Below are 72,089 nucleotides of genomic sequence, written 5' to 3'. Positions count from 1 at the left end.
TTTCAGTTGTGTATATATGTTATAATCTGTGTATAAAAAAAGATGGACGTAGTCTCCGGGTCTGAAAAGTAAAATCAATGCAGAAGTGCCTTAAATCGCAATACCACTGAGGGCAGCTAGGGGCTGGCTCCAATAAAGATCTACCATGAAATACAAAGTCAATAAAAAATTTTTTTACAAGTAATTATGGGTAAATTCTCTCCTTCTGATCAATGTTCTGGTGGTCTTTCTGAAAATAATTGCACAATTCGTTAGATATTGGACCTCAACGAGAGCTATGTTTGGTGGGTGTGCCTGATTTGATTGGCATGCCTGAGGAGCAATCAGGTTTATAGGTGGGCGGGGCATAGTGTCCTCAGTCAGATCCACCTCTTGCTCCTTCCCAGCTGCTCCAATTGTACAGTCCCTTCTGGCTCCAGAAAAACAGATGGCAACATATGAAATGCCAGACTCGAGGCTTCAAAACGGCCGCTCACAAACCAACGAGTCGGTTGTGTATGCTGAAAAAGCCAATATCTAATGATTACCATCAATAAATAGTACAATTATACCAACGGTGAAAAAAATATAGGCTATTCATATATTAAAAATGGCAAATTTCTTGAAGGTTTTACAAGCTGTGCTGTGAACGAGTTGCCGCTTAAGACACGTTTTACAGTTTCCTGTGGTTGACACGGATGCAATTTGAAACCAAAGTCAAATACCTGTTAGTAACCAGGCACGGTTGTCAGTTCATGTAAATATAACGTAATCGTTTAAGCTATCTTCTTTCTGGGCATTCATTTTAATTCCTCCAGGCAAAAAGATTGCCCGGCTACTGGTTTTGCAATTAAATCTATTCAAATTCAAGAGCTTTTCAAATACCAAAAGATACATTGATAACAACACAGAAAAGATGGACAGACTTTCAGACAGACAGACAGACAGACAGACAGACAGACAGACAGGCAGGCAGGCAGGCAGGCAGGCAGGCAGGCGGGTGTGTAGAACATCAATTCCCTGGCTCTGACACTGTGTTTCTGCCTGTTATATAAGCAGAGAGGACAGATTTGTTTAGAATCTCTTTATGCACACACACACACACACACACACACACACACACACACACACACACACACACACACACACACACACACACACACACACACACACACACTCCTAAAGGCAACTTTGCATCACCCAAATGACTCAGTATGAGCACTGAAGTCGGCTCGGATGAACCAAACATCCTGCTTCGCTTCGCTATCAAATGAAGTGGTCTGGTCCGGGCGATAAAGTAGCGCTCGAAGGATTTTTTTTTTTGCGATGCAGTCGGCCTTTTCCGCAAAGGATGAGTTTGTACCGAAGCAGTTTTGAGAGAAAAGCAATACGGCTGCCGGAGATTGATCAGGAAACAGCGAGGGCGATATCTGTTACGTTTTAAGTAATAATAAGGGACTGAAACTAAACTCCGAACTGCAAAGATTCAGTTACAAGATGCCGTCGCACCTTCACACCAGTCACTAGCCCAAAGACACACACACACACACACACACACACACACACACACACACACACACACACACACACACACACACACACACACACACACACACACACACACACACACACACACACATGTTAAGCCAATCGATTTAAACCGGCACTAAAATCAATTTGTCGAGACATGAAACAGAAAGGAAAAAAAAATAAACAAAAAGTTAATACGGGCCCCTTTTGTGACATTGGATTAAAGTCAATCACGTCATTTGAGACTAATTAGTAACCTTGTCAGCTACCGTGTTGCTCTGAATGGAAATCTCCATTACAAGCCCCTTTGTGGTTTTAACTCTCATCGTCAACAGTTGAAACTTTCCATTAAATGTTTTCGTCGGCTCGTCTCTCAGATAATTTTGGCCCAGGAGCTTTGGCAAGTTTCAACAGTTTATAACAGGAACACAGACAAGATCATCCAGTATTAGTCATGATTGCTAAATGTTCAACAGATTTGCAATAAAAAAAAAAAGAAGTGTCCTCGACTCACTTCAGTAGTTTAGGATTGTCCAAAATTTGTGTTCGTACCCGCGAATATCAAGTTAAGTCTTGTCTGTCCAAACATTAATGTTCTATTTTCCATATTCAATTTTATCAAATGTTATTGACAGTGCCAAATCTCAACAGAGGTACTTCACACAGTAAAGTATTTACAACAGCACTTTACAACATTTTACAGAGGAACCCAAACAATTCAACAATTTCCACGAAAAACTACCTTTTAACAGGAAGAACCAGGCTCAGAGGTGGACCTATAATCATCCAAGGTTTATTTTATTCCAATGATGCATTTAAGGCATGAAATTACACTTTATTTTTTACACATTTGTTTATTCTATACATTATGGAGAAACGTTAACAAATTCTTGGTCCACAAGCTGGTAGTTAAAATGCTGAAAATATAGTTTAAAAAGCAAGTTTTTATTTGCTTATTTGTTGGCGATATCCTGGCAAAGAACTGACAATAGGCTAAATATTACATGCGACCACTCAGTGCACATTATCTGTCCTGCTTCTAGTCCCCAAATTCAATGAGGTGGACAGTCGGTACCCGTAAAGACATTTTGCCGTCATGCAAATCACGGTTGCTTGTTGTTTTATTCGCTTGCTGTGATGCAAAGTTGTTTCAGTGCCGTACAAGCTTTACATCGTTTTCTTTCTGCTCCGATGCAAATCGAGATGAAACACAGATGTGAGACTGTAGTTAATCACGAGCAGAAAATGCAGGCAGATTTATGCTTGTTGCCTTTTAACAACACGAATAACAGAATTCAGTAGAACCCAAATACATATTTTACTTTATTGTTGATTTTTTTTTTTTTTTTTTTCATATCCTCAACTTTACTATATTGGGTCTCATGCCGATGACCATCCTTTTTTTAATTTTTTTTTTTTTAGATGAGGAGCTTTTTTATGCTGGGAGCAGATCAACTTTCAAAATATGAAATTGCACAGTCATAGATGTCTTTTTTCTTTTCTTTCATTTTCTGTCCTTCTGTCTGACAAACACCAGCCTGCAGCCTGCAGCCACAGTAAAAGCTCACAGACTGCAGACTTGCGACACCACGGAGGGTGTTGTAGTGTTTGTTGGTGTCGATGGAGGTCAGGTCACAGGAAAAAGTGACACAAATCTCAATAAGAGACTTCCTGAAAGAGGCATCGAGAGAGAAGCTCAGTCTGTGTTTAATGTCAAACTATCTAATCTTGTTTTTGTTTCTTGTGATTTTCTTTACTGTTGATATCATTAGATGTGGTTTTGTTTTTTCTGTTTCTGTAGACACATTTATGAAGCTGTCACATTATTGCCTGGTTTAGGATTTTTAAGCAAAATTTATCCACAAAAAAAAGCATCAAACTGGGCTATGGAAGATAATAGACGAGGGCAAGACGGTTCGAGAAGAGAGTTTGTCCCCCCAGAGGAAACCAGAGGTGGATTTCAACAGACTAAAAAAAAATACGGAAATCAACAGAGTGAGAAAAGGGGAAGACGGACACGGCATGTCTGTCAAGTATTTCCTGTCAAAGCAAAAGTTTAGAGAGAAATCTGATATGCGGAAAGTTTCTGCACAAAAACAAAAAAGAAGTGAACCAATCATTATCATTTACAGAAGGAGTTCGGTTTGTCGGGAAGGAGGGTGTCGTTCAAGATTCCTGGATGATGTTTAACAGGAAGTAAAGACGCTCTGCCAAGTTTCTACTCTTAAGCTGTTGTAATGTTTAATCTCACCTCATGGAACCAAACTTTGAATTAGACCCAGAAAACTGCACCGATGGACGGATGGACAAAACGGCAAAACTTGTTTTCTACCCAGAAGCCCAATGCGGAACTTTTCCATGTTGTAGATATGAATATAACGACAATAGTTAGCATGACATGGCAGTTTATTCTTTCCAACTAAAAATATCCTTCCTTGTTGCTCCTAATATTAGGGAAACATCACAGTAATTGCTCAAAATCATCGTTAACTAGTAGGATAAGGTATCTAGGAGAAGTAGAAGTGAGGTAAACGGAAGGAATAGCAGGCACTAAGAAAAAAAATATAACATTTTTTTAAATTTGAGTATAGTTGGTATATACCTTCTTTTTTTTTTTTTTTTTGCGTACAGGAGTTTAGTGCACCTCTTTGGAGCCCAACACTTGTTGGGTGGAGAGCCCGCTATGCGACGGAGGCGTGCTATGGTCTATAATCCCATATTAGCAAGCAGGCAGTCAGTCAGGCAGGGGGAGTCCAGAGATTAGCGCCTGTCATCTGACCGCTCCCGGCCGGCCAAGAGAGAGGGATTAAACTGAAATAAATGCAGCACTTCCCAGTAAACAGCAGAATTAGTTCCTGAGCATTAGTTTCGCAGAAAAAAAAAAAAAAAGGTTTTATATATTAAACAAGTGCTGGGTGTTGGTACTTTTTTTTATTTTTATTTATTTTTCTATCTTCAGGATGTAATTTTGAAACATTCACACATACCGGAAAATGACAAAGAAATGACTGAGATCATTTTAATGCCCGATTTTTGCAAAGTCAGACTTGTATGTATTTCGCCGGTGATGCACTCAACCACTGAGCTCATTGTGTAAATAGACAGATCAATAAAGTAGATTGACGGGATCGCATGTTAAGAGATGCACAAATTAGTTCCAGGAACAAAGCACTGACAAACCAAAAAAAAAAGGGGCTCACGCCTCTTTAACTTTGCTTGGTAAAAAAAACAAAAACTTTTGACATCGTAGGCCAACCCCCCCCCCCCCCCCGAACCCCCCACCCTCGTGGAGCTAAAGCCACCTCTCTACTGTACAATTTAGCACACAATCTCATTAGTCAGCCCGTTTCTCCGTTTCCATTCATGCATATTGTCATGCAGCTCTGAACGGTCAGGCAGCGGCTGGTCATGACATCAGGATTATTTAAAGGACCATACCACTGTGGGTGTTTTTTTGTAGACTTTAACACAACCATTTTTTGAAAAAAAAAAAAAAGTTTTCTAATCGAGATTTTCCAACAGGAATGGAACCATTGGCTTCCATTCATTTAAGTGACACTTGTAGACACTTCAGACTTACCTTGAGGCCGATAATCAGTTCATCGCTGTGCAAAAGCTTTGCTCGCTTTTATTTCGAGAATATCAAGCATCAGAGATTCGAGAATCAGTTATGGTATCTGCTTATTTTAATCGACACAGCTGGTTACCAGTGGCGGAAGAAGTACAGAAACGTTTCCTTGAAACTCTTAATGCCACCTTGTAAAAAGGACACGCAAATTGCCTGCAATTAAAATGTTACTTAAGTAAATGTATGTAAGCTTAATTAGTACAAATTTGGGAAATTTGGTATTTTGAACATGAAATTGCACCAAAACAGCTGTAAATCTATTAATTGTTTCAGTCACACAAAACTCCAATTCGATTTGCAGAAACTCTTCGCCTCTGAAGTGTAGCGAAGGTACCATAAAACTGAAATAGTACAATAAAGTGCTACCCGCTCAATTTTTTTACTTCAAGTTCTTGAGTAAAAGTTCTTTAAATTACAGTCTAAAATTGTTTGCAAAAGTGGTGTTTCAATGACTTGTTCATATGCTGCAGTAGGTGTCACGCAACAATAACATAGCTGACAAAAAAACAACAAAAAAGAATAAAAACAGAAAGTGATAGTAAAGGACAACAAACTAATTATCGTGTATAATAGTACCTATTTAGGCAAAAGTCCAAAAACAATGTTGTGCAATTATTCCTACAGAAATATTGAGCTTTCGAAGTATTTTGCACTGCTTAATAACAAATTAAAATTATTATGGTCAACTGTGCTCATAAACTAAGATTACATTTGGTTCTAAACTTTAAGAAAATCCCTTTTCTACTTCAAAATGTCTTCACGTTATGACTGTAAATAAAGCAGCTCTATGAAACGGTTAAAGCGGAGCGTGAACTGTTGGAAGTGAAAGTGAGGAGACGTGCAAGTTGGCAGCGACGTGAGACAGTTTTTATGGTTGATCAAACAAAACAAAAAAAAAGGGGGCAGGGGGCAGGATGTCCTGTCAAGATAGAGAGGCTGCGCTGTGTTTTTATGATATGAATTCAACACGGCAGCAAAGCTGAGCTGGCGGTAAACGCATCCCACTGTTTAACACGGCCATGTTATTTATATCCTTTATTGGAGATTTTAATTTCAGCAGTAACGGCAAAAAATATATATATATATCCTCGATTCAGGATGTTGTTCGATTTGTTTTTTTTCTGCTTAACTTTTCAAGTTAGCTTGAGGTTAAAATAGACTTTTGTCATTAAAATAATGTTGAACATGAAAAGTTTAAACCGCTGCATTCTCATTATCTTACCACCGAATAATAAAATGCTGCAAGAAGCATAGGAAAAGCATTCACTCCTCAGATCTGCCCCGGCACGCTGGTGATTGTTGCCATGCGGCTATTGATAACGTTGCCACGGAGATAATCTGTGCCGCGGCGACGCACCAGACGGGCTGTTGACCTGTTGCCATGGCGGAGAGGGGCCTGTGTCTTGCAGAGCTTTCTACGGAGGGAGTTGTGTTCGCCATAGTCCGTTAGTCGTGTGAAACGGTCCCTTATTTTTTCTTGACGCGTAAACCGTCACAACGCCGCGAGGTGGGCAACAAACAAATATCCAGAGACGGGAGGAAGTTTATGGTGCAGCAAAAAAGTCGCAAACTTCCTCTGGTGTTAAAACTTTAAGCAGAAGGTTCAGACGAGAATTGTAATTGGCAATAATCTGGTCCAAGTTTCTCATCACTTTTAATTAACTTGGATTAAAAATAATTTTGCTGAAGTTTTTGGCCACTGTTCTACCTTTTAATTTTGTAAAAAAATAATACACCGTCATTAACACGGTGTAACAAAAAAAAATACACCTTTAACATGTATATTGTTTGTTTATTCGCTTCAATGTTAAATTGAGGTTTTACGATGTGTTGCGTGATATAAATAGTTTTTGCAAGACTTCAGGGGCTTCATAGGCTACTTAGTAGCGCTGTAGCTTTTCCATTCGAAATTCAAACATTTGTTTCAAAAGTAATTGACATATCGAACTGTAACGACCCGTTCGGATTCAAAATTTACAGTCCGTGTACACAAGCAGACCGTTTGATGTAGTTCACCTTTTCCTCCGGCAAAGGGCGTTCTAACAAATCGCCGTCGGCGCGACCTGTCGCGGCCCCGATTTGGCGGGTTACGATCATTAGTTGTTGATCAGACGACGGTAAAATGGAGGACACGGGCGAAGCAAAGTAAACAGACAAAAACATACAGCTTTTTGAGGCCTCCGTGGAGCCAGCAAAAAACAAAAAAACAATAAGAAAGAGCAACTTTAACAAAAGACAATAATTTATTGACTTTGTATTTTAGGAACAAAGTTGAATGGAAGTTTTTCGGAGGCAGCCCCCTAGTGCCAATCGGTGGTATTGCACTTTAAAGTTCTTCCTTCAAGGCCCGAACTTTTCAGACCCGGAAGCTTACGTCCACTTTTATATACCGTCTACGGTTTCTACTCTCCAATGATGAAACATACGTCGCACGGACCCGACCGAAACGCTTGCATACTCGCCGCCCCCCCCCCCCCCCCCCCCCCCCCCCCCCCCCCCCCCCCCCCCCCCCCCCCCCCCCCCCCCCCCCCCCCCCCCCCCCCCCCCCCCCCCCCCCCCCCCCCCCCCCCCCCCCCCCCCCCCCCCCCCCCCCCCCCCCCCCCCCCCCCCCCCCCCCCCCCCCCCCCCCCCCCCCCCCCCCCCCCCCCCCCCCCCCCCCCCCCCCCCCCCCCCCCCCCCCCCCCCCCCCCCCCCCCCCCCCCCCCCCCCCCCCCCCCCCCCCCCCCCCCCCCCCCCCCCCCCCCCCCCCCAAAGGAAATTATAATAATGGCATAATGCCTCACAAGACACCAAATAAAAGTATTTCTCCAAAATGTCAAACTATTCCTTTAAGGTGGTTTTTGCGCTCCGTAGTTTAAATAAAAACCTCCTTTTACACTTTTTCTCCAAACTACTTGGAGTAAATCCGGAAAATATTTTAGTAACAACATTCCTCATGATCTCGGTTATATTGTACAAGTCACCCCCCCCACGCTTCTTTGTCTTCTGTGTCTGTGATCGCTCACTTATTACTTAACAAAAGACCTCATTATTGCGGTGTGGCCGGTGGAGGGATTTAACCGACAGGCCAATCATCGTCTCCTTAACGAAGCATTATCCGGTTGGCTGAGCTCCCGTTCTGCCATTCGCTCATTACCGTAAACGCTCTATTTTTTTTTTCTCCTTAGAAACAGACGTCAAATCTCTCTCTCCGCTTGATTTAAGGGATAAAAAGCAATTTCACTTCACTTCATTTTCAATTTTAAACCGAACAAATGGAGATTTTGGATTCCCCCATGAATATAATTTTTTTTTTTTTTCATTGAAAACGTTCATTATTTCTCAAATTTTTCAGTTTTTCTTGTCTGCCCTCTTAATCTCTTAACCCATTCTTTCATAAACAGAAAATATTTCCTCCTTTGCTTCGTGATGTCTCCCAAGTTGTTTTCATTCCACCGCGGCAGTCCCTCAAATCTCTCGTTACCCATTTCACCGTCTCCGTCTCAGGGATAAACTGCATGGCCTCTGGAATGTGTTTATCCCGATCACGGTTCCAGTTCAACCCCTTCGGTCGTTGGGTCGCTTCGCCCGACTGCTCTCCTCCGTCGGCGGCGACGACGACCCCTCGGCCTTCCCTTGACCATAAGACCAAATGTGCAATTGTGCATTTGTTTTAGAATCTGGTGGTCCTGAGGGGGTCATTATCTTTCTTTATGTCGTCTCCATCATTGGTGATTCCTCCTTCTTATTTATCTCGACCATTTTTCTTTCTTGGTCTCCTTCCAAGTATCTCCAAGTTACATCTGATCTCTTTCACCAACTACCTTCTACTTTTTATTCTTCCCCTCTCCTTGTTCACTCAGGTCTTTTTTTTTTTTTTTTTTTTTTAACTACTCTCTGCTTTTTCTCTCTCGTCTCTTCAATTAATCTGAGTGCCTTTTTCCATAATTTTTCTCTTTTCTTTGCACCTGTTTTTATGCACCACAGAGCCAGCGGCGCCACGGCCTGGCGGGAAACAGGCGATTAAAGGGTTTTTGTTCCTTAATTAAACTTGGCAGTCAAAGCCACCCAGTTGCAGTCATGAGTTGCTGAAGGGGGGGGGGGGGGGGTCATAACCTTACAAGAGGGAGCAGCTGGTTCACTGTGTGCATTTTCCGACAGTGATTTGCTAAAGCTGCTGTGACTTATTGTTGTGTTTTAACCAAAATGTTTACATGTTGTAAAGTTTTGTGAATTTTGGATTCTATGAAACTTGTTTGTTTTTGTTTTTCAAAAGATACCTGCTCTGCGGGCTTCAGGTGGTTCTGGAGTTTGTGGCTTGACCAACCAGCAACTAGTAGTGACGTCACCCGTTGGTTTGTTGAACGGCCGTATATCGCCAGGTTATATACCCCCCCCCCACCAATAGCTGTAACCTGACTGCACCATAGGCCTGTCAATCAAACAGACACACCCCCCCAAAACAAGCTTTTTTTTTTAAAGCTTATTTTTTTAGTTAATGACAGCAAGAAAATTAATAAAGGAAGTTAACGAAGGAGCAACTTCAGCTAACAAAACTGAGATAACAGGTGGGGGACATTTGTTTTAATTCTAATTTTATGAGACTAGTTGAATGGGAGCCTACGTAACTGGAGGCTTTTTGGAGCCAACCTCTAGTGGCAATCGGAAAAAACTACAGGGAATAAAAAGTAAAACAAAAGTGCTGGAAGATATTAAAACAAGTCAGGTGATAATTTTCTGCGAGTATGTCATTAAAAGCAACCCCCATCTGAATATAAATGTTTTTTTTTAAATAAACTACAGCTCGGAGTCTCGCTTTAAACCATCCCAAGAGATCCAACTTTCATAATTGCAGCTTGAGGCTCGTTTTCTTAAGCAAACTATACAGAAAGTGATACATGAATACAGATGCAGGAAGGCCAGATGGAATACAAAAGTGTGATACATCACCTTTTTTTCTTTTCTTTTTTTTTTATGTAGCAGACAGACAGACAGACAGACAGACTGTATATATATATGAGACCAACCCACACAGAGAGCGAGAATATATCACGATGATACACTGATGGACAGAAATGAAAGCAAACAGACAGTGAGAAGGATTAACACGGCGGGCGCAGGATGTGTGCAGCAAAGCTGTGAGAGAGTAGGTACACCTCCTTCCTGTTGTTGCAGCATTAAAAACTGGAGAGCGACGTCATGTCCAGCCTGGTATTGATGGACAGTTAACTGGTAATGTTGTCTAATGTTTTTCCCCTGTCAAGAGTTTCCTGGAAGCTTTTCCTCGCTCTCTTCTTACAGGACTGTTTATTATCACTCTCGAACGCTATTCGGTGGATGCTTTTATCCCGAGAGCACAAACGCACCGTGCGGGTGCATTTGAGTTGTTTAGATCAGAGCAGATAACGTGGGAAATATGAGACCCAGAACAGATTTGCTGTATGACGTAATATGACATACTAAATGAAGTTACGTTTACTGTAGTCTCTGCTGTAACAGATAGTACTTGGTAGCATATAAGCATACTATCCTGATTTTTGAGTTGGGGTGTATTGGAGCAAAAGCTTTATTTTGGAGCCAGCCCCTAGTGGCCCTCAGTGGTATTGCGCTTTAGAGCACTTCCGCACTAGCTTCACTTTTCAGACCCGGAGACTACGTCTAATTTTGGGTCGTGTATGCTGAGGCTTGGCTATTTTTTCCACTTCTGCATTAGATGTTTCTAACAAAATGAGCACTACTATCGTTTTGGTTGAAGAAATAGTTTATAAGCAGGTTTATTATTAAAGTGTTAGAAAACGCAATGAAAATACAACATCAGCGCATTAGTGCGCCACGGTAATGTGAACAGCTTTCCAGAGTGCTGAGTGGAGACTGATTTAATCAGCGGCCTTAAGTAAATAGCATTTAACGTTGGTAAAACTCCTGTGCAAGACTCCAGTCTCTGATTTCTTCCAGCTCCTGTCAATGTTCCACGCTGTACATATCTATAAGGGCAACACGTTAGCCTTTTAGGACGATAACATTATAATGTTAATACAGTTAAAATGCTGACATGTTAAGAGAATAGAAATTACACAACGGTAAAATGTTGGCTACGAAATCACGATGTACTCTATGATGATCCGATCCAGTCATTGACATCGTAAACTGCACTGTTGCCGTCTGCATCAAAGCCTGTAACATCTAAATGCATCTTCCTGAAGGAACAAATGCTATACTGTTGATGTTTTTTACGACCCAGATGTCTCTCATAGGATTGAAGCCAGTCTCCTAAGTTGTCCGTTTAAAAGATACGAGCGGTTTCCTGCGTCCGATAACTCGCACGGACCGAGATATCAGATTGATCTCTGAGTTATAAGTACTCACTCAAAGAGCGAGCTGCTTCCTCTTCAGCAAAAAGTGCTGAACGGTTCTGTCTCGGCTTCGGTTTCAGTTCAGTATCTCTGCGTGTTTTGGCGTTTAAGTACGTGGTGTTTATTTTGCCGATTAGTTTCCTCAATCTGACGGCACACTTGGTGGCTGTGTTTCTGTTTGAGTTCGATGCCGTTTGTTCTAACTGATGCCTAAATATATCATGTCATCGAATATTCGATGTTTCCTTCCCAAAGGGCTTTAAGGCCTCGCAGAACATTTCCTTTACATTATGGTACTGTGGGTAGTGTTACTACTGTGGTAGGCGTGAGTAGACAAAACCAAAATGCTTGAAAAAAAACAAACCAGCAGACCTCATGTTACAAGTTACTGTAAGAATACCATGTGTGGAAAAAGGTTACAAGACTGATCCTGTTCACACAGTGCTGCACATAGAGCAGGGGGGAAGGAATACGTTTGCCGAGTAAGCATTTCAAGTTACGTCGCTTGATAAACATCAGCAGCTGTGTTACACATGGTTTTGTGCGCACATCAAATTCAGGGTCAAATTTTCAGAGAGCAGAAAGACGTCAGAGGAGCTCAAATCCAAGTTGCTCCCGACCCGATGCGCCTCCCTCGATCCAAAGACGGTAATGTTTCGTCGCTATCGAAACACGAGGCTTCGCCTACCTCACTGGGCTTTTCTGAAGCATTTCGAGGGGTCGCCGTTGCTAATTTTCAGAGTTTGGCGTAAACGTGCGCGTTCTCTGCTCAAGTTTCAGGTCTGCAGTGAAATCACAATTGTGAACGTAACAAAAGTAAAAAAAAAAAAGCAAAAAAACAACGTGTGTAACTCGGGCGCTGATCCTGATCAAGCTACGTAATTCGGAGTGTTTACTCACAGAAGATCTTCTTCCTGCTATGTGCGCATTCCTGTGCGCAACAACAACAACAACAACAACAACAACAGTTGTTTTTGTGGACACCATTTATGCTTTGTAATTTGGAGGTTCGGTTTCTGACATGCCTAAAACAGCCAAGTCACACACACACACACACACACACACACGCACACGCGTGCATCACGGCAGCCCTCTGAAGCGCATTCAAAAGCGACATCTCAGTCAGATCCAATGTGATTTCCTAGAGAGGAAGCGTGCGAGGGCGAGCTGAAGGCTATGAGTTAACAGATGGTTGGCATGGAAACAAGGTATCTTCAGAGCCCACTGAGATTGCTGCATCCTACTCCTGACAGACAAGATCTCTTGGCTGACGGCCTGGGTAATGCGGACACACACAGATGGAGGCGCGAAGCACAGCGTTGACGTGATCATCCTGCTTTCATTAGGACTCCTTTTGTTTTCTGTCTGCATAGCGTTGTTGTAATAAGGGATCCTCAAAAAATGTGCAGACAAAAAAAACAAAATAAAAGCCTTTCAAAGTTTGCGGAGGACAAGGCCTGGATGTAAGTGATGCAAGCTGGTGACAGAATTTTTCTTTTTAATCCTAAAGAAAGCACATGGACCTTAAAAGCTCTACATTCATCCTATTTCAGTCTTTTTTTTTTTTTTATTCCCAATTTGGACGAGATTTCACTTCTAAATTGAAAACAGAAGAGCGCACATGAAACAAAATATCAAAACATCAAATTCCACCGTGACGTTTTGAGGCGTTTGAGGCAAAACATTCGGTGCTAATTCCCCGAACTGTGGCGTAGTGGCACTTAAGTTCTCCAACATGAATATCTCTCTCGTCAGCAACAACACAATCGTAGCCCCCCCCCCCCCCCCCACACACACACACACACACAACCCCCGCTGACCAGATTTGGCTCCTTGTGACTTCTTTGTTGTTCGACAAAAACGTGATTAAAAAAAAAAAAGTGAACGTGCGCTCTCTTGCTCAAGTTTCAGGTCCATTGTGGGAATTGGTGGTCAGTGGTCACAAAAACATGCATAACTCAGGTGCTGATGTTGACCAAGAGATGTAACTTGGAATACTTTGTCACAAAGGCTGTAGCTTCCATCTGGTCAGCGCGCATCACGGTGCTGTGCTCAGTTGGCGCGCAACAGGAGCAGCCTCTAAACTTCTCTGAGCTTTTTGGATCCGCCCTCGTACGGTGTGCTAGTTATATATGACCTTTATTTAACCAGGTAGAATCAATTGAGAACCAATTCTCATTTACAATGATGACCTGTCATTTGATTTTGTTAGACCGGAAGTGCATGTTTTTGGATGATGGGAGGAAGCCGGAGAACCCGGAGAGAACCCACGCAAGCACAGGGAGAACATGCAAACTCCGCACAGAAAGGCCCAGGACCGGATTCGAACCCAGAACCTTTTTGCTGTGAGGCGACAGTGCTAACCACTGCACCACCGTGCCGCCCATTGCATGCAGTTGCATGAGAAGGAAAGAGGTGTGTGTGTCAAGGGCGTGGTGTCACACAGGGCTTACAAGAAACGTTTTAGCCCAGGGCCTTAAAAACAATGCACGCTAATCCGGGCCGTGATGGGCTGTCACTTCGGTGAATCTCATTCAACTGTGACGTGCAGCGGAAGATTGATGAAGAAAAACATCCATCGGTGACTTGGCAAACTATGGAGGGCCAGAAATTAATGCAGTTTGTGCCCAAAAATGTCCTCCATCCGTCCACCCATTTTCCTGAGCAGGGACTTGAGGGGTTCGACATTTTCTAAGATTTCAGAGTATACTTGCGTATCCTGAAAATTACGATATTTGTCCAAATGTAGTATGTATGCAATAAATATGGAAATAAAGAAATGTAGAAATCCAAGAAAAATATTAGTTCAGATTATGTAAAGAACGTGAAGTTAAGTCTAATCAACCTCAACTGAACCAATATTATGTTTGAAATATAATCAAAATAAACTCCTACAGCCACTTGTATTTTTCACACTTGTCAACATGCCCGCTCTTCGACACCCGTGACACTCCGCTAGCTTGAGTTTGCTGTGAGCAGTCAGCGTATGCGTAGGGAAATTCTCCCCCCCCCTCCTCTCCCTTGTGGATGGCAATCAGCATGACTGGTATGTCTAACTGTAACTGTAAGCTCATAAGTCATCCAAACTCAGCTCTCCGTCCCGTTGTCCCACTAATAGAGGCTGAGTCACAGCCTGGAGCATCTCCTTCAGCTATACATAGATGAGGAACTGTCGAGAGAGGCAGCTGCATCCAAGAGCTCTTACAGTAGTGAGAGACTGGGTGTTGACTTGTGTGTTTGTCTTTGACTCTGTGTGTGTGTGTGTGTGTGTGTGTGTGTGTGTGTGTGTGTGTGTGTGTGTGTGTGTGTGTGTGTGTGTGTGTGTGTGTAGTTTTACAGTGAGGACAGTAGGGCAGAGGAGGCTGCGTAGCAACTCGTAAACAGTCAATTATTTCCGTCGATTGGATTTGTTATTAATGATTGAAATGTAATATTTATTGCATTACACAACACTGTTAAGTAATTTAAGAGTACTTTCACTCCTGCATTCACTGGTGGAAATGAACAAAGCACATTTACCCAAATACTGTATTTAAGTATAATTTTAAGGTACTCGCCCTTCACTTAAAAAATGTTGCATTTGATGTTATGGGACTGAAAAATGAGGCCGATGGGGAAGTGCCTTAAGCTGCAATACCACCGAGTGCCACTAGAGGGTTGGCTCCGAAAAGCCTTCAGCGTCATAGACTCCCATTCAACTAGTCTCATAAAATTCTTAGTCAATAACATTTTTCTGAGTTATTTTGCTTTTGCTAGCTAAAGTCACTCCTCCTTATTAGTTTTCTGGCTGTCGATCTGAAAATGAGTTAATTTAAGTTGATTAAAAAATAAGCTTCAAAAAGATCAAAAAGTGTTTTTGGGGGTGTGTCTGTTTGATTGACAGGCCTGCGGTGCAGTCAGGTTACGGCTATCGGTAGGCGGGGCGTAATATCTTCGGGTTTCCAATCAGATCAGTCAGATCCCCCAGCTCGTCCAAATATGGTCACTTCCTGCTCCAAACCGCTAAGGACCAGCAAGACGGTGACGGACAAAATCCTAACTCGAAGCTTCATAGCGGCCGTTCTCAAACCACTACCGTTGGTTGCCGCTTGGCAGCACCGTGACATGCAGGAGCCATAACGTTTGTGATTAAATGCTCCGAGTTTCTTTGGAACTGAAGGAATTTTATATGGATCCAAATGTTCAGCGAGTCGGTGTCAGACTGGTCGGACATCCCAACAAGAAAGTTCTTTTCTGCTTAAGCGTCTGTGCATCACACGGATACAGAGGTAGTTCGGGCAAACAAGTCGAGGCCAGACGAGGAGGGAGGAGACAGGAAGGAAAGGAAACAAGGGAGGAAAGGGAAATATTCCAGGCCATCATCTCCATCATTTGGGGGGGCGTTTGATAAAAGTGATGAAAGAAGGGAGTGAATATTACTGGAAGTAAATCTGCTGTAATGAAAGTTCAAGTGGGAGGTTGTGGTTTTTTTTGCGGTTACTGCTGATACAAGCAGTCATGGCAAGACTCGGAGAAAACAAAAAATGTGGGTCGTGATGTTTTCAAATTTCTGTTTGAGGTCATGAAACAGTCCTGTTATGCAGGAAAGACAGAGAACATTGCTGAAGTGGAAACAGACTGACAGATAGATAGAAACCAAAATTCTGCTTGTCATGACTTTTACAGTCATTAATTTTATTTTTTTTATCTCCTAATTTATGCAAGTAAATAATTTTTTTCCTTTATATTTACCAGCACCCGATAATAATGCGTTACTTCTGCCAGAAGGTGGCGGTAATGCATCTAAAAGCTGTATGGTGGATTGTACAATAGTTCTGCTGCTGCTTTGAAATAAGAAACAAGTTTTGTTGCATTATATGATTAAATATGTTGGTTTTTTTAATACAAAAATAAAAAAAAGTCATGAACCACTGTTGAAACTTGTTTTTAAGATGTTGATGGTATTTCCTAAAGATTCCAGGGAAATAAGGATAATATTTTGGGGGAGTGGCCAACAGGTTTATGACCATATCTTTTATAACTCTTCTTTGAAGCCATTTTTACTAATGGACAGCGGACAAGACACAAATATTAGAAACAAATAATAACATGACTGTGATTTCTGTTTCAGAGGGAAAAGATGTTTGATTTCCAAATTAAGACTGGAACCTCAACGTAAAGCTGTTACGTCAATCGTAAACGATATCTAGGAACAATCAGAGGCATGCCGGCGATGTCGGCCGGTGGGAGGGGTGAGGAGTTGCTGGAAAGATACGGGAGAGGACCATGAAGATCCCCACCTCTTCCCCCACCACCACCACCACTCTTCTTTCCATCCACCACTGTGTGTCACTGTATTGCCGGATGCTTGACGTGCTCACTGTGTGGTGCTGGAGACAAATCCAGCCGAGAATGCCAGCAGATGTCTCCGGTGCCGCATTACTTTCCGTCCCCGTATTCGTATTACAAATTGCAATAACTGCTTCTGTCATTGAATGTGTACTGAAGACATACTGGCAGTCACATGCACTGAGAAATACAATATCAGCAATGTCAATGAATGCTGTTGACCTGTATTCAAATCCCAAAGCAACTTGTGCTCATGTGATATTGTTCTTTCATTTCCCACCGTTAGCATATTCATAATTTGTAAGAATTTCTTGAATTATCAGAAAGTCAAATAAGGAAGGTAATTTCCCACCAAATTTCCTTGAACAAGTCCCCAAACAAATAAAAAAAAAATTGACTTTCATCAGAATTCTTTTAAACCGCTTTCAATCATGCAACGTCTTGGCGGCACTTTTTTCTTTTTTTCTTTTTTTTTTACTTGAATAAAGATGAAATAAAAACAAAAAAGAGAAGAATTTCATCAACTGTTCATACAGGTTGAGTTCTGCGCGACGATGGTCACGTGATCTTTTTCCCTCCTTGTATCTAATTGTCTGGCACCCACTGGAATATTAATCCCCTCTGAATGAAGCTTAAGTCTACAAATGCTGACGTTTGCAGGGATTGATTGGGAACTAATTGGAATGCAGGAAAGATTAAATGTCACAGCAGAGGAGCTGTGACGAATTAGTCGTGTTTATGGAGCGACTTGATAAGTCCTCGAGCAATTATTTAACGAACGCTCTTGAAATACATTGCTCTCTATATTTTGATTTGTTTTCTTTTTTCTGATTTGTATCTCGTATCCTTTTTCGTCAGTTTTAATTAATGGCGGGAATATTTTTAAAATACATTTTTCACATTTTGAAGGAGGATTTTTAAAGCTTGAATAAAACATCTGAAGAACTGAGAAAAAAAGAGAAAAACCAGACCGGCCTTGTTGGACTGTGTGCACTGAATTAAACATACTCATGGCATTTTCTCTGGTGGTCTCAGTAGGAGTAAAACCTTTAATGCTATCAGCATTAATGCTTTCACTCTGACACATACTCAGTTGCGCATGCTGCATTTGCCCTGGGATTTTCAGGCTATTTTGGGAATCAGCAGATCAGAAACTGTCTGACAGCTTATCTGATTACTCTCTGAAATGTAAATATTACAGCTCGACTGTTATATGAGCCTCCGGCCACCTCGTACCGTCCTCTGTCGGGACTCGGAGGCATTATGTGTATGTTTTACCAAGATTAGTGGGAATTAATTAAGCATACCCAAGTAAGACACTACTCGGTATAAAGCCTCAGCAACAAGGTGAGGGTGTGCAGTATCTCAAAGGGGTCATCGAATGTGTGGACTTTAAAACTCTACCCAGGACCAAGATTGATTTTTTACTTAGCAATAGTCAAAATTTGCACACTGAGGTGTACAACTTAAAGCAAAATATCACGGAAGTGTGGTAAGATCAGAAAACTACACAATACTTTTTAGGTGTATTAGGACTCACTTTTTATTCAAAATTCAAACATTCGAACTGTAATGATCCATTCGAATTCAAAATTTACAGTCTACGCGCGCAGCTGACCGTTGTAAGTAGTTTGTCTTGTCATCCAGCAGAGGGCGCTCTGACAAATAATCATCAGATTCACCTATTTTAACTCCTATTTGAACCGATATGATAATTAGTTGTTTGAAATTAATACGGACGAATCGCGTGTAATTCAAGGGGCCATTTCAAGCAGAATTTCTATTCGAAAAACGCCATCAGCTATTAATCAACTGACTTTAGCGTTACTTTTTCTGCTTCATTTGTCTCATGGATGTTATATGAGTATTTCGTGACTTCCTGCCTTCCGGTTCTGCAGCAAAAGAAAGTTGTGATGGAACAAGCGACACACTTTATAAAACCACAGGTGGTAAAGTAAAAGAAGCTCTAGATTTTTTTTTTTTAACACTACCAATAAACTGTACATTTTACATATTAAGTGTTATAAAGTTGGATGAGCCCATGTTATAGAGAGAAGACGCAATAAGGCCTTCTAACTTGTACCTAAATTCAATTTAAAACCATTGTAAATGTTGATAAATGAACGGAATTTTAGTTTTTTTCCTTAATTTATTATTTCCTTCCTCAGGAACACGAATATGTTCCCAGCGTTGTAAAATCCCACTTACTCTCAGCACCCAACGAGGCAGAAAGTAAACCAATAAAACACTGAGCACGGTTAACGTCGGTGTGAAGGTTACAGAAAATTCACAGTTACCATGTTGTATCTATAAACACGACTTTCACACAGTAATCTGATAATAAGTTGAAGCCAAACGGACGGTGGTAACATCGGTGACAGAATGTTTCCACGACAGATAAGATATCGGTTTCTGTTCTCATGTGCTTCGGGAACTCTGTGTGAATGTTAGCAACTTTAAAGTAACAGGAACTCACACAAATGAGGATTACTTAGTGGGCTGATCTACCAATGTCATTGTCAAAGGATAGTTTGTGTGTGTGTGTGTGTGTGTGTGTGTGTGTATGCACACTTATTATTCGTTATCTGTGCTAATAGTAACTTTTAAGGCCTTCACTGGACAAATAACCACTTTTGTGGTTTTGGCTAAAGGAAAGACGAAGTCTATGTTGGAGTAGTAGGTTGAAGTTAAGAGTCAATTAGCAATCCACAGACTGTGAGTGCATATCAATACAATGTCTTGACTTAATAAACAAGAACAATTTGGCAGAATTTTACAGCGTTAACATGATGTTGTGTAACGCTTCAACCGTGTACATGTGCCACAAAAAAGAAAGAAAGAAAGAAAAACGGCCATGTCTCTTATTCAGAGCAGATCAAACCGGCACAGAAACCTCACTTTCATAATGACGTGTGTCCTCCTTTGAAGAACAATGTGACACCCGTGGCTGCGTTATTGCTGCAAGCATTCTGGGAAATTTTAAATGAGTCATTTTTAAGTTTAAGTTTAAGGTTCAACGAGCGGCAAATTTCTTTTAAGCTGCTGTTCCCAGTAAATAAGCCCGCAGAGCTGCCTGGGCCTCCATGCGTGTTAATTCAAATTATAATGTGGCATAAAAGGTCAGGATATTATGTAATCTGTATGTTTGTCAACGTGCGTGTGCTTTTATTTTCCGTTTTTTGCAGAGCACACGTGGACAGCTCGTGGCGCACTGCTCCTCTGTCCCCAATTTCGTAAAAATCTCCTCTCTGATTGGTCGCTTGATGAAACAAGTACTCCATTTTCTCTTCCCCTCACATGATTAAAACAAGAAGACTCACACACCTCAGATCAGTTTTACTTCCTTACTTTACTTCTTGTTTTTTGTTTTTTTTCCCCCTCCGTCTCCTTGGTTACTGTCGCCCTGCCGTCTCCCAAATAATAGTGAAATAATCATTTTGAAAGTGGCATTATAACCGAATCCATTGTGTGTTGTTGTGTCTGCGCTGCCGTCGAGCATGAGTTGAGGTCGCATTGTTTTGGTTCCATGGAACATTTTTTTATAGATGAAGAAATAATCTGCTGCCTGCAAAAACACGGCCTCATTTTTCAGACCCCGGAGCTACGTCCAACTTTTATATATACAGTCTACGGTTTGTAGCAGCAGTGCAGAACTTTTTTAATCTGCTCCACAAGTACCCTTTCTCTCTTTCGCAATCAGAATTTAGTACATTAAGGGCCTGATTTACTAAAAGGTTTGCGTGTGTAAAATCGCGTGCAAACTCCAAACCACCGGCAAAAAACAAACGTCTACGCAGATTTAGTAACGATGTGCAGCGAGGATCGCGTCTTTCAAATGTGCAATTTAACACACGTTGTCCATTTTGCGTGTTTGCCTGCATGCTTGTGTAATATTGGACGTTTCTGCTTGAAGGTGCAAAATACTGAGAGGGAACATGCAAATAGAACAATTTAGCACCTCCTGTTTTATTTGCCGACGTTTTATTATTAAAGTCTTTCTGCCATTTTTGTTTTTCCTACAGTCTTGACTTTCTTGCTAATAATCTCCTATATAGCGTTTTGTTCTTGTTATATTTATATTTCTGAATTTCAATGGGATCAGATTTCCTTTTCGTTTTTGCAGTCGCTCTGTTTTTCATTGCTGGAATCACTTTAGCACACGCAAACCCCTCATTTAAATACAGCGATATGCACCTGATTTCAATGACGCAATTACTCAGTAAATCAGCCGCAAAACGGGTGCAAAAAAAAAAGGAAGGAGCATGCAAATTAGTATGCTTTATTTGAGATCTTAGTAAATCAGGCCCTCAGTCTGATAACATAAAAAAAAGAAGGTCTAGAAGAGCTGCAGGTTTGAATTATTTAATCCCCATCGAAGTTAATATTGGGCTGAACCAGAAGTGAGCCAGTGCAGAAGTCTTTTGCTAGCTATGTCAGACTATCACTCACAGCAATTATAGTACGGAAACGTTCTTGGCATTAACGTTGGCTTGTTTACTGAATATGGGCGTTGTTTTTTAAAATTGAATTGCAGTGGCAGTTGAGTTTGAGCCATTTTCACAGCATACCGGTTGGTTAAAGCTGCTCCAAAAATTAACCCGATGTCTACAAACCCTTAAAATACAAATCCTTAAAACTGTATCGATGTTTGTGTGAAGCCAAAATTTGCTCCTTGGGATTGAGGACAATTTATGTCAGATCTTCAAAAGGGCTAAAATGTGGTTTGATTGCTAAGATTAGAATTAAGTTAAGATTCAAAGTAGAATAAGTGCTGAGTTGAAGTATTTTGTTAAATTTAGTGGTGATTAAAGTTAAGATAAGGGGTTCGAGAAAGTACCTTGTCAAAGGTTGTTTTTTTTACAATTAAAAACACGGGAGTGTGGGTATGTCTGTCACAAAGAAGTACACTAAGCCTCGGGGCTGAGGTGAAGGCTTACGTGTGGTTTATCTCAATACACACCTTTGTCTAAACAGATCGCTCTCATGGCATGTCTCCTCTAGTTCAAAAAGACCATTTGGATCCCCCAGCCAGATCTTGGATTAAAATGTTGCGTTTGACTTAAGTCAGTATGAAATAGACGTCACGTTTTTAATTGATCCTGCTTTTTAAATCGCACCTGCACCCGTATTTGTTGTACATAAATAAATAAATCTCAATCACTGCCTTTTTCCAAAACAAGAGAACCAGATTCACTAATTGTGTTGCAACCATAACACAGCTGTAATTTTCCTTTTCATTCTTTCCTTTTCATTTTGTATTGTTAAAAAAAAATGAATTCCACAGGTAGAGTCAACAGTCGACAAAGGACATTTTTTTAGTCATAAAACCCCGGACATTCTTGACATTTGCATTTTTCTCAGTCGAGCATCATGGATTCTTGCTGAAGAGAGTTTCAAGTAATAAATGTCAGGGAAACATTCAAGCCACTGCCATAATAATCTTTTTGATATTCCTTCTTTGTGAAACAAGAGTCGACTCATTATTCCTAAAGAGTAAAGCTGGTTGTGCAAGAAGAGAGTCCATCAGTCATCTCTCTTCAAACATGTCAAGACGCTCCCCCATGCAGTACAATACGTGGAGAGGAACCCAACGTCCAAACCACTCCCCTTGTTTTTTTTAGTTTAGACAGCAGTTTTGCAGGCTCAAAAATCGTGATGCTTTTTGCAGAGTTTTATGCGTGTTTGCAGTAAAGTTGCTGGAATAAGCAAAAAATTGTAAGTCGAAGAAAAGAATTGCACCTTTTTTGTTTTTAACTACCTAAGAAAAAAAAGAACGTCACTGTCTGTGATTGCATATGATACATATTTCACTTTGAAATATTTTATTTTTCATCTTTTTTTCTTACAAATTTCACAGTCAGGTGTCACGAACCTTGTTAAAATACAAAATGTCGAGTGCATTCAGAGACAAACGCTCCATTTCGTACCCTGACGTCTGATGTTCAGCGAGTCCGATAACAAAAGAAACAGAAATCAGAAATGTTCAGGTCAAGGAAGAACTGGAATGTGTTGCTAACAGTAGATGGTTAAGGAGTCACAGATAATCACAAGTATTTAATCCTTTAAATGGTGTTTTAAGAATTTTTCATTTGTCGTGTACTGAAAAATAGATTTTCGCCAAATGACACTACATTTCATGTGACCCAACACTGAATCCTGGAGCTGCACTGACTCATCCCCGTCACTGCCTGAATCAGTACTTTTCAACGCTGCATATCTTATCGTTTATGAGCAAAAGCATCGGCACTCAGCTGTCAGCTGTCAGCTGAACATAAGATACTGTACATTTCTTCCTGGTAAAAAAGCTTGTAAAAAAAACAAACATGTACTGCAGGAACAATTCTGACGCCGCAGATTTGTTATGCTAAACTCTTGACCCTGGAAACGAGGCTCATATCAGCCCGGTTTGTGTAATAAACTGAAAGAGTACAATAAAAACCAGCAAGCAGAACATAACAGAATCAAATGGAAGACGGTCAGAAGCAGCACGTAATGTCCCGACGTTAACGTTCGGTGGATCATTCACGTAGTCAGAAAGGCTTTCAAAACATTTCAAAATAAATGAAGATATTTTGTTAAAAATATCTATTTGATTTCATTGTATGCATAGATTGGGCTGCTGAATTTTGTTGTTGTTTGTTTTCGTAATGATTCTAAAAAGGTTTTAGTCGTTTAATTTCACTCTACCTTTTTTTTTTTTGCTTTCCCAGCATTATACATTTGACAAAACTTTAAAAATTCAATTTGCACTCTAATAGTCAAAATTGTAATAAATACCACGTTGTTTTGTTTTAGAATTGAAACATAATTCACTGTATAGTGCACGCTACATGCCACTTGGATAAGGCTGTTTAGTCCCAGCCCTTCTCTGACTTGTTATTTCCCAGCATTCCTTCAGGATATACAGTACGTAGTTAATGTCATTGGATTTATTATTGGCTGTTTTGGGGGCTATGATTACATCAGACAGCTGGTGTCAGTCAAGAACGTCGGCCTCGGAGTAAACTTACAGGTTGTTACTGCACAGAGTACAGTCACATGAAGTAGCAATTGGGCTGCACAATTTAGGATAAAATGAGAATCAAGATTTTCTTTCTTCACGATTCTGACATTTCTTTCTTGTTTTGCACTTATTTAGCTGATACAGAAGAAAACTCAACAAAAAATATAATGTTGATCTATGAATGAAAGTGTTTTATCAGCGCAAACTTTGGGCTATTTTGCTTCGACACTGGATCATTTTCATACATTTCAAATGAAAAAAAATGCTAACAACTGAGTTTAAATGTTTAAAAACAACAGACTTCAGTTTTTATCTCATCATTGATAAACCTGTCAATAACATTTACATCAGTTACCGTTTGTCTCAGGAAGAAAAAATGAGCTGATAATACTAAATATGCAGCAGAGATAAAGATGAGTTTAATCCATCTAGAGGTGTGAAGCAGGATTACAAACTGGATCTCGGTTTGCCCTGGAAGAACAGTGACGTCCAGCAGCATAAATCATTTATAAATTCTTTCTTAACCTCATGACCAGTCTGAGTTAGACCAAAACGATTTCGGATTACCAAACAGTACGAGAAAGATGAGAGTGTAATTTCGACGCCACTCGATTCGAAGCTTCCGGAGCCAAATAATCCAAATTTGGGCCAATAACGAAGTCTGTTTGGACTTCCTTATGGGAAGATGCAGCCAACGAGGAACAGTGCAATAAACTGAACTACCAATTAATCAAGCAGGTTATGTTTCTTTTATTTGTCTTTAAGCCCAAATGCAACAATAGTTGCAGATACGCCACCCCCTTCCCTCCCTCCCCCTCCAAAAAAGATTTTTTTTAGGCCTAATATCTAATAATTGGTGGGATTATTTGGACCACCAAGGAGTGACTTTGGTGAGTGACACCATTATGATTTCAATTTATTGACTTCGTAATTAATGAGAGAAGAGGCATTGGCTTCACTCTTAAAAACCCAGAAGCTACGTCCACTTTCATATATAGTCTACGCTTCACTAAAATAGTAAAACTGATCGACATTAAAACAAAGCTTCAAATATAAATATTGCTGGAGAAAACACTACAAATTCAAAATCGATTCTTCACACACGTCTTCAACCTGACAGCAAAGAACATCGACACAATCACCAGTTTCCAGGTGACCCTCAAAATCAAATCAGTCCAATCCTTGAGTCCGATCGAACATACGTGCCAAATTCAAAGAAAGTCCCCTGAAGGCGTTCCTGACCTTTGACCCCAACATCTAAATAGTTCATCCTTAGGACAAAGAAAGTCCCCTCAAGGCGTTCGTACAAGAATGAGACGGGCAACCCCAAAAAAGAAAATGCCTTGATATACATGAGCTGAGGTTGTCGCCTGCTCCGAGGCATAAAAAACCCCAAAAACTAAATTGGTTCAGTTATGTAACTCTGGAAAAAGGATGTGAAAATACAAGCACGACATTCATGCTCCAAAATTTCCCTTCACTGTAATTCCAGTTTAATAGGAGCATGTACACAGTATTGTCGATGTTAGTGGTTAAATTACACACTCTACAGAGTCTGTTTTTTCAGCCTGCGGGGATGTTATCGTACGATCTGGTTACCTCCACTGTAAAACCACTGAAACATAATAGAACGGCGTCCCAGGTGACACAGTCAGGGTCCCCGCATTGTTAAAGACTTCTCTTTGGTCGCTTCCTACAGGCTTCCATTGTTGTTTAATAGCTGTTTACATGTCTGGAATTTCCCACGTTAAAAACACATGTACACATGAACTCGTGTTCGCTTGCTGTATGGAACCTTATTTGTTTTTTATACTCTTGTTTGTGGCATTTGTTTTATACACGTTGGAGAGGTTTGCGTTGTTGATCTCAAGAGGGTAAACGGTGTATTTGCTCCTAAACATTAGTTGCGCAATGAGCCTATGATTACGTAAGAGCTAATGGTTACAGAGAGAATATGACATTCTGATAACTGTTGTGTTTATCCGATAAGAGTTTTAACACCCTAATTCATCTAATTCACCTAATTCACAACTGATCTTTAATATTCAGTAGGGACTAGCAAGTACACCATTATTTGTACCTGCTAAACCAAATAAATGATCTGTATCCTTACTCTGTGGGGCGGGGCTTAGTTCTGATGTGGGCGGTGCTTAGGCCGGAAGTTCTCAGGGGACTAACCTGAAGTTGTTAATTTAAGGCTGAAATTGATATAGGTGGATTAGAAATTGATTGTTTTTTTTTTATTAGAAAACTATTTTACAGAACAGACCCAGAATTGAGCTTCAGAGCAATGTTTGTGACCACAAGAGTATGAGAACTATTGACAGAAAAAATATTGTTCAGCTATAGTGAGAAAAAAATGTCAAAAGAAATAATAATATACTTTGGATCGTTAGCTTCGTTATTCAGTTAAATATATGTTTTTCTGTGATGTGTTGTCGTTGAATCATGAGATCATTTTCCTTTCCATCTCATTTCTTTTTTTATATTTTTAAATGTTCCTTTATATCTGTTTTTATGTCAAACACTGCATGTAATTATCTTAATAAATAAAGTTTATTGTTATTATTATTATAAGTGGTATGAATCAACTCAACTGCAGGTTACTGAACGTCCAGTACAGTTTATGAAAACTGAACTCAGTAGCTGTAAAGCATGGGTACATGAACAGGTTGGTTGGGTTGATTAACTCCTATTCAAAATGTGATATAAACAAAGTATAATTTATTATTCACAACGTGCCAACTGCAGCAAAATATTTTTTCGCATTGTGTCGGATACTGAAATCTGGCACTGACTGTGTCTTACATAAGCTCATAAATGACACACCCCTGCCATGTTAAGTGAATACAGTTCATAGCTTCTTCTTTTTCACTCCTTCCTCTGTCTGTCCAACATATGCTGCTGTCTGTCATCGCAGCATTCCTCAGATGATTTGCAGCAAAGCAGCAGGGTCAGCAAACGTCCTGCCAAACATGCTTTAGATGTTCGGCAGCGCCCACAGCGGCCAGCAACAATTCTGATTATGAACGGTGGGAATCGAGTTTCTCTGACCTGTAGAAACCTGGAAAATCCGATCACGCTGACCTCGATCCTTCTCCAGTGATTAACTTCTTCTTTTTTTTTCTATTTGGAACGAGTTTAAGCTCCAGTGTTGGTGACTTTATCCACAGTCTTTGCTTTTTTTGTCTCTTCAGTTAAAGTTTTAGGATAATAAACAAGGTGCCCGGGTAAACATTATAACTGGGGTTAGATAAGGTTCATTTTGTACTTTAGAGTTAAATACGATTAACAACTCTCAACTAAATCCATCTACTAGTAGGTAACCACCACTACTACTGTATATCTCGTTAGTTTTCCCTGTTTCTAGTCTTTTCTGAGGTAAAATAAAACAAACTGGGGACTCACGCTGCGTCCTTTCAACACCCACGGAAAACTTAAAGGAACTCAAGTAACCAGTGAAAACCGTAGAACAAAATAACTTCCCAAGTACTACCGAAAATCGTACAGTGAACCCTCGTTTTTCGCGGGGGTTACGTTCCAAATAGAAACCGTGATAGGCGAAATCCGTGAAGTAGTAACCTTTATTTTACAATTGAAATAGATAGAACTGGACATTAAATATATCTACGTTACATATAGTCGTAATGTGATTTCAATGCACGATGCAAATCCGTGAAGCAGCGAGACCGTGAAAGGTGAACCGCGTTATAGCGAGGGGTCACTGTATTCGAAATGTGCATTTCCCAAAGTTTGCCGAACTCAAACTCAAAGCATTTGCAAACAAACAACAAACAAACCTATTTGACTACTAACATACCAAATTCTCATAAATCAGCCAAAGGCTACATTTATGTTAAACGGAAATTTGTATCTTGCACAAGTCAACATTTTTCCAGTCTGGTGTGAATCAGAATATATTAGGTCTGGAACCCTCCATAGAGAATCATTTGCAGTCGTTTCTTCCTATTGAGCGTAGACCTCGGGTTAATTTGGCTCTTGTCCGCCAAAGTCTTTCAGTGTATTCTTCAAATTGTTTTAATGAACGCCACTAGCGTGATGAAGTGTTTATTCGTTCTGCGTCTTTTCCGGCACTGAGAGTTGAAAATGATTAGCGCTGCGTTCGTCATCGTCACCAGCCGTCCAATCACATTGAAGAAGGGGCGGGACAAACGAAGTTAACCACCGATACTGGTCGCTGATTGGTCCTCCCTTGATAGTGGCTTTGCAAACGCTAATACGTGGCCGAGTTGCCAGACTGTTGGAAGTTTGGCTAACACAAACTGGTTCCGATAAAAACACAAGTCCACGAAAAAGATGAACTTGAAGAAGAGCTGACGACCCTCGCCTGTTAGCCAACTGAGATTGGGCAGCACAGCCTCCAAGACAGCGGAAGGGGGCTCACTTTTTGTACTTTACTGGATTACTTTTTCTAAATTAGTTTTACTACAAATAGAACCACCACGATAACGTCACGCCATCATCTTCATCGCAGCGAGGCCAAATTCAAACAATACTGAATAAAGAAGCAAAAAAAAAAATTGACTTTTTGTTTTTCTTTCTCACAATGATTCATTTCTACACAATAAAGAATATGATACAGCCAAGTGGCTGCACAGACACAATAACGAGATAAGTGACTGAACCGTCTCACCGGCGGCGTACGAGATCAGAACTCTTGCCTACAGTGTGTGTGTGTGTGTGTGTGTGTGTGTGTGTGTGTGTGTGTGTGTGTGTGTGTGTGTGTGTGTGTGTGTGTGTGTGTGTGTGTGGAATTGGAGAAGGCATCATGACAGCCAATTGGCTTTCCCGTAAAACAACCGACACCGTGCCTTCCTCACGGCCTTTTTTTCCCCTCATCTGGCCCCCTCTGATCAATCTTTTCTCCTTTTTCTAATTACATTATTTTCATCTCTCTCGCTGACTGTCAGTTACTTTCACACAATCTCATCCCCCCCTACACACATGACTGCTGTATAATCTAACACCCGCTGAAACCGGATCACTTTAGCAGCTTGCCAGGCCGGCACATAAGCACTGTGTGTCCCATTGTGCCTCCCCGTAGCTGTCGGCAACATTTCTGCAGAAGTGATGAAGATCGAAACCTTTTACGCGACTCTCATCTGCAGTTTATAACAAAGCAGAAACACAAAGGCCCGCTGGGATGGAAATAAAACGAATCTTGCTTTCGGTTATTTGTTAATAAAGTTCGCATTAAGTTGGTTTTCACGCTCAGATTTGACTCTGGAAAACGTCCAGAGTATTGGGTTGTCACAACACCACAGCTTTGATAGTCGGAGTCAATAGAACCTAAAATTCACGTTTTTTAATACCAAATGACGCCATGGCAAAAAAACAAACCAATGAAATGAGTATGTTTCAACTGGAATTTTTTTATTTGGTAAGGGGGAGGTTGGGGTGTGCATGGTTTTCTCACCTCTATCGGCAGATTCTGATGTCGTGACCCAATTGTCTGAAGTTTGGGGTCGACATTTGTCCATTAATACAAATTTTTTAAAAAGTGGATTTTTGTTGCACATTCTTTGCACTTAGAGTAACATAATAAATTGCTTTGTGTGTCTTCGTTGTGCCGTGTACGTGTTGTGGGGCCTGAGTCATGCCCATTTTGTGAAACACACAGAGAGCAGAGGATACAAAAAAAGTTTGAATGGTTGTTGGAAGAATCTACCAATTTCAAGAAAATCTGCTTTAATTTTTCCACTTTGTAAAACCCTTCCAAAATGGCCCGGCTCTTGCTGCGGCGGGATAATGAGGGCAGACCCCTCTGAGAGAGAGAGACCGTTAAACTAAGTCTTGTGGACCAACAACGGGGTAAACCTTTTATCCAAAACCTGACAGGGTGTCCGACCTCGCGCCCTCCGGCTCCTTGGCGCAGCACCAGAGAAATTAACATCGGCTTACCTCTCGGTTTGGACTTCCTCTGTTAAAAAGCTCCTTTGGTAATGTGGCCCACGGTGAGATGGAAACCTGTAGAAAATGACAAAGAAAATGTTTTATTTTTAAATTATTGTTGTTGTTTTTTTGTGAGGGTTCTTGAGCAAAAAACAATCTTAGACTTTTTTTTTTGTAGATCTGGGCCTGCAGTTTATGCGAGCAATTAGGCCACGCCAACGCGTGAAACCACTAAAATACGAACATGTTCGCCACATCTGAAGCATGTTTTGAGTTTTTGAGTATGTTAAAGCCGCCAAAAAAGGCAATTTACTTTTGATAAGAATAATAATTCTTTGAATTATAACAGGGCCTCCGCACCACTCGGTGCTCGGGCCCTAATTAAAGAGAAGCTTTATACAGGTTCAACCAGCTACCACACACTCCTACAGGCAATACAGGAGGTAAATCCAAAGATAAATCCAATCCGGTACAGAGAAACGCCATCCTGAAGTTGGAATTGAGTGCGTTGAAGCTCTTACGATTTGTCTTTGTCCTCGTATCCCACGACACTGTTCGAGTTATTCCCCAAAAGTTTGTTTTTCACCATTGGCTTCTGAAATACAATAAACAACCATCTCGAGGGAACGCAGCGTTATGTTGTGAAAGCTGAGCACTGAGCACCTCGAGCTGGAAACGTATTGCCTTCCTGACTATTGTTCGAAGTCCGAGCCAGATGGTGTACATTGTTTTTGATGTATCACTGTGCTAAAGGCAAATGACCGAAATGTGTGAATCTACAGACTCTCATGAGATCCCAGTGTGCAGTACTGAGTGGTGGTCTACAATAAATACTGGCCCCGTTTACATAGGGCTCATATCCAGATAAAATCCAGATTGAATTTAAGACGCTTTTATTGACACTTCTCCATGAATTGGATCAACCAAATCTGACTGTGATCCCGCCCCTTTCTTGGGGTTTTGTCCAACCATGTGGACGTCAATAAAAACAGACACGCACCCCCTCCCAAAACATCTATTGGAGGCTAATTTTCTTATTAATAACGGGATTATTTTTAGATGGACAGCCAGAAAACGAATAAGAAGGAGCGACTTCAGCTAACAACAATGAGATAACTCGTGGCCATTTTTTTTTATAGACTTTGAATTTGATGAGAGAAGTTGAATGGGAGTCTATGGAGCGCGAGGGCTTTTTGGAGACAGCTGGAGATTCATTTCTGTCCTCGTGAGAAAAAACGCTCACGCTACGCATCATCTGAGGACGAATTAAAAGTCCTGGGGGTAAAATATTTGTTACTGCACACCGGTGGTTCCTTCCGCGACACATTTTACTCTAAAACGAAAAGCTTTTCAATTTGACCTTAAATGAACAACCTGCCTTGCATTTATAAGGATTTTATGTTTACAAATTATCATCTTTTTGCATCTGATTCTAATTCTCACATTTGGCGCTGATATCCTAAAGTCTTGAAAATGGTGGGTGTGTGGACTTCGAAGACCATTTTTTAAACCGCGGCAACTCACTTCTCAAACACACTCCAAATATTGGTGTTGGAGAGCAGAGCAGGTTCCTGCATCCGTTCAGAAATCCGATCTCCTCCCCTTTTTGTCAGTTCATCTGCGGGGGAAAAAAAAAAAAGAGCAATTTAAATTCAGTTTGGGTTTGCAGCCACACTGTCATGTCTTTGAGTTGACACACACACACACACACACACACACTCTATCTGTAATTGATCTGCACTGCTCACAGTGGGGGGGTGGGATAGCATCCTGCAGAGAGTGGGAAAGAATCTGTTTGGTTTTAAAAAGCCAATCAGTATTTGTTTGGTTTTCTTACCATCAAACATATTTTAAGCATTTTAAACTGACTGATTTACATATCAATAATAATTACAATGAAATGAAATGTGTTCCTCTAATGACTGCAATTGGAAAAAAAAATGCATGGTGATAAATACTAATGATGTCACTTCTTTTTTTATGATGGATTGTGTCTTTAAATGTTTCTTTCACACGTTTTGCTTTCTCATGTTGTTGTTGTTGTTTTTTTCCTGCTGTCACGTGTTCTAATACTTTTCATCGCGGCGTGTTTTTTTCCTCTTTGGCGTTCGCTTCCCCGTCTGGCTTCCCTCCATGTCTACTCCCCTCTTCTCTCCGCCTGACAGACGTTTTCGAAGACAATAACAACAGATGGAACGACCTTGAAACGACCTGGCCTGGTTTCTGATGGCGAGGCGTGCTCTTACTAACGCACCTAGGACACACACACACACACACACACACACACACACACACACACACACACACACACACACACACACACACACACACACACACACACTTTTTTGACATACGTCAATCAGAAGGCAAAACGTTTCTATTCCAGAACAAAATGTAGGTGCTGCAGCCTCAAAATGTTTAACACGTGAAAACAGCATTCATGCATCTTTGTTTTTTGTTTCATCGATAACATTTTGGGTCCCGTCAGGCCATAAAAACACTTACAAAGGGAAACTTCAGTATTTTTTTTTTCAGATGCATTAAGGTCTAATGAGGAAAACAACCTTAGGAAATTGGTCCGATATTAAAAGAAGGGCACTTCAGCCAAGAGACATCAAACATGCTGTGATTTAATCCTGTTGGGTAACTGCGGCCCGTCAATGTACGAAAATTAGCTTGTTTTTAAGCCACTGATGGGTTCATATATTTAATATTTTGTCAGAGAACATTATGGAAAGGATCCCAAACGTGAAACGGACGTCTTGCTCCGAAACTTTAGCTAGTGTTGTCAGATAATGGTTGAAACCGATTTTTTTTAAATCAGTCCTATACAGTTGAATTTTCATAATAAATTTGTGCAATATACAATACATCCTAAGAAATTTACGATTAACAATATATCTCATATCACCTATATGCAATAATAATCAGTTTTTCTTCTTATTGAGAAATATTCATACTAACATTGTCACTGTATAGGTTAAAGGTGAATTCATTTATTTTGTGTACATAGCTTGTGTGTGTGTATTTATACATTAGTCTTTTTATTTTTTATTTGTATCGTATGCGTATTTGTAATTTGACTTTTTTCAATGTACTTATCTTTCTTACCTGTATTTTTAAGATGCTGTGATGACTAAATTTCCCCATGAAGTCTTATCTTCTAACATGTCATTGCCATTTGTTTTATTAGTGCTACAGTATTTTCGTCAGCTGTCATTTGGCCTGTCAATTTTTTTTTTAGAAAGGCCAGGGTTTAATTTGTAGCAGTTGACAGACAGCAAAAGGCTCTTTATTCTAATATTAGAAACCTTCCCTGGGACTAATACATCTCTTGAGTAAAAAGAGGTAAAATATCGTATAACCTATGATACTTTGGAAAGGTTATGAGTGGTGTTCATAGGGGATTCTGCAGATGTCACTTTTAATTAAATAGCGTAACCAAAGGAAGAAACTTGAAAGTTCAAAGGCTTTTAATGTGACGTTGAGCTGCATGAATTAAACACAAAGAAACTGGAGATGTTGAGCACACGTAGCCTCGGGTGTTTGTTTTAACATTCCCTACACAGCGACCGAGATGCATCAGAAAAGCAAACGCATATTTATGCGGAATCCCACTCGGTCACAACTGCCGGCCATCAAACCAAGTGTTACATCAACAGCCTGGTTTCTCTGAGTAGTTTTGTAACACACACACACACACACACACACACACACACACACACACACACACACACACACACACACACACACACACACACACACACACACTAATGCGTCGGGTCGCTGTGTTCTAAATTTTCCTGAACTTGTGATATCAGAGGCTGCGAGCATTACGTCATAGTCTCAAAGTGGAACAGCATTTATATATATATATAAAAAAAGAAAAGAACAGAGCAAGCTTACTTGAAATTACAAAATGTCCTTACAAGAGACCTCAAATTAAGTCACACCTCAAACCTTGATGGCCACGTTTACCTTGTAACCGAGGCATTCTTAAGTACAATATCCAAATAGATAAAACATAAGCAGCAAAAAAAAAAAAAATGTTGTGGTGTTTACATCTTTTTTTTTTGTAGGCTGGATGCAGTCATGGCCTTTTAGAGAATTTTTTTTTTGGAATAATTTTGTATTAATTACCACACAAAAAGAGAATCCACTGAGGGAATAACACAATGACAGCCCTGAATACTTTGATACCTGCCAAGCCATTGACTGTATTTTAAAGTGGACGTTTTTGGGGGGCTTGTCGTTTGATTGACAGGCCTGTAGTGCAGTCAGGTTACGGCTATCGATGAGCGCGACGTGGTATCGTTTGGCTTTCCAATCACTTTGAGTCAGATCCACCGCTCGCTGCCCCTCTCCCCCCAGTTTGTCAAAATATGGTCACTTCCACCTCCAAACCGCTCCAAACTAGCATGACAGCGACGGCCAAAATACAAATTCGAGTCCTCATTACAGCCATTCTAATGGTTGTTGCTTGGTTACAGCATGTAAATCTGCATTGCAAATATATTTATCTTTTGGGGGAACAAATATGATCAAAAGCAATTTTCCTGTGTTGTTTACCGTTTCTAAAAATTGGTGGATGATGGCATTCACAGACATTACAGTCACTAACACAGGTAGATACAGATGCCTTTCGCACACCTGTATGTCTCGGACAGATAAAATTGCTTCTTGATAAAAGAAAGTTGACTCCTGCACACCTGTATTTCTGACATTTTCTCTCTTCCGGACAGGCCTAACCCACATATAATCAGAATATGTATGCCACACATTCACCTATTGCATAAAACAAGGGGCAGGAAAAAGATGCCTTTCGGGAAAACTAAGACAGTGGCTGACTGATTTTTGCAGGTACAACGGTGCCTCGAAGGCCTCGATTCCTCTTTCAGTACAAATGGTTTTGGTTTTGAATACAGCATGGCTCCCCGAAGCAGTGAAACAAAGCTTTGGATGAATAGCAGCAGGCCACTAATACATGTGGGAAAGAGACAGTGGATGGACGCCATGGGGGCTTTTACTATTCACACTTAATAGCAGAAGAATAAAGAACACAAACTTGTGTAAACAGCCGAACATCTGAAGAGTTTCGTTGCAATCTGAAACCAGCCAGAGGAGGCATTTAAGGGCCCGAGCCTTCAAGGGGAAGTAGAGTTATTTGATACTGCCGGAGAGGAATGACATTAGATAAGCAACACATGGAACTAGCACTTTGACTCTTTTGGGAAAAAAATACCTAAAAAAAAAACTGTGCTTGGCACTTCAAACACTTCAAAGATAGCACCCACACTACAATACTATAACCAAAAGGCACTCAACCTGCCAAAAGTACTCAACGGCACAACTTGACCGCAAAGTTGAATTCAATCAAATTTTCCACTTGAAAATGTTACGCCACGAGCAGCTTCCTTACCTGCATTTAACTAGATTCTATCCTACAATACCACTGAGTAAAAAAAAAAAGACAAATGTTTCTCCGAACGCAAAACAGTCAGTGAAATATAAAATCCAACTAATTACTTTTTTCTAAATTCACTTAAAGAGCCAAATCAGTGCTCAGCTAGCTGTAACAGCTTCTCCACATCACAAACGATCCTGTTTAGCGTCACATGGTGATCAATGCATAAAGCCGACGCCAACCGATTTTATTCCTTGAAGGAGACTTCCAGGTGGCTGACTCGAGTAAAACCCCCTTAGGCTGGGTTTTAGTTGGCTATCTCTGGCTTTACGTTCAGCCCATCCACCAAGAATGAATCTCTCTTTTTTTGGTCTTAAATTGATCTTTCCCCAGCCAAGATTATGGTTAAAAGTTTTTAAAATGATCTCAACGTGTTATCTGAAGCCACCTGGATTTGCTCGAGGTTCTTAAAGATGTTTGTCTTCTCGTTCGAAAAAGGTTTTCCCTGTTCTAACGTACTATTGGGGGAGTCCTAGGCTTTCAACCTCTTCGGATCAGATCTTCAGATTATTATGAGTATTCACATTGAAATTTTCATTTTTCATTTTTCATCTGATTGCATCTTATTTTTAACTACTAGTTAAATGCTAAACTGAGCCTTAAACTGGAATTTAAGGTGTGCAAAGAGAAACTTTCGGTTCTGGTCACTCTGCAGAGTGAAGTAACAAGAATCAAAACACTTTAATATGTTAACCATACCTGGCATATAATTAATTCATCCTAAACCAACCGTTGATGTCGTGTGTAGATGAAACTAAAGCATAAATCTGACCCTGAATCGGTTGAAACTTGTCAGTGTGACTTTGAATAATTCACACAACCGCAAAAAAAGTATCTACTGTAAGTTAAATATCTCAAAACCAAGATATACTTTTGGCAACATATTGTTTTATGTACCAGAGTCAATATGACCGGATAACGATTTGACAAAAGTTGGGCAATTTGAAGGTCGTTACTCAGCGTTTTTAGAAAACAGAGACTCTCAGTCTGTAATTGTGTTGTCACTTTGTCAGCCGAGGTCTTCGGTTACCTGCTATCCTTCACCAGGAGTTGACGGGACGAGACGTGAGGCTGGGGGGTGCAGAGAAAAGTGATCCGCCATCGCCGTGTAACTGCATGAATACAAGAAGAGAGGCATGCAGTGAACGGGGCAGTTTAGTGTAAAGTTATACGGTGCAGGGCTGCTTCTGCTGACAGCTGAGGTGAAAGTACACGAAGGCCAAATGTACACTGACACGAACGCCGACTTCGAAACCGTCAATCACCTGTGCTGAATACAGTTCGATTAAATTCAGTTTCATCGAGGAAAACTGAGGCTTTAAAAAAAAAAAAAAAGTTTACAAATTGAATTAGTTGATCAATTAATTAATACAGTCTCTTGCACCTTCTAGTCGTGTCTAGTATCCATCCATAGATTTCACCTGACACTCCAATAAAATGTACTGGTACAGGTTACCGTGCTCTCTTTTAAAAGGACAGCTTCAACCTCTAAAACAGTAACAAGTCTCTCTGGGAAGACACACTGCTGTTGATGTATTAAATGCAATCTAGTTTTGCTATAATTGCTGTTTCCCCTACATGAAATTGCAATCAACTGTTGCATTGCAAAAATCTGTCGGAAAAAACATCTTTTTGTAATTTTGGTGGAATTGGTCCTTTAAACGTCAGATGATGGCGGCTCAATATTTTATTTTATTTTCCTAAAAGAGCTGACATACTGTATATGTGCTTATAAAAACATTTAGATTTCAAGAAAAGTAAAACAAAAATTTTGACTGGATAATTAATCTAAATATCAGGTGACATGAAAAGTAAACCGGAATAATGAAAAGTTCTGCCTTCTCCCAGCATTAATAATCCCTCATGTAAAAACTCCTGTAAGCATTATTCCTGAACTCCTGCCTTTTTGAATTCCTCTGCCTGCTCCCTACTGTGAAGCAAATATTAGATGGTATTAAGTTATTTGTGTAAATATTATAGGAGTCAGAATGAAGGGGTTAGATCCACAAAGAGCGCTGCAGGGAAGTCACGTTTTACTGGCCGCCTTCGGTGTGTTTTTGTAAAAAAAAAAAAAAAAAATGTCAAGAAGGTGTATTGCTTGAATGCTGTATTGACATTAACACTTTCCTTTTTAAGAAAAAAGGTCTCGGTATAACACTATTTTTTTCAATTAAGGCAATGTTTGCTTATCAACCCGGTATCACAGCAAAGCGTGAAATAGACACGCCCGTCCACCGCAGCAAAGCAAAGCTACGCTTGGCGATTTCTTGGCGTGAGAGTGACCCGTTTTGCTGTAGTGGACGCCCGTGTCAATTACGAAACCTACTGCATGGTTTCAACAGGAAAACAAGACCATTTGCAAAAGCAAAAGCTTTTTCACCTTTGTTTGTACTCAGACCTCATCGTCCCGCATGGCAGTCCGTGACTTGGACTTTGTCTCAAAACCTCCATTGCGTTACGATGGTCACACGATCCTTCGTCACATAACATTAAGGTGTGTGTTTTTTTCCACGCCTAAACAAAACGTGTAATAGACACGCACGTTCACTTCGGCAAAACGTGTAACTGCCACGCAGTTAAACAGCCCCAAGCGTAGCTATCTCACGTTTTGCTGTAGTGGAGGGCATACCGTGGCTTTGATTTTTACGACCGTGCTTGTAAATACGCTGCTTGACAAAATATTAAGAAAGTGAGGGATGATTATGACAGCTCTTTTCATTATAGATAAATTTGCTGCTTATTTTTTCCAATTAATTGACTAATCATGTCATTAAATAAATTTGCAAAAATAGTGGAAAAAATGACAATAATTCTGTAACTTTATAATGTAATGTAATTTGTATGTAAAATGAATTATTAAACAGTGTTTGTGAATTGTAATAAACTAAACCATTTACATAGAACGTACATTTCATTTTATTTTTGTTACTTTCTTGGAAATTTCTAGATGTTTTTACAATCAAGCAACAATAACGCCGGCTCAGAGACGAATTGGTGGCCTTTCTCGCAGAAACAAGAAACATCGACGAAAAGAGGAAATGGAGAAAGACAAGAGCAGAGTGACAGTTAAGAGCTGCAAGCCGTACATCAGCACTCGACTCACACGGAAGCAAAGTAGGTCACCTGTAATCAGACCACACATCAGTCTGTGTTGTTGTTCTGACCTACTAACCTGTTGAGGGGGAAGGGATCATCACACATCAGGGGTTTATATTTTTTTTTAATTTCTTTTTTGTTGTTCAATAGAGAAAAAAAACAAGAAAAAACAGGGACATCGTCTGCCCACTAGCGAAAGCATAGAAGTGTGTTGTCAAGGTGCATTTCTGTGGCGGTGCCTTCACTGAACAGCAGGACTATTCAACTTTCACATCACCGGGGAGGGGGGGGACGCCTGAAAAAAGGTCCCACGAATCAATTATCATTTAAAACATTAGTGGAAATTAGTCGATGTATTTTATTTTCACAGTTCAGCAAATCTGACCATCAGCCCACACTTTAAAAAAATTAAAACCTTGCAGCACTTTAAAATATGTAATTAATCGATAACACGAAATATTTGTATGTCCCATTGTCATGTTTACCAATAAAGAAACAGGTTCAACCATGAACATGAATTAGAGTGTCTTATTTATATGAACAAAAATTGTAATTTTCAGCTTTCCGAGTGAAAAAAAATAAAAACTCCACTCTGATCGAACAGGATTGTTTAACTTTATTCGTGAGTAACTGACCTGTTTGTGTTTTCCGTGAGTATTTCAGCTATGCTGCCTTGAAAGCAGTAAATAAAGTGGTTAGAGAGTTTTATAATCCAGAGCAGTCTCGTGCATGTAGCCAATTACAGACCCTGACCCAAACACTTTTGTCAGTACCATTACACTGGAACCAGAAGACTGGAAATAAAATGAAAAAAAAAAATCCTCCCCCATGGGAAGCCAAATCCGCCAACCGAGGCCTACGGAGCTGCTTCGTCGGGACGTCTAAAGATAGACTAAAAGCGCAATAACAGACCCCGACCTGCCTCGTCGTAACCCGGTCCAGACCAAAACTCACATTAGCACCCTCATATCGAGGTGCCGCTGACTATTTCGCAGCGCATTGCCGATCGTAAACATCAGAAGATTTGCAGTCCTTCCAAACACCAACCCCCGGCTTGACGGAACAAACTAGAACCGCTTTTACTCCCATTACTGCGTTTGTAGACCCGAACCATCTTTTCAGTTGACGGTTTTGTTTTGTCGTGGTGTTTGTGGTCATATTAGTTGTGCAAAAAAACATCGGCAGCCTCCAAAACCCAACCGCCTCGCATTTCAGGTTTCGTTCCCACAGTGCAGCTTTATTGCTGCCTGAAGATTAAAACAACATGTCAGAACCCTTGATTTCCTGTTTACTCTGCACTTGATTGGTTTTTGTATCACCAGGGGCGAAATATGATGGACCCAAACATCAAATCCACACGCCCACCAAAATTTCTCTTTCACATGCAAGCTTGCTGTTTGGTAACAGACTTGTTTGTGGCTTGGTCAACGCCGTCTCCCGACTGTAACTTACAGAACTGCTCAAAGCTTAAAACTGAGATGCAAAAACTCAGGTACCTGTTTTTTTTCCCCCCCTGTTGTTCTGTTTACAACTATGTGTTAAAAACAACTTATTTAGACCCGATATGACATTGATCTAACTGATTTTTAGTTTGTATCCGTATCAGCCATTTTATGACAATTGTAAGTAGGGTAATAACTCCTGGAAAAACAAACAAACTCCACAAATCAACTTTCAGAGGAATAAAATGCCAAATTTTCAAACAGCTAATTCGGAAATTGCTAATATACTGTATATGTCTAGTAAAGAAATTACTTTGAAGTTTCTAGTCCTAACTTGTTTTCCAAATTAAGTCCTTACGGTAAACAATTAAAACTGGCTGCGTTACATCCACACACAAAATTTTGCCGGACGATATAGAAAAATAGGCGTAATGTTCATGTCTGAAAACTGAAGCCAGTGTGGAGGTGCCTCGACATACAATACCAATCAGGGCCACTAGGGGGTGGCTCCAATAGACTCCCATTAAAAGAACTGTCAGTTTCTCTAATGAAATACAAAGTCAACAAATTTTCTCCACGAGTCATTCTGGTGTCTTTAGCTAAATTCCTTCCTTCTGATCAGTGTTCTGGTGGTGCAGCTGACAAATAACTATCATTAAATAGATATTAAGCTTAAAAAAAAGGACTTGTTTCCACTTGTTTACCACATTTGCACAGAAGACATAGTGAGGCACTTCTGATGGATGGTGGACATACAAAGTGAAGGTTTTTTTGTACATCGGGGCTAACATCTGGTTTGTTTTGCTCCGAGTACCATATAAATCAAATTTAAGACAGAGTTGATCTTTAAAGTTGCAAAACATTGTTATCAAAAATCTGCAATTTACTGACATACTTTCTTTGACTGTATTCCATTGGTTTTCCTGATAATATCTTTATTACAACGTCTGCTCAACAGCCATATCTATAGGCCAAATATTAGCAACAGGTAGATGAGGAAATTCGAGTCAAGATGTAATATTGGAAAAAACAATTGCATTTAGACAATCAAGTCTCGTCATGGGGTTAAATCTGTTTTCCTGAATTTCCTGTGTAAAAAAAAAAAAAGCAATAGTCTACCACCAACAGTTGGAGTTTTGCTTTTTTTTCCATTCAAATTTGAGTCCATATCTTCAATTTTGATAAGAAACTCATACAGAAATGAGTTATATAATTTACATTGGATGTATTGAAATTCAAACTATGATTAGGGTATTCTTTTGGACTTTAAAACAAACCAACTATCATTGTGTGCTTACTCTATGTCTGCTGAATAAGTTCTCTCTGTGAACATATGACTACTGTCAGACTTTCAAGTAAACAAATGCCTGAGGCTCATTATGGCTTCAATTACATAACCGAAATTGTCTCGCTTCATTAGCTTTCCCGGCATTTCTATGAATATTTTTTGTATTTGTTGTTTGCATCTTCACATTGTGTGAATAAACTTGTGGTATCCAGGACATATTTCAGACGACTGATCACAGACAATATTGGCAGAGGGATTAAATACATTTTTTTTTTTTTTTTTTTTTTAAAAACACCCGCAAAAGTCCAGTCAGTTTTATGAAATGCAGGAGTTTCTGGTCAGGTGGGAGTGGAGGTCAAATGTGGAACACCGCAATGAAACCAGATTAAATTTTTAATGCATTCATTCTTCCCAGCATAAATAACATCATGGTACCACTCTCTGCAGCATTCAGCCTGTTTTATTGGCTGTCTCGGCGCTGGCAGGATATTAAGGGTCGGACACAATATCAGCTGTGGCTGCGACCGCTGTGTGTCGGTAACCAAAGGACTTTTATTTTTGTTTAGTCTTCTCAATCCAACCTGTTGGCACATCTTCCAAATCAAGGCACCCATTCATCTATATATCTGGAATTCCATATATTTTAGCGAAGAGTTTAAAAAGTTACAGGGTGGGGTGTTTCTATTCTACGACAATGAACAGGTCACAATTTGCCCTCGTTTTTTTTTTTTTTTTACACTCATATCAACCTTATTATCATTTCCTGATGGTAAAATAAACTTTTCCTACCATTAATCTAAGTGGATGCCATCACATAAATCATCTTTTTCTTTGGCTTCAAACACAATTCACTATTGCTGGTTTGAAAGATGCATCGATGATCGATGACTTTTGACTAAGAGCCAAACAGGCTCGTACTTACATGCTCGAGCGGTTTTCCAAAAGGTTTTTTCCCAGAATTGTATCTCGAAGAAACAACTTAAAGGAGCGACACATGTCAGCTGCACCTGTCACAATAATTAAATAAGTGCCCAATAACAAATTAATAGTCGTATTATAGTATCGAGAAATTTTATTTTTGATTAAAAGGTCCATCCGTAACACATATATGTCAAGAATAAAGGATGTTTTTTTTACTCATTCATATCTGTATCGGCCCCAAAACTCCAGTATTCACAGCCCTCTTTTATTGTTATTTCATTTTTAAATAAGACACGCCCACAATGACGTCGTCACAGTTCAGGTGACAAAACTTCGTAAGGAACCAACTTTTTGTGGTTCTGACTTTTTAAATAGGATGCAAAACTGTTCGGGACTATTTACAGCCCCAACTAGTGGACATTTGCACTACTGCATCTTAAAGAAAGAAAGAAAGAAAGAAAGAAAGAAAGAAAGAAAGAAAGAAAGAAAGAAAGAAAGAAACTTTATTAATCCCTCAGAGGGAATTTTTTATGTTTATGTTAAAAAAAAAAAATAATTCCGTACTCCTTCCATTATTCTTTATTGGAAGTCGTAAACTACCTAGTGCACAAGGTCCAAACGTGCAAGGATTGTAACTATTGTCAGAAGTGCAATAGCCTTGTGTGTTCCAGGTGAGGTTTTTCTTTTTACAAATTTATAGCCATTGCTGGTTATTTGTTTTGTATGAAAAGCGCGACGCAAATGAATTTTGTTTTGCTCATACAGGAGGACAGGAACTACTCTGGTCTCCTTAGTCAAATCAGAGAGTTGCAAATTTGACCCACCGTTTGCCCAAGATGAACAGGTCATTTTAATAAAAGGGAAAATAGCTGGTGGATGTCACTCTGTCTGGTATCTATCTATTCACTCGACTGCTGTCTTCCCTTAACTCTCATTTGATTTACTTTTTCACCAAACCTTTTCCTTATCTACTTTCTCCTCGTGTCTCTCCCTCTTGCACCTTTCATTTTATATCCCTCATTTCTCCCTCGATATATTCCCTCCTCCATTAACGACTTTAAAGTCCTTTCATTATTTCTTAATGTCTTTTTTGTGCTCCTTCCTCCGTCCCCTGTAACTGTTATCCATCATCGCAGAAGCCATCGAAGCCCCCGAGATGCAGGAGAAAAATATGTGCACATTAACTTGAAGCTAATAAATGTATGTTATTAGAATTAAAGAGAAGGCAGACAAAAGAGAAGACGGAGGCCATAGAGGGAAAAAAAGAGGGGAATTTGTTAAAGTACAAACCTGTTTCCAAAAAAGTTGGGACTCCGTGTAAAATGGAAATAAATCTGAATGAAATGATTTGCAAATCCCGAAAAAAAACATATACAAACGTGATCCAGGAACACCGCCGCCTTCTCTAGACCCCGAGCTCATTTCAGATGGAGGTGAAGTGGAAAACTGTCCTGTGGTCTGACGAATCAAAATTATTTTTGGAAATCATGGATTCTGCGTCCTCCAGGTTAAAGAGGAGAGGAACCATCCAGATTGTTATCAGCGCTCAGTTAAAAAGCCAGTACAGGGATGCATTAGTGCGCATGGCATGGGCAGCTTGCACATCTGGGAAGGAATTATTAATGCTGAACGATATATTCAGGTTTTGGAGAAACATACGCTGCCACCCAGACGATAAACTGGTCTGCCTGCCGTCTAGACCTTTCTCCAATTTAAAAAAAAATTGGGGCATTATTAAAATGAATAATATGACAAAGGAGACCCTGACCAGCTCAAATTATATTTTGGCAATAAAAGGGACAACATTTCACTTTCAAAACTCCAGCAATTGGTTTCCTCAGTTCCCAAACATTTACAGAGTGTTGTAAAAAGAATAAGTGATGCAAAACAGTGATCAACACACTCCTGTCCCAACTTTTTTGAAACGTGTTGCTGGCATGGTTTTTTACAAAACAATCAAATTTCTCAGTTTCAACATTTTATATGTTGTCTTTAGTCTCTCTGCTATAAAAGATTGGTTTATGTGATTTGCAAATTATTGCATTCTGTTTTTATTTACATTTTTTGGAATTGGGGTTGTAGAAGAACCAAAGAAAGAGGTAAAGATGAGAAGACATCGTTGGTTTGCATCCACTCACTTTTTCCTTTCTTTTCCTCCCCCGTCACTCCTCCTCCTCCACCTCCTCCTCCTCCTCCTCCTCCTCCTGGTCTGTGGCGAACCACACGGTTAACTGCGGTCGAAGCCCTTAATGCCTGTTTCTCATAGACCTCATGGCGGCGAGATGACACTATGGGCGGCCGGCTGCCACAAAGCTCCACAGTCAAAACAACTCCATCAAGCAGCGGCTGAAAAAAAAATGCAGAAAATTCAGTGACCGCCTTAATTTCAGAAGAAAACACAACACTTACCAAGAAAGCAGAGCGATTGAGGTCCCTGAGGAAGAAGTTAATGCTGTTTAAAAGATAAAATTCCCCCAAAACGCTCCTTGTTTCCATAACATTACGAGGAGAAAACGAAAGAAAAGAAGAATAGCATGACTGTTACATAACTCCATCTACCTGGACAAGCAAAAGGCCTGGAAATATTTTATTACATGGTTTACACTTCACTGGAACATTCTGCCAAATTGGCAAAAAAATATAATAATAATAATAATAAGAGGATAGTTTGATGAGTAGCTCTTTGGTTACGAGAAAAATCTAAATACTGGACAATAACAATTTTTACCAAGGAAGAGAAGACACTGAATCAGCTTGAAAATATGGAGGGGAAAAAAAAAAATCCTGAATTGTTTACTTATTCTGCCGATGATTCTGGTTGTAATTCACACTGTCAAACTATTTTTAAGATGTCTGTCAATCTTCAGTTTACCAAATTTATTGTAGATGTCGTGACACAGATGTGTTTTTTAGCCCGCTTCACTTTGTCTTAAACGGCCGACAATTATGGTGAATTTGAAAAAGACAGACGGGGTCTTGAAATAATTGTGTCTTTGCGGTGATTGCTGGAAAACCCCAAAAAAATTAAAATGGTCAATGATCAAATATGTGACCCACTTTAAACCTCGTGACTACTTGTTACAGCGGGATGGGTTGGAAGCCAATTAAGTAGTTAAACAGCAGTATCTTTGGTCGGAGCCTCAGAAGTATGAAAACAGACGGAATACATTTACTTAAATAAAATAAAATAAAACAAAATCCACCTTTCACATTTCGCTGTGACGGGCTAAATAAATAAAAGATTGCACAAAAACCAAAAGTATGTATACAGAACCGACTTCACTATAGGACATTTCTTTCCCACAAATTCAAAGTTAGCCTACATTCATGTTGAATATACACTGAGGTGTGAGTGAACTATCAACGGGGCCGAGTACTGTTACAAAAAATGTTGTTCACCGGTTCCTGAATGACCGTTTAATAGCTCAGAATCTTACCTGAAATTCAAACATGACAACCAATCAAAAAGTTAAAAATACATCCTGCCAAATGAACGTCCGATCATGAAGAAAAAGTCATTCCTAAAGATGCAGAGCAACAGAATAATGTTTTATTCTACATTTAATCTTTTTTTTTGCCAAAAATATTATATTGGAACATAAAGCCCTTTGTAAATCCATTACATTTTGAAGAAATAACTGTCATTTCCTTTCCTATTTTTCCACACCGTTTCATTTACCGTTACATTTATTGTGTAATATTGAGTATTTTCTCCTAAACATCGTTACCATCAAAAACATCAAGCGTCATTTTTTGGAAAATTTAAAAACCAGCAAATTTTGTGAAGTGCGATCAACTGTGAACTCGCAGCACGTAAACAAAAATTTCAACGTGTTTTTTTTTTTTTTTGGTGAAGCATGCAAGTTCTTGCAAGTTCTTGCATGCTTCATCTTCTTTAGTGTTTTCATTTTCTCAGTTACCGTTTGTACCCACAGCGTGCGGTTTATTTTCCCGGCGAACTGGAACTAGAGACGAGAGAAGAGCCAGAACTCTATAAAACGAACAAACTGTTTGTTTCGAACAATTATCATGTCTGAGCTCGAGTCCACGGGCCATTTAGTCTCCAAGCTTACATTCAAATGTCTTTTCTTGTTTCTTTTTTTTTTCTCCTTTTGAAAATTGCACTTAGGCTTAACCTCAAGTAGAGTTTAGATTTCATCTCTGGAATAAAGGATAAATAAAAAATGTTTTCGCCCTCATTTGAGGTTTGTAAGCAGCTTTTAACATGTAAATGTTTTCAACAGAACCGCTTTCACTCTGAATGCAAACATACTCGCTGAGGTTTTATAAAGCACCATTAATGTTTATGAGGCATTTACTCAACATTCGGTTGAGGACTCTTCATAGCTTCTTCTTTGGTCTCAACCGAAGCCTCCAACTCCTTCTAACTACTTCGTCTGCCTTCTTAATTCGTCTTTATTTTACAACTATTGTGGTCTAAAGTTGTACTTTCGCAGCATTAAACTGCAACGGGTGTTTTTTACACTAATAAAAAAACTAAAAATAGGAGAGAACATTTGCAATTAGAGTGACAAAGACAATGTTAAATGTAAAAGATAAAGTGAAAATATGAAATATTTCAGACAGGAAGTACTCTATATGTTTAGTCGTGCTGTCTTCCCACTCAGCTCATGCGGCGCTGCCCCCCCCCCCCTCCTTCCCTCCCGAGGCTGCAGCACCTGCCGTCATTAAACCTCCACAGGTGCTGCAGAAGCAGGTGGTGATCTGGCAGATTATCTGATGCTGATGTTCAGCGTATTTCTAGACATTAAGCTGCACACGGTTAATGTTTATACCAATAATGGCCGCACGAAAACTCTACAGCTACGTTATGAAAACTATAAACCACAGCTGGAACTACGGTTAAAATCATTCTCTTAAAGGGTCCGTTGGTAGCAATCGAATGAACCGACAAGATTTGTGGTGATCAGACAGGTCGGAGGTCAGGGAACACCTCCAGGCACCTTCTTCCAATTTGGCACAAACGCTCACTTGGACTCCAGGATGAACTGAAACTCAATAATGACGTAATTCGTTTTTTTTTTTTGCTGGTAAAGAGATCAAAGGTCAAGTTCCCACGTCTAATCTGATTCCAAATTGGCAAGCAAAATTATACACAAAGTTCAACCTCAGCTACATAAATACGACGTTATTTTATTCTACTCAAATGGTTTAAACACTTTTTTCAACTTTAAACTGAGCTAATCGAAAGACCGGTAATGTTCTCAGCACAGGTAGCAGTTCTCGTGCCTATTGGTCGCCATGTTCAACCGTTTCGAAAATCATAATGACAATCAGTGTCCCTCCTGGTATTTTTAAAGTCCGGGTGGTGTCAGGAAGCGCCGACCACGGAGCCACCAACGTCCGCCACCGAAAAACATGTTTGTTTTTTTATTTTTCCACGCCTGGAATAACTCCCGCCCACTGGTCCCTGAAAATTAAGAGCCTAAATGCCATTGATCCCCGAGCATTGTCCTGTAACAGACTTGGACAGAAACAGACAAAGGTTCAATGGGAAGCCAGCAGTTCGACACTAACGCCTTCAGACACGTGCGGTATTGTTGGTCGTAACGAGCAGAGAAGCGGTACATATTACAAAGCTTTGACATGTTAACCACACCGCATGCCGCTGCGACCTCCACCTGTCACCATTGCCATGTGAAAAAAACATGTTGACATTTTACAATTCAGAAAATGATGAGATGAACTCAAAAATGTGCTGGGTTAGGGTTAGGGTAAAGTCTGAGGCCGTAAATGAAGTCGTAATTTCGGTTTCTTTGATGGGACCAGACGGGGAAATAAACTTCAGTAATCTGGACGCCTCGGCAGCTGACACGTAACCGTCGCTTCTCTCTTTTTAGTTCTTTTTTTTTTTTTTTTTTTAATGCACAAACATTTAAAGCCCCTTCCTGTCCAGACAGGATTAGTATTTCTAGGTCAGGTACTACTTTTTTTTTTTTTTTTTTTTTTTTGTCTCTCACTTTGCTCTTAAGAGATTTTAGTGAAATGCCTCCAAAGGTTAAAAAAGGTCAAAATTTACTTAGGATGTTTTATTTAGATTTTAATTGCAGAACGCATCCACATGTTTCAACACGGAAAGACTCGATCTGAAACGGTGAATCGGTCCAAAGACGAAGTGTCTGAAATGACTATTTTCAGTTTTATACATTTCAGGGAATTTTTTTTTTGGGGGGGGGATCTCTGAAGTCCAAGGCCAAATTATTGTTATTATTTTTTTGTATTATTATTTGTCTAAATCTCACCAATCATCCCTCATCTCGACTGGACCACAGAAATAAAGACTACTGAGTATATGAGAGCTGCTTACGACTCAGGTTTTGGTGGTTTGATGCCAGGGGCGAAACATCTACAAATGTCTTCGTTTTTTTACTTCCTATAGTGCAAACTTTAGTACAGCAAGGAAAACAACACAGACCTTTCTCACAGCCGAGAATCCCAGCAGTAAAAATCGTAACGTGTTTGCTCCTGTAGAAGAAAAGGTGTGGAGATATTTTGGATAGAAACTGCCGTCATTAACGAAATATTGAAATACCAAAATTTGAAAAGGGTATGGTTCACTGTGAAACATCACTGTTCACCGTTACATAACTAAAGCTGACCTCGTTTTTTTAATTCATTTTTGTGGAGCACTGAGAGGGCATTTGGACAGCTGTTGTTCCAGACACAAACATCTGGAATGCTAGCTAATAGGCTAGCTACCTGTGGATCAAAACGCCTGGATTCGGCGGCCCTTTGACCATCGGTCTGTAATCTGCTCTCGGGGGTTTAGCGCAGCATGAACAGTGATTTTTTTTTTGGGGGGGGGGGGGTTTCTTTTTTCTTTTTTTTAAAGGGATGCGTTAGACGTCAGCAACTCAACTCCAGCTGGCAGAACCCAAAGCGGGCCGGGATAGCTAGCGTTGATGTTCCAGGTTGAATTAAAAATGTTATTGTTATAAAAGAAGAGAGATCTTAAAGTTAAGACATTTAAAAGACATACAGTTCTTATCGAGGACGAGGATTGTTAAGAAAGTAGTAGACATAACCAGACTCCTCCAGCAGCATGTCAGTTTTGGTTTTTTTTTTGCGTTCCTGCATTGCCACGTGTGCTCGGCTCTTTTTCTGCCACTCGACCGTTCTGTCTGGTTTTTTTTATTTCTCTAAAGGCCTTCCGCTCTGCCGGCCGGCCTCCACGACCTCCCGTCTGCGGACGCAGGTGATTAAAGATGCCGACGCGGGACTCAGGTGTGTGTGACATAACTAAAAGACAGAGACATACATGGAGCGTCGTTACAACACGCTGCCGTAACGCTTCGGTTTCACTCAGACCGCCTAGAAACGGTCTAACTGGGCACAGCTGTGATCTCATAATGCAGCAAATAAGATTAGGAACTGAAGGGATTCATTAACTAGGTTGACCAGTTTTAAACAAAATGTGCAACTTCTTTTTACCTGAAATTGGGTAAATTTCAGCCATTTTGGCACCACTTTGTTGACACTCATTCAGCTCTTTTAAATAAGAGATAGGTTGTTTTTTTCCCCCAATCTATAATCAAAAACTAGTGTTTATTCCCCCTTAAAAGGTACATTGTGGTGTTAACAGAGCACAGGTTCCAACCGCTGACTTCCTGTTGCCATATTTCCAAAACTAATGGACAGTAATATAAAGCATTTTAAAAGCACATATCTTAACGAGGACTTTTGACCCAGCGTCGGGGCTCAGAGTGTTTTGCTGACGCGGGAGGAAAAAAAGAGTTACTCCGACGCCGTGTGAAGCTCAGATGAAGGTTCTTCATCACACTGAAGAGCAGCCGAGAGCTTCAGCTCACTAAGTCCAAGCTAACTGGGCCACGGGCACACTCTCGGGGAATCTTACTGTACAGCACGAATACTGGCGTCTTTAATACCAGCGGCCATAAAGAAAAAGAAGGAGGAAAAAAAAAAAAAAAAAAGGCACAACTATCTTTAAAACAAGCAGCTATAAAAAAAAAAGAACAAAAATAAAACTATCTTTACCGGCAGAAGGGAAATTGGTGCTCTGCTTTGCAGCTCTCGTCACATGGGGTCACACACAAAGTCCAGAGAGGACACAGGTGTAATCATTTGCTCTAATGAGCCAAAACCTGTGGTGCGTTCATGAGCAACTGAGACGTGGGAACTCTTGAGATTAAAAAAAAACCCACACCTGAATGATTGATTTGGGGAATATCCGACTTGGAAAATGGGAGGTTTTTTTGAGAAGTAGGTTCGACGTCAGATACGATATTGTGAGGAGAAAATACAAGAATACAGTTTTCTGTGAATGTTTTTTCAGACGTCTTAATTAAAACATTTTATCATGTTGTTTAAAAAGACATTTGAGAATGCCATGCAAGTGAGTCACAGTGGAAATTGGTTTAATGTCATTCTGTTGGGTGGCGACAGCAGAAAACGTGGACGTGAACAGTTGCCTGGTTTTACGTTTTTTTTTTGGTTTGTTCTTTAAATGAACTCTGTAAGTGTTCCCGGAGGAAGAAAATGCACTCAACATATTTGTTGGTCCTCAAAAATGCACAGTGGGTTTTAAAAAAAAAGAAAATACGGACGCAAACGAGAACTCTGTTTAAAAAAAAATCGCGAGTGCATCTATTAAATCTTCTAAACTTGTTGAACTTGCGATGATAAAAGGTTGGCAAAGCGGCCTCGGTGAGGATTTAAAAAAGAAAAAAAATGGCATAACAGCAAAATTACACCTTCTGGAGAAAAATAGTAAAATGACTGTCCGTTTAATGTGCTAAATGACCGTTGAGTCTGAATCAAACGGGTAAAATAATGTTGTTTAAAGTTTAAAAAAAAATGAGCTGAGACTCCATTAAACTGGTAAAAACCACCATCTCTTATATATAGAATACAGATGCATCATAACGACTGAGGCGTTTTCAGAGCATTTCGGTGTCCCATGAGTCACCGCTGCCCTTCGGCTGAAATAAACACGCTCACACGGCCGTACGAAGTCAGTCACGTTACAACAGCACATGTAAAAAAAACAACAACAAGACAAAAAAGAAGATTAACTTGCGCTCTCGTCGGTCACAAAAAAAAGATAAAAGAAAATGTGACTTTAAAAATAAATACTCGCTCACCGGTAACGGCGATGCGCCACAAAACTTTGGTAATGTTATTAAGGAGATGCTCCTACAAATGGGTGGAAGTTTACGGCGCCTATAAACGCATAACTTATGTAACAATAGGTTAAAAACGACTCTTTAAATCATAATAAGATGTTGTTATTTAATATTTTTTTCCAATGTGAAAGCTAGAAAATTTGACTAATAGAAGCTGCTCGAAGCTCCGCGGTGAAACATCGGAGGGGAAAACAAACAAACAAACAAAACAAAAACAACGAGGCCGCCGTGTCGTTTGCCTCCCAGTGGTCAATTTCAGAGGAATTCGAGACTCATTAGGCTCCGAAGGTCTTCGTTTACCGCGCGGTAACAGAAGATGAACGGCGGCGGCAGGAAGCCAAACAGGAAGGCTGGTTATCTGACCTAATAGGTGGTGGTTGTTTTTTTTTTTATTAAAGTGAAGACATGTGACTTCTCCAGCGGAGGACATGTGGTCACGCTTTGGCAGCTCCCAGGTATGAACCGTCTGGAGTCACCGCAAAATCCCCCAAAAAAAGCCTCCTCTTTCGGTTTGGATTACATGTTGTGAGCAACAAATGTCGGATTTTATTTCTCATCATGATCACATAATATTTGATGATCTTCATTCCTCCGTCGCGGAAAGATTATGTGACAAAACCACAAATTGCAGCCCCCGTTTTCACATGTTCGCCACATGAAAAGGTTTTTAAGCTAACTGGATCTGGTTTTGGCACTGGCCGAACTCTTTTTTTTTTTTTTTGCTTAGGTCGGCGGTTAATTGCAGTATTTGTAGCGTGCGGCCGCGGGGGAATGAGGGGAAGAGAAAAAAACGGCAGAAAAACAACGAACGCACGCAGGGAATATATGGCAATAGACATTGCGGCTGGCGTAATGACCATATTACCGGGAACAGACGTCGGGTTTATTTTATAATCTTTTCATATAAATTTGAAGACAGAGTGGCACCTCCAATTCACATTCATAAAAACACACACAAACAACCACAGCGTTGCCTGGGTCTCTGCTCCGGAGCTCAGCAGGCAAGATCTGCCTTGGCATCATAAAACGGTCGTGGCATCTTGGTATTTTCTGGCTGTCTGTCCCGCTCTCTTGTATAACAGATCCCTCCGGGCTGTTATTTTCAACTCCTACAATGGGTCACTTGTTGCAGAAAGACAACAGTGAAAATGTGTTTTTTTTTTATTTTTGTTTTTTTTTGCACAACGGTTTCAATTCTCCGCTTCGAAATCTTCGTCCAAATTGCAAACGAATTGAGTTGATGGTTGGTTGGTTTTTTTTGCGCCCATCGGCCCGACGGTCCCAGAAAGGTTATATTTGACCACACAAACACACTGGCAGCACAGGATCACTATGTCCAACTCATAAAGCATTTAAGGATCCGCCCACGAAAACTATGTGTTTTTCCTCTGATTCTCAACCTTTTTGAATTAAAAAAAAAAAGGGAACAAAACTGACTGTTTTATTCATTGAGCGGTTCAACGCTTTAAATAATAGTATTTTAAAAAAGGACACAAACTTCAAAACTGAAGTGACTTTAAAGACAAATAATCAAGTTTGAAGCAACTTGTACTTATTTTGTTGTCTATATAAAGCTAAGCTTCTTTTAATGAGTTCTATGGTTAGATTTGTTTTTATGGCCAATTTTTCTGCTAGTTTCAAGAAAACATCGCTTTTAAATTGCTTTCCGATTTCTTTGCTTTCAATTAAATCTTACTGTGTTGTTTTAGTAGGAGGGCCTTTAAAGTGGATTGGAAATTATTGCTGCCTTCATAAATCAGCAAGGTAAATATTTTTTCCAGTTTTAGACTTTAGGAAATCGTCAAATTCGAAAACAGATGTTTAAACTAAAATGAGTGTTCAAGTTTAAAGCTTGAGAAAACACCTTTCGACAAAAGCAATTGTATCTGCTGAGTCAGTCAGTCAACAAGTGTCAATACACTAATTTTGCCCCAGCTCAGACTCTTGTTTCTTCAAAGTCTGCTGTTCACAGGTTTGGTTTTTATATCTCCAATAAAGCTGTATTTAGGCAGGGTCGTTTTTTTTTGTTTTTTAAGTCTTAGATTTCTACATTTTCATTCAAACAACTGAGCAGTAGATTTTTTTCCCCCTCGTTCACTCATCGTCTCCATTTCCCCCCTCAACACCTGGGACGACCTCACTCCTCAGCTATTTGAATGTGTGACTGCATAAAAAAAAAGTCCTGGTGGTGAATATGGAAACTCCAGACGTCCTGAACGCACCATTACAGTATTTTTTGGGAGATATATTGCTAGCAACAAAACAATTATACTTTAACAAATGGAGGAAGCACTTTCTTAAGAACCTCAAGAGCCGCATCAATTGTAGTCCAAACACAACTTCTACTCTCAGAAATTGTTACTCGAACGCCTCAATTAAAATCGGCTCACTTTAAGATGATGAAAAACAAAGGCTGCGGGGTCACTGACTGTCTATTTTGCAAGTCCATACGATCCATTACATATAAGACTTAAGCCATTTGTCGTATCTCTAACTGAATAGCTTCTATATTAATCATAGGTCTCCGCAATATTTGATTTGCGCAGATGAAAATGAGGCATTAAAACATGCCGTGTTTACTTGTTTTTGGGTGAAGTCAGTGAGAAGCTGTTGATGGATGACACACAGTGTGCAGCTCTGCGGTTCCTTGTGGTTCACTGAGCTGCTGCTGTCTGATTTACAGCTGCAGTGTTTATAAGGCCTGAGAGACGGAGACGTTAGACTCATCACTTCACACGCCAATAAAGAAGGTGGAACAACTGGAAAAAAAAACAACAACAAAAAAACAAGTCGAGGAGTGTCGCTGCGATCTAAAAGGTGGCATGTTGTTTCCTAAAAGAGTCTTTTTAATCGCCGCTTTTTTCCGCGAGTCTGACAAAGCGGGCTACATGTGCAACGACAGTCAAGCAGAAAGGGATTTTGCAATGAGATCACGTGCGTGTCATGCCGAGCAGCCGTGACATGATGTTATGTAACACGTGACACACACACACACACACACACATATATATATATATATATATATACGCCTAAGTCCGTTTAACAATCCAACATGTTGGACTGACTCAGGGGAACTGGAGAGAAATACAATCTGGTGAGAGACCCTGCTCCTCCCCTCTCCACGGAAACGCGAGGTTTGCCAGCATCCAGGAGAAAAATATGCTCCAGTTAACAATACTTTATAAACTAAAATATGTAATTAAAGTCCACCGGGAAAAAAATAAAAAACTTATGCACACACTGTAATAAAGTTGTTTCTATCGCCCGGTATCGTAAATTTTGCCTCAAGGTCTGAATAAGACGCCCAAAACCTTCCTCCATCCTGGACTGACATGCAGCAGCTGCTTTGTGAACAGAAGAGACAAGAACGTGTCACGGCAAAGCGTGAAACAGACACGCCGGTACACGACAGCAAAGCGTGAAATAGACACGCCGGTACACGACAGCAAAGCGTGAAATAGACACGCTTTGGCATGTCTAGGCGTGAAAGTAAACTAACACGCACGTAAATGTCATGTGAAGTCGGGGTCGCTTGGAGGCATTAGTCACAGACTGCCGATGACGTCCGAATCCAAGAGGTGACGTCATTTTTTGTTTAGCTTTTTGTTTCCTAACTCCAGCTAAGTGTTTAAGCTATAAATTTCATTTTCCTGTAAATCACGTGGAAAAACGTGTAACTTTCACACCTAGACAGGCCAAAGCGTGTCTATTTCACGTTTTGCCGTGACACCGGATAGGAACAGACCGAGAGACTACATTTACAACACGGACCATCATGGTGACCAAAATGATAGATGAGATTACAAAAACATATCAAATAGATTTGATCCACGCCGACAGCCTCAAAAAAAGTTCATCCTGCAACCTGGTCGGCTGCTGTTACCGTCTCACATAATCCCGCCCCACAGAAAAATAAGAAAAAAATGTTGGCATGAATTTGACAAAACATCAGCTCAGAGCAACATCTGGCAGCCGCCCCAGAAACCCCATAAAAGTTGAAACACTCAATCATTCGTTGCTCAGTGTTAAGATACAGAAATAGGCAGCAGACGGTAGGAGGCCAACGATAGTTCTGACACCTCCATGAGAGGAGAGGCAGAGTGTGTGTTTGTTTGTGTGTTTGTGTGTGTGTGTGTGTGTGTGTGTGTGTGTGTGTGTGTGTGTGTGTGTGTGTGTGTGTGTGTGTGTGTGTGTGTGTGTGTGTTTCTTTCAATCAAGGACACATTGATCCAAGGCTCCATAAGCCTTGAATTGGTTTATTTTAGATTTAATGTGTGTGTGTGTGTGTGTGTGTGTGTGTGTGTGTGTGTGTGTGTGTGTGTGTGTGTGTGTGTGTGTCCTTCTGTTTGATGTTATTCCCGTCTACAGTAACTTCACCGTGACAAACCTCCTGCATTGTGAGTCTATTTCTAGTTTCTCCTTATCAACCGGATCGGCGGCCGTCTACCGATCATTTAATCCGTAAGAATTACGCCGAGATGAAATCCAGCAGCTGCAATCAAGAGAATTAAACACCCGACTTTGCAGCTCTTTTAGACTCTTTTAGCCGGTTTGTTTTGGTTTTAGGACACATGTCATAAACAAACTGTACGTCACTAAAAGTTTGCATCTGGCAAGAGACGAAAGTGGAGTGTTTAGTTGAGTTTATTTTATTTTTTTTGCATTTCATCAAATGTTTTTGCGTTTTCTGAAATGTTTTTTTGCGTTTGACCCTCAGGGCCACCGTAGCTCGCGTGGCGCCGTGACGTGCGTGGGCCACAGAGAAGCTTTAGACTTCACAAAAATATTCACTGCATCTCACAATTTTCTAGCGATCCCCTAAAATATGGCGGAGTACAAAACTCCTGACTAATAAATGCATCACCTATCTGTCACCAAGAAATCTGAGACCGACGGGCTTCCAGTCACACGTTCGCCTCTCTAAACCAGAAATGACGACACCGGGGGAGATGGGTGGTGGTGGTGGTGGTGGTGGTGGGGGTGGGGGAGTGACAGCGGCAGATTTTTAAATAACTTCGGGCCACATCAGAGACATTCTCCGCCCGAGTGCGAACGCCGAGCAATGCGGCCTCGTTGCGTCGGAGCTCCGGCGATTACAGCTGGAAAATCATCTCTGATACAAGTGTAAAGACTCGCGAAGCATGAAGTCATTTTATTTCGTCGGGGCGCTTTCAAAGACCGACGGATGACATAAACGTTGGGGGGGTGAGGGAGGGGGGTCCCGTCAGTCAACCGCCGCGGCCGCGATGTGCAGAATACCACGAAGGGGTGATAAAAATGACGATGAAATAATGAATGCTCTTCTACATCGACGGTTTCACTCCAATGAGTTTCATAAGATATGGAGCTTTCCAAATGCCAAAATAAAATTCTGACATCTTTTAGGTTTCAAGATCGAAAAATAAACTGTTAAAAAAAAAAAAAAAACTGACACTGAGAAAAGAGAGCAGGTCATTCAGAAGTGTAGCAGGTAGGTAACAAGGGCTTGTATTCGTGTGCATCGAATACAAAAGTGCAACGTGTTTATTTCCAGAAAGAGGCAACAAAGACAATAAGCCAGGAAGATAAACCGGAGGCTCAAGGACACTGCTGTGAATGTGCTTTTGATAACGCCGCTCTCCACGTTTTCGCTTCCATGTCACGCAGCTGACGACACGTACTTCAGATAAATACAAATATAGATTGAGATTAAATCAAATTAAATTTTTAAAATTTTAAAATTAAATTAAGTCCAAAGTCCCGCTGGAGGTTCAGCTCAGTGGAGATTATGACATAAAACACGAGCCCAGCCTCTAGTGGCACCCGGTGGTATTACAGTTTCAAGGCACTTCGGCATCACTGTTCAAGACCCAGGAAGCTACGTCCACTTCTATATATATATATATATATATATTATACAGTTCATGGGACCACGCGCTGTATGTGTGCGTTAAACAGAGGGCATGAAAACACCGAGGTTTCTGGGTAAAATAATCAAAGCTGGCAGAGATGTGATGCATTCAAATGTTACTTTTTCGATCCGGCGAATGCAGAACGGCGATACACGGTTTGAGACAACACGTGTAAAGTGTGCTGAAAGATAAGCTGCACTTCATCGTCAAGTTTATATATTAATATTGCTCTATTTTAAATAGATGACTTGTAAAAAAAAAAAAAGAAAAAGAAAAAGACCTGTGTTAGTACCGACACCAGGAGTTAAGTTATTGTTATTGTGGGAGTGGGAAAGGTCCGAGTGGAACCCGAGAAGGGGACTCGTGATTTTAGTTGCGTTACATAAAGTTGCTTCATTATTATTAATCTAATTGGATAATAGAAGGTGGAGGACGCTAAACTCCTCGTTAAAGTGCATTAAGGTCTCGTCCTTTTGATGTTACCGTTGCGGTAATCGTCCCCTCGGAGGCACAGCTTTTTGCATAGCGATAATAGGCGGCGATGTTGACGCATCTTTCTTCTTCTTCGGCACAGTAAAGAACGTCCTGTGGCGAGAGTTTATATCTTGTACAAACACACAGCAGCTGGAAACACGGGAGTAAATAACAGGAAGAGCTTGTAAACACTTCCATTTGATTGCCGCTTCTTTTAAGAGGGCAGCATCTGCCAGCTGGGACGAGACATCCTGCTGCTTTCAGTTCAATTTGAAATGAAAAAAAAATAACCAAAAAAAACAACATTTCCTATCTTGGCCACATGCTGACTCAGCAAGAAAAAAAAAAAACTTGTTATTTTCTTTGGGGTTTTTCGAGCTAAAAGAAAGTCTGCGTAAAAGTACGAGCTGTATTATAGAAACGGATATTTCCTCAAAGCTTTGAAGTATCAACAAATTAAACTTTTTCTCCAGAGATATGAACCTCAAAATACCACAAAGAGATCAAAGTGTCTTTGTAGTCTGGATGAAGTCAATATTTTCACAGTGGTGGCCAAAAAAAAAAAAAAAAAAAAACGCACTTCGGAGTCAAGGCTAATAATAATTTTTTAAAAAGAGAGTTTTATTTCGGCAACCGGCGTCAGTTTTAACGCCGCCTGTCGAAAAAGTCGTCAACGATGGTAAATTGGACACAAAAAAAACATCTTCATTTTTTTCAACATAGATATGAAGCCTTCATAGTCGGAGCGAGAGAGACGGGGAGTCTGGGAGGGCGTGGAAAAAAACACTACTCAAGTCACATTAAAGCGTGTACTTTCATTAGTATGTTCCTGTACACGGCACACGCGTGTTCAACTAACAGAACGACCAAAGCACGACGTTTTCTCTCTCTCTCTCTCTCTCGGAGGACGTCGTGACCGTAGCCGGCGACGGTTCAGTTGGAGCTTTACTGAAGATTAGAAAGTGAAGAAGCGGCATTTTTATTTTTATTTTTTATGTATTTTTCTTTGAAAGCAAATGAAGCAAGCTTTTAATTTTGCTCACAATGACACAGCAGATGTGTTGTTGTTGTTGTTGTTTTTTCCATCTTAGCACGTTTTGCTAAACAGTGAAAGGCTGATGGGAAGGAGGTTGATACTTTTCGGTAAGTTTTCAAAAGCAAAATGCTCCTCATAACTTGTTTTTTCTGGTGATCTTGTTGCGACACGTAAATGTTGAACTGCACCCACAAGTTCTGAGAAAAAAGCATCACTGACGTCAAGATAACAAGGTATTTTGCATATTGATTTTTCTATTGCACAAGCACGCCTCAAATTTGTATAAAAAATTTTTTTTTTAAAGCCTGTGAAGAGGTTGAACGAGTCACCGATCTCACATCATTAACTCATATTTCAAGAAAAAGTTGTCAGGTTAACTACTTCCCTTTGATTCTCTCTATCAGGTACTGATTTACTTTAAAGTTAGCGTTATTAAAAAATAAGGGCTGTGAATAAAGATGCAAGGAGCCAATTTGTTGACAGAATTATAGATGATAAAACCTGTTTAACAGAATGACACTGCAGATGCTTTATTTAGACCTTTCCTGCCATCTAGTGGCCAAAAGGAGACACTACAAGCTTTGAGTACATTAAAGCATTGAAGGTTTTGCTTGTAATTTATTTTTTTTTTTTTTTGGACTACAATGTCAGGAGGGAAATAATGTATATTTTACTGTATATTAGACAACTAGAAGATTTTATATTGAAAACATCAACATGATTGTTTTATACCATATTGAACATTGTTAATAGATTAAAAGGGACACTTGAGGAATGTTTAAAGTGGAGCTGTACGAAGTCATTGTATTTACCTGCAGTAGAAGTGAAGGTGTCCTCTGGTTTCGGAGAAGCAGGAAGTTGTACCGGCACGGGAGCCTATAACGTCCTGCTGTGGACGGCGTCGGCAAACAAAACACAATCTAAGCCTCCTTGAAACATTTATTCCAGAATATTTTCAGTTTATTGTCCCTCAGATTCGCAAAAAGATTATGTCAATATCATTAAAGCCACCGGGCTCCTTTGATAAAATAAAAAAAAAAAAAAAAAACGGTCTTTTTTATTTTTGTTTTACCAGAAACTAGTTGCTGCTCCAGCGCCGCCTCGGTCGCTTCATTTTTGTTATCAACAAAGATTTTTCAAAAACAATATTATCTGTTGCGTGCACCATGTAAGCAAAATGTAAAGTCGCCTCGGTTTTAGAGCTGCGGGCTTCTTCCACAACACATTTACTCATTAATTGATAATATTCTGCTGTTATGAAAACAAACTCTCAATTAATTTTCTACTGTCTTTTATTTTGATGAAAACCAATTAGCAGACGGTGAACTTGAGGTTAAAGTAATTCAAATGAGCTCATTTTCAACACTATATTAGAAAGCTGCTTATCCATAAATGCATCTGGAAAATTTGCAACTGCACTTAAATTACAATTCTTTAACTTTTAGTGAAGTTTATTTATGTTGTACCATAAATCAAATCGCTTTTTTTTTTTTTTTTGCCGTTTGTTTACACAAACAGTGAAATCTTCAATTTCAGATTTAAAGATTATAGCAGCATCACGCTGGAATTAGAATTGACGATCAACATTAATAATTCTAGTTCACACTAGACAAAAAAAACACATTTTCTTTTTCCAATTAGCTTTTTCTTTTATTTAAGTTTACTAAAGGGAAAAAAAAAAAAAAAAACGAGTCTCACACAGAACTACAAAACATAAGTATATAAAAAAAATGTTTAAACGAAAACCATCCGACGGAAACTCAAGCAAAACAAACTAAGATATTCACAGATCAGCTGTTTGGAGGAAGTGCTGGGAACCAACGTACACTTTGAAAAATGTCGTAATCGAGATATATATGAAACCCTCTTCCTCAGTTTTAAGTCGGGTAAATCTTTTTAACTGAACTCAAAACAGGCCAACGATGAAATCACAAACACGCACGAGTAGAAACATTTGTAATTGGCTCTGGTACGAGCGGACAACATGACTGAAGAGGCAACCGACTCCTCCGGAGGTGATCAAAAATAATAGTCAGTATTCGTAGCTTAGCAGCTCCAACTGTTGGTATTTATTAAGTGCTGTACTGAGAATAATATGTTGAAATACTTCAAAAACAAAGTCCAGAGAAGTTGAATTTAAATTGTGGTCTTACTTTTTTTTATTTATTTTTTTTAACCATAATCCCAAAACCAAACAAAAAGCTGCTTCTCTTATTCCAAAATGTCTTCTCTCACTTTTGTTTCTTTATGTTTTTTATGTTTTATGTTTTGCAGCCCAACAAAATGAAAGTTAATAATTTGGGTGAGTTTCATTAATGGAAAGTAAGAGGATGCTGTTGTCCAGAGAGTCTGAACCTTGTTTTCAGACTGTATAGAAAACTTCCCCCGCTGGCACAAACTCCTCCTTTCACGCCGGGATGTGGGCGGGGTTAGCCCACCCTGAGGGGCGGAGCTACGAGGACCACGCCGTCTCCCCGGACAAACAGCATGGGGATGTTCCTCTTCGTAGACTGAAAAGGACAAAAACAAAACAAAAAAAATACACTTTTAATCTGATTTTGAGCTAAAGATTCCACAAAAAATATAAAACAATTAAACAGGGAAGATGGCATAACTCATTCTTCACATCCTATCACTTAAACTTGCAGACCTGTCCTGTATTTAAAAGGTCCCGTATCGAACAAATTCAGATGTGATTGTTTTTTAGGTTTCAGGAAGTTTGTGATGTCACAAACACTCAAGTGAGGTCATATTTTGGCCCACGGGACGGCCTAAAAAAAAAAAATCAACGCTGTACCTTGTAGAGTTCTTCGTAGGTCTCCTCGTCGATCTCCACCGTCGTCACCGTCTCCTCCACGTCACCCAGGATCATGTTCAGGTGCTGGTCGTAGGCCTGGTGAGACAAAAGGAAAAAGGAAATAACACATCAGAAGAAACCACATTTACAAAAAGAGTTTCCCCGGAGACGCCGAGCTGACACGAAAACCAGCCGAAAATAATGTTGCACTGTATTTCATTTCATGGCACCTGACACTTTATTTTCACGCCAAATCGTATTCATTCATTTTTTTGATATAGTTAGTATGTATTTATTCATTGGTCTGACTTTTTTTTTTTTTTTAAATCATTTTATCGTATTTATTTTCTTATTGGATGCACTTTTTTTTATATTTTTTCTTAACCGTGTTTCTATGCTGCCGTGACGACTAAATGTCTCCACCGTGGGATTAATAAAGTCTTATTTTTTTTAATCTCTTATCTTTACTTCCAGGACCGAGGACTAAAAACGTCTTACGTGCAGTCGTCCCCGGAGCTCCCGGTCGTTCCTCATCTTGACGTAGATCCGCTCGTCTAGACTGAGTCTGATCAGATCCAGAGGCTCCTCCACCGTGTTGGTGGTCGGTTGCTGCGGCACAAAAAAACAAACACCAGTTACATCTTTGACATATACCTACCTGCATATATCTATATTTAATCACGTTTAAAAGGGGGAAAAAAATGGTGTCGCGAAATGTTTTTTCATTGTATTTGTTTTTCTGCAGGATTTTAAAAAAAAACAAAAAAAAAGGTCATTTATCTGCACTCTTTTAAAGATTATAAAAAACAAAATATTCTGAAGCTGCAACCATTAAAACATGAAATCAAACAAGTTGTAGAAGCTGAAACCGGAGAATATTTTAGCATTTCGGTTTTTTCCTTAAAAAGTTATTGAAAACATGAATGCAGGTTAGTTTTGTGTGAACTAATCGATTTATTGACTGATCACTGCTCCAAAAAATAAATAAAAAATCACAATCAAACCCAGAAATGTTTGCTTTGAAGCAGCCGCAAATATTTGGGGAACAAGTGTCAGTACGTCAGAGGCCTTGAAATTCACTTAAAACATCTTTTTGCTGATTTTAACTGTATTTGTGTTTAATTTGATCTGTTTCTTTTATGCGTTTCATTTCTTTTCTACACGTTTAAATGTTCCTTTACGTTTGTTTTTATGTGAAACACTGCGAATAACTTTGAGATGCATTTCTTCCATGAAAGGTGCTTTAAAGTTTATTATTATTATTATTATTATTAATAGTTTTCCGTAATATGTTGCACGAGGTCAAATTAATTCATCCACCATTTCACCTACAACAAATATTTGAGCATTTAAATTTGTTTATCCGGTTTGAAGTACAGTTTTTAAAAAAATAAATTAAAATAAATAAAAACAGCATTTCCAATTTAAAAAAAAAAACACGTTTTCGTCATTCATACGTTAGCATTACGTGCTAATTCAGATAGCTTCTGTTGACGGGCCGCTGCGCGTTGTTTACACACAAACAACAAACAAAGAAACGCGGTAAGCACGTTACACCACGTGCACGGGTCCACCTAAGAGTCGGCCCATCTTCGTGGACGGTAAAAAAAAACAAAAGCATCGCTGCGGTCCACGATAAGAGGAGAAATGAACGCAGCAACACCAACCTGCTCAACTTCGTCCGCCATGATTTTTGAGTGTGCGTCGCCGGTACGTCGGTTGCCAGGTCCGCACCAAAAAAACCCGCTTTTTCATGTGGGAACCGCGCAGGTGACGGATCTTCACTTTTAATTTTAAAGGACATAACTCTCGTATAACTATAAATAAAAGATGATATTGATGCAACGTAATGGGAAGTGTGTCAACAATATTGCGCAAAAAAATTAACTATTTTTATTTTTTTTTACTCGTTTTGATATTTAATGAATTCCCTTTACTACAATTTAAAAAAAAAATAATAATAATCCCGTTTGATATACACGTTACGTAACTCCACCGGATTACCGCCGCAGTAGTAAATAATAAAATAAAATAAAATAAATAACGCTCCCTATTCATACGTACGTGCTGCAAACCTGGCAACCCGCGCCTACGTGAAGCCCAAGCGGTCCGGGTCGTCTTCGCCTTCCTCTCGTTTCCAGACCTTTCCATCCTTCCACGTCAAACGTCCGGAGCAGCGAACTGTCCCGAAGGTGCGTCGGAAATAACGCAAAAAAAACTTTATTATTTTTATTATATTGTCGAGTATTCGTCGTAATTCAGCGACGTATTTGTGTCTTATTTTTCGCCGTCGAGCATCATGTTTTTCTATTTTTTTTTTTTTTTATTTATTTGCACGTATCGCATCTGCAGCGTTGTGAGTTTCAGGTTGCAATAAACCACTAAGACGAGTTTTTATTTATTTATTTATTTTATGTTAAACTACTTATAAAAACTATGATATCGGCTGTCATGACGTCACGTGCTGTTTAACTTGTTGGCTTCGATGTGACACACAAAAAAAACTGAATTTAAGAGGCTTTTTGTTGCATTAAATCATCGTGCGGAGGCATTTCATTAAACTGTGTAGGTTTATGACTGTGCGTGTGCACGCAGACTGTGCACGCAGACCGTGCTCGTGCCACGTGTACGCGCGCGTGTGATTGTGTGTGTGCGTGTCCTTCAGCAGGTGGGAAAGGGGGAAATAAGAGGGGTACACCTGAGGGGGTGTAACACTAATTAAGAAGTTTTATGCAAAATATGAACCTGAAACTTTAAAATTCAAGTTCACGATGTTAATGTTGAAGATACGCAACAGAAAGTTGACGAGCAACTATATTTCCAAAGAGATTAGTTGTTTAGAGCAAAATATTCAGACATTTTTCAGACTTATTGTTAAGTAAAAACCACATTTAAAGACATTTCTTTGGGCTCATGTTTAAAAAAAATATTCTTGACTTTTCTTACATGAAGAGTTAATTTATGCACGTTTTGTTTTTGAAATAAACAAACAAATTTGGTTATTTTTTTTAACAAAATCTTTTTTTTTTCACATTAAAACTGTCCATTATCAGCTCGACCTTTACAAAGAGTACATAATAAGTCACGTAGAAATGATTTATTTACATATTTCGCTCAGTCATTATCTTCTCTGTTTTGCATAATTGTTGTTGTTGTTGTAGTAAATGTTAAGTAGCCTAAGTGTGTGTTAATGTGTGTGTGCGCCTCCTCTCCCAGTTCAGCCCAGTGCTCCATACTGGGTTTGCGTGCCGGCTGAGGAGGCAGAGCAGAGCAGAGCAGCGGCGTTACCCATTCCACCCTCAGCTGCAGCTACGCTCCGCGGTGGAAGAAATCCCTGCTACACAACTTTAAAAACAAAAATGAGATCGTACTCGTAGTGTCCTGCCATTGTTGTGCTAAATTTAGAAACCAGAAAGAAACATGAAGGTAGATGTGTGTGTGAAAAATATTTAAAGTTCTTTTGCATGTCTGAATTTCTTTAACAGGTAAAGAGTTGTACATTTACTTTTTTTGTTGTTGTTGTTGTATCATTAACTGAGTGTGGGTAATAACCCCTTCAACTAGTCTCTCTTCATCAACAGGGTCCAGTGTGGGAGTCACCGGCCACTAGATGGCGCCCAGCGGCAGGAAGTTAGAAGTCGATGTCACCAGAGTGAATCTTGTTTGGTTCCTGGAGTTACTGTAATTAAACTACCGTTGCCCGATCAGTGTTTTTGGTTTTTTAAATAAACATCACCGGCCAAAAGTTTTGAGAATGACACGTATACATTTTCACAAAGTCTGCTGCCTCAGCTTTTATGAAGTGGCATATACTCCAAAACGTATGAAGAGTGATCAGATGAATTGCAATTAATTGCAAAGTCCCTCTTTGCCATGAAAATGAACTTAATCCCCCCCCAATAAAACATTTCTGCTGCTTGTAAGAGTGCACCTAAATCAACCATTTATCGGATCATCAAGAACGTCCAAGAACAGTTGGGTGACGATCGATGCCTTTTCCAGCATGACGGAGCACCTTGCCAGAAGGCAAAAGTGATAACTAAGTGGCTCGGGGAACAAAACATCGAAATTTTGGGTGTACAAACAAAAACCCACAAATTCGGACAAACTCCAAACATTGATGATACAAGAATGGGATCAGTCGGGATGTGGCCCAGAAGTTAACTGACAGGATGTCGGGGTGCGTTGCAGAGGTCTTGGAAAAAGAAGGGTCAACACTGCAAATATTGACTCTTTGCATAAATTTAATTGTCAATAAAAGTCTTTTGACACTTCTGAAATGCTTGTAATTATACTTCAGTATACCATCGGACAAAAAGATCTAAAACCACTGAAGCAGCAAACTTTGTGAAAACCAATACTTGTGTCAATCTCAAATCTTTTGGCCACGGTTGGAGAGTTTTTCCAAAGTGATATTTAGCAAAGAAATGTGAATAAATAAATAAAAAAGGAGTTTGGTTCACACAATAATACAAAGTAGGACCATAATATGCAATTTTATGCTTTTTCTGCACTGGATGTTTTAAGATTTGATATTTGGATTATGATATTTTTTACAGTTAAACTTTTTTTTTTAAATTGTTCAGTGCTCATAACTTTTCTCTTTTCAGGAGTGTCAGAGTGAACGGTAGATAATAAAATAATAAACTAAAAGTAAAAACTATTTGCTGTGTTTTTTCAGTGCTGGTGCATGAAGATGATGTCATGTGTTTAGAGAGTAAAAATACCTGAAATAAAATTGTAAAAAAAAACAACTTCAGATTGATATCAGCCAACAAACATACTTTCATAAAGATATTATACAGCCAGTTTTAATTGTAGTCGGATGCAAACGAAACAATAAAGCAACGACTTGTTTTTTAAGGCTAAAACATTGGGCACTGAGCGCCACGTTTCCATGGAAACAACCGATGACCCCCGGTGACCAGCGTTTCCATGTCAACGATCTGTGGCAGCTGCTGACGAAATGCTGATGTTGTCAATCTAAGTGTCAATTTATCAATAATATGAAGACGACGATCTGAGAAACCTTTTATGAAACTGGTACATTTTACTTTCTCCATTTTTTTTTTCATTTTTTTTTTTAATACCAGCATCAGGTCTCAAAGAAAAAGAACAGCTAAATAATTATTTGTTTCATTTCTTTTACATCTACAGTTTGTTTTTCATAGCAGGCTTTTTCTACGGCTGGCGGGAGGAGAGGAGGAATTAAAAACGAGGCTGATGAGATTAAATCATACTTGGAAAAAAACGGCTCATGATTACGGATTAACACGGCTGCTTAATGACTGAAGAAATCAGATGATTAACATGAAATGTGATCCACGAATCAAAAATTAACCTGAACAATAAACAACGAGATCTTCAGGTAATGCAATTACTTGTTATTAATTTACATTTATAGTATGAAAACAAATATCAAAACTCGTCTTTTTTTTTTTAAAGCACACATTAAAGAAAAGTATAATTACAGCTATTACAGTAAATTACTAATTAACTGTCAAATATGTGATTTAATGTGGATCTTAAACTGGATACAATAAAACAAATACAAACAAATTAACTAAATTTATTTTAGGAAACAAAACATCTGTAAAAAAAAATAACTTCAAGTTGTCTGCAGCTGCCAGAAACTCTTACAGATGAAAAATGAAAGATTTATTTTGTATAAAGGGGGTCTTATTTGTTGAAAACTGGGAATCTATTTCATGGCCACAGCAGGTCAGTGTTGGACCACTGATGTTTTTTAGACTTCCTCCTTTCTGTTCACTTTGAGTTTCCAAACAAAAGATTTGAACTGGTGAGATTAAATTGACAGAATTTTTTTTTTTGAGAAAATAATCTGTCAGTCAGAAAAAGAAAAAAACCCTCAATACTCCAGTTGATGGTTCGATCATCAGTCGACCTGAACGTTGACCTGGTTTTAAAGATCTGGGGACATTTTTTTCCTTCACAGCTCCGCTCTTACACACTTGTGATTTGTTCTGGTGGTTGTGCTTTAAAATATAAACATTTCAATCTGAATTCAAGTCATGCTGAAGAACTTTAATTCAAGTTTGACAGTAATCAGCGCTGAGGTTTGTTTTTCAGGTTTACATTATTTTATGAGGACTTTTCATCTTTATTGCCTCGTTTAAATTTTTTTTTAGAAAAGTAATAAAAAAAATAAAAACTAAAATGTAATAAACTAGGTTTGTTTGATGAGGTAATTAAAATAGATTACTTATTAAAAAAAAAAATTCAATGTAATCTACTACATTTAAAAAGTAACCCAACAGTCCAAAATTGCCTACAAAAGGTCCAAAAATCTGTGCAGGCTAACAAAAAATATATTTTTTTTAAATTTAAAAAAGTACAATTTCTGTACGGCCTGACTTCGTCCACGCTGTCGTCCAACTGTCGCCACAAAGTTGGAAACACGCCGCCGTCCGAAAACGTTCGTCTCGTTTTCAGCAAAGAAGCCGAAAAACCACCAAAAAGCAAAATGTTTGTTTTCTGACCGTTATTGTGTGTTTTTTTTTGTTGTTGTTGTTTTTTTTGTATCGACCGAATGCGTGAGTCAAAGTTACAAATGGTACAAAACCGGCTTCCAGCTGTCCGGACCCGTCAACCAACCAACACACCACACACACACACACACACACACACACACACACACACACACACACACACACACACACACACACACACACACACACACGCACGCACACACAAGCTTAAAACACTGACACAGACAGTATAGATTCACACCTTCGTCGCCGGCGCTGCTCGTCCACATTGTTCCGTGAATATTGCTCATACTGACGCATTAACACGAATAACATCTTCCCCATCTGGACGAGGACAGATGCAGTTGAAGAAAATGTGACACACACACACACACACATCTCTCTCTCTCAGTGTGTGTGTGTGTGAGGCTATATTTATATGGACTGTAATGTTCTGACGCTGACCCACTTAAGAGAACTCTCTGCAACAAAAACTGCGTTTTATAATTACCCCCGTCCAAGATGGAATAAGGTCGAGGCTGCATATTTGTTACATTGCTATTAAAGACACTTCCTGTTTTGGGGTTGAAATGACTTCCTCATTTTGTCCTGCCAGTGTGTCACTTTTTCACAGTTGCTGCTGGGAGGTCAGAGGAGAGGTTTTCTCCTGAAATGAGTTAGCACGGTATTAAAAAAAAAAGAAGAAGAAGAAGAAAAAAAAAAATGGCACCTCGTCTGGCAAAAATGATTGATGGGACATAATTAAACGTTATGGCTTTTTTTTTTTTTTTTTTTTTTTTAAAGGACATCAGGTCACGCAGCCACACTAAGCAACTTCTCCCTCTGGCGAGTCCAAGGTGGAAATAATTTCACGTGTCAGCGAAGTGAACGCCGAAGTGTTCACCGTCCTTACAGTCCAAGAAAAGAGCGACAAAAAAATAAACTTTGTAAAGTTGAAAACTGGGCACTTCTTCCAGGGTAAAAGGGTTCACTACCGGAAATTCAACCTACAGTGGAGTCACCCGTTGGTTTGTGAACATCATGAAGCCACGAGTTTGACATTTTGGCTGGCGACATCTTCGCCAGTTCGGAAGCGGTTTCGGAGCAGGACGTGACCATATTTGGACGAGCTGGGGGAGGAGCCAGCGGTGGATCTGACTCGATCTGACTGGAAACCCGGCGATACTACGTCCCGCTCACCGATAACTGACTGCGCCACAGGCCTGTCAATCAAACAGACACGCCCCTAAAAACAAATCTTTTTGAGGACTATTTTCTTTTTACTTTCAGATGGACGGCCAGAAAAACTAATAAGAAGGAGTGACTTAGCTAGAAAAAACGAAAAAAAAAAAAAAAACTGGATAAATGAAAAGTGTATTGACTTTGTGTTTAATGAGACTGGTTGAATGGGAGTCTATGGAGGCTTTTTGGAGCCGACCTCTAGTGGCACTCGGTGGTATCGCAGCTGAAGGCTTTTCTGCATCGGCCTCACTTTTCACACCCAGAATCTACGTCCATTTTTATATTCAGTCTGTGGGTCATGTCCCGTGAACAACATTTCCAAATAACGACCACGAGTAATATCATGATATGATTTGATCAAACTGCTTAAAGCTTAAATCAACATCATCTCAATCAGTGTCGAATGAACAGTCTTTCGTTCAGCCGCTAAATAGATTCGATTGTTTTAAAAATGAAACTTTTGAATGATGCCAGTTTAAATTGACAAGCGTGTTAAGTAATTAAAGGAGGTTAGAGGATTGAGGTTGTGTCTTGACGGGTTGCCAGTTTTGATACCCCGACTGGTCGGATGAATCCGGGTCGAGCGGTTCTGTTTCTCCCCTCCTCAGGGCGACCGGGCCTTTTCTGTTCGGACTGGAATGACCTTCTGCAGGAGGTCAAGGATGCTATAAACACACGTTCACCTTTTAAGACTCGATTCAAAACCCACTATTTTAGTCTTGCTTTTGCTATAAATCATAAATTCGTAGCAAATTATATAATCATAAATTGATTAAACTGTTTTATTGATTTGTTGGTTTCATTTTCCTCAAGCATCAAATGAACCCTGACATGCATGGTCATGTAAGATATTAAAGGCTTTTTAAATTTTGTACTGCTTTGATGAAGTAACAGTTACATTACTTATCAGATTTTCAACAAAGTGAACTTCTTCTGTAACCAATTACATTTCAAAAATAGCATTTCAAACATTGCGTATGACTCATTACTTCAACATTAGTTACTCCTTTTCTGCATCTAATTGGGGATCACATCGATCATCATTTACTCCGAAGTCCCTCATCCCTTCATGATTAAAGTCTTTCTCTTTTGCCCGTTAACACGTTCTGTCATTTAATAAAATTCAGCATCAATCTTCGCAATAATTGCACGTTTTCATGTACTGCGAGCGTGCAGATCGTCCACGGTGCAGCGGCTGATCTCCGACGACTGTTTTCCTGTTCATTGTAAAATCTCCTCGCCTTTAAAAATTAAGATTAGATTTATGGTCAATGTGAGCGTCTAAAAATAATCTCCGTCAAGAAGAGGAAGGGCCACGAGATGAAAGTCACAATAAAAAAATTTAAAAAAACGGAGGGAGGGAGGGCCCCAAAGGAAGGAAAAATGAATTGTTGAATATGAGCGATGAAAGTGCGTACCTGTTCGGTCGGCGGGACCCCAGAATAGCCCCGCAGTCATTAAAATGTCATTCAGCTCTTCACATTACGGCAGTTGACTGACAGCCTGATTTATAGCAATTTAATTATGGATGAAGGCAAAGTCAGCGGAGCACACGGGAACGCAGATGAATTCACACGTGCACATGTGAATCCACAAATACAAAAAAAAAATTAAAAATACAAATCACACACACACACACACACACACACACACACACACACACACACACACACACACACACACACACACACACACAGCGAGCCGTGTCGGAGCAGTTTGCCTCCTCGGGATCTATTTAAACGCGGAGGCCGAGGAGAAGCTGAGGACGACGTCGTGCCTGCAGAGGACACCCATGATCCATTAACACGTCGTCTTCATTATTCATCCCAGAGTGGAAAGAAATTCCAATAAACAACGCCGCCCCCCATTTGATGAGGAGGATCCTGTCGGCGGCACTAAATCACACAGACAACAGTTTCCATTTGTTTTATTTACTGCTAAATATATTCATTTTTACTGCCACAAAAATGTGGCACTAAAAGAAAAAGATGTCAGACGTCATTTCATCTCGTATCCAGATAAAACACAGATAGGATTAAGTACACTTTTTTTTTTTTTTTTACACTTGCCAACACTTCCTCTGTTATCGAGATCATAAGCCTGATTGTAAAATGCTTCATACTTTTAACGAGAATCGAGATGACTCCAAAATTTAAAATGCAACTCTACTGTGACTGCGTGAAACCAGAAAGCTGCGATTCCATATTTTTGTACGAGGAGATTAACTGAAAATTAGCAGCTAACACAAAAAATTTCCTCGGGCAAACTTTCAACACATCCCTATACTGAAAACAACAAAATAAGCCTCTTTTCAAAGACTTCCCAAAGCAACAGCGCCCTCCACAGGACCAACACGCACTTATCGCCAAAAGGACATACAGGATATAGATTTTGTCACCATGGTAACAATAATTAACATGTGGTTGTAAAACGGTCGCTGTACACCAAAACTACTTGATCAGATTTATGAAAATATCGTGGATTACAATAAGTACAGTTGTCGTAAATTACGTAACGTTCGTGATGCAAGTTAAATATGTTATGTTAGTTGCATATGTACGTTAAAATAAGCACAAATTAACTGTCTGCAACGTGTCCGGGATCCAGGAAAGACATGAAGCGGACAAGTGAAATAAAACTCAAATCAGAAATCTTTCCTTTTCTTTCTCCAAGATCATTTTTTTCTCATCTTTTAAACATTTCAGCAAGTTGAATAAATATGTAAAGTACATAAAAGTACGGCGGCGTGGTGCCGGAGTTGCCTGCGCCAGAAGAAGTTTATACAGCCATTACAGAGAAAGGAGGTAAAGCAATTTAGGCTGCGACCCACTGCCGGCTATTTGGAGCGACGTGAATTAGAGCGGGCAGAAATGATGGCTACCTGTCATGAGGCCCGCCTGCTGTTATCTCCTGTGTTACTGAAATAAAGGGAATTAAAGAAAAAGATGAGAAGAGGAGATGAACATAAATATAAAAAGAGGGAGGCGGGGGGTGGAGGGAGGTGGGGGGGGGGGGGCATGTAACAGGGAAAGAAAGGAAAAGGAGAGCGGTTTAAATTGAGAACCTGTTGCCG

General features: G+C 39.8%; 1 protein-coding gene and 1 long non-coding RNA gene across 3 annotated transcripts; one reads left to right on the top strand and one right to left on the bottom strand.

Annotated features, from left to right (window-relative positions):
- Nucleotides 1-60,535: 60,535 nt before the first annotated feature.
- On the bottom strand, nt 60,536-62,986 carry lsm3 (LSM3 homolog, U6 small nuclear RNA and mRNA degradation associated). The gene is made up of 4 exons (XM_069712695.1): nt 62,954-62,986; nt 61,785-61,895; nt 61,287-61,382; nt 60,536-60,999 (listed from the first exon to the last, which is right to left on the bottom strand). Exons 1-4 carry the CDS (start codon nt 62,972-62,974, stop codon nt 60,919-60,921), a joined length of 309 nt encoding a protein of 102 aa, XP_069568796.1. The 5' UTR covers nt 62,975-62,986; the 3' UTR covers nt 60,536-60,918.
- Nucleotides 62,987-63,361: 375 nt separating this feature from the next.
- On the top strand, nt 63,362-65,949 carry LOC138629158 (uncharacterized). Of its 2 annotated transcripts, XR_011311519.1 has the most exons (3): nt 63,362-63,478; nt 64,503-64,712; nt 64,868-65,949. It is a non-coding gene; the product is annotated as an uncharacterized lncRNA (long non-coding RNA). The 2 variants fall into 2 exon arrangements; XR_011311518.1 differs by lacking the exon at nt 63,362-63,478 and having other exon boundaries at nt 63,702-64,712.
- Nucleotides 65,950-72,089: the final 6,140 nt, after the last annotated feature.

Source organism: Brachyistius frenatus, unplaced genomic scaffold (assembly GCF_029030835.1).
Source record: "Brachyistius frenatus isolate BFR_SWC_R1_liver_20210118 unplaced genomic scaffold, ASM2903083v1 Contig_111, whole genome shotgun sequence".
In the NCBI taxonomy this organism is placed as follows: Eukaryota; Metazoa; Chordata; class Actinopteri; family Embiotocidae; genus Brachyistius; species Brachyistius frenatus.
Note: the sequence above shows the minus strand (reverse complement) of the source record. Positions and strands in the feature narration are given on the sequence as shown.

What these genes read in the sequence shown, in the direction of transcription:
- lsm3 (XM_069712695.1), bottom strand. Translation starts at nt 62,974, where the DNA reads ATGGCGGACGAAGTTGAGCAG. An exon ending in AGCTCCGGGGACGACTGCAC is followed by an intron (nt 61,383 to 61,784) that starts GTAAGACGTTTT and finishes TTGTCTCACCAG; the next exon opens with GCCTACGACCAGCACCTGAA. An exon ending in CCTACGAAGAACTCTACAAG is followed by an intron (nt 61,000 to 61,286) that starts GTACAGCGTTGA and finishes TGTCCTTTTCAG; the next exon opens with TCTACGAAGAGGAACATCCC.